General features: G+C 41.2%; 3 protein-coding genes across 5 annotated transcripts in view; all 3 read left to right on the top strand.

Moving 5' to 3' along the window:
- The window catches only part of TRERF1 (transcriptional regulating factor 1), a 72,022-nt gene extending 40,870 nt beyond the window's left edge, over nt 1-31,152 (top strand). Inside the window, exons 2-16 of one of the 3 annotated variants that reach the window (XM_018085304.2) lie at nt 1,482-1,579; nt 10,910-12,552; nt 13,140-13,189; nt 13,934-14,084; nt 15,003-15,251; nt 18,612-18,981; nt 19,549-19,609; nt 20,375-20,514; nt 21,221-21,324; nt 22,518-22,593; nt 27,394-27,482; nt 28,310-28,423; nt 29,092-29,280; nt 29,758-29,966; nt 30,619-31,152. In XM_018085304.2, coding sequence (XP_017940793.1) covers nt 11,176-12,552; nt 13,140-13,189; nt 13,934-14,084; nt 15,003-15,251; nt 18,612-18,981; nt 19,549-19,609; nt 20,375-20,514; nt 21,221-21,324; nt 22,518-22,593; nt 27,394-27,482; nt 28,310-28,423; nt 29,092-29,280; nt 29,758-29,966; nt 30,619-30,940 — 3,501 coding nt within the window. In that variant the 5' untranslated portion in view covers nt 1,482-1,579; nt 10,910-11,175 and the 3' untranslated portion in view covers nt 30,941-31,152. Of the gene's footprint in view, nt 1-1,481; nt 1,580-7,551; nt 7,627-10,909; nt 12,553-13,139; nt 13,190-13,933; nt 14,085-15,002; nt 15,252-18,611; nt 18,982-19,548; nt 19,610-20,374; nt 20,515-21,220; nt 21,325-22,517; nt 22,594-27,393; nt 27,483-28,309; nt 28,424-29,091; nt 29,281-29,757; nt 29,967-30,618 lie in introns of those variants that run through there. The other 2 variants (XM_018085305.2, XM_018085306.2) reach the window with 2 other exon arrangements.
- Nucleotides 31,153-34,333: 3,181 nt separating this feature from the next.
- MRPS10 (mitochondrial ribosomal protein S10) lies at nt 34,334-41,298 on the top strand. The gene is made up of 7 exons (XM_018085388.2): nt 34,334-34,408; nt 37,499-37,557; nt 37,666-37,738; nt 38,761-38,900; nt 39,374-39,482; nt 40,567-40,656; nt 40,938-41,298. The coding sequence occupies exons 1-7, from the start codon at nt 34,373-34,375 to the stop codon at nt 41,022-41,024; spliced, it is 594 nt and encodes a 197-aa protein (XP_017940877.1). The 5' UTR covers nt 34,334-34,372; the 3' UTR covers nt 41,025-41,298.
- Nucleotides 41,299-50,067: 8,769 nt separating this feature from the next.
- Nucleotides 50,068-65,303, top strand: UTP25 (UTP25 small subunit processor component). The gene is made up of 12 exons (XM_018085368.1): nt 50,068-50,189; nt 51,353-51,392; nt 52,580-52,829; nt 53,572-53,778; nt 55,834-55,922; nt 57,275-57,685; nt 58,747-58,966; nt 61,002-61,204; nt 62,391-62,573; nt 63,194-63,306; nt 63,725-63,970; nt 64,767-65,303. Exons 1-12 carry the CDS (start codon nt 50,089-50,091, stop codon nt 65,011-65,013), a joined length of 2,310 nt encoding a protein of 769 aa, XP_017940857.1. The 5' UTR covers nt 50,068-50,088; the 3' UTR covers nt 65,014-65,303.
- The last annotated feature ends 5,313 nt before the right edge of the window (nt 65,304-70,616 follow it).

The following is a 70,616-nucleotide window of genomic DNA, read 5'->3' as shown; positions in this document are numbered from 1 at the left end:
ATCATCTGGTACAATCCACAAGACCTTGTGTGTTTTTGTTGTACTCCGTAAGGTTCTTGTTAGCCCACTCTTCCAGCCTACCCAGGTCTTCCTGCAGGGTGGGTCTCCCTTCCAACGTGTGTGCTTCCCTGCTTAGCTTGGTATCATCAGAAAACTTTATCAGGGTACACTTATGCCATCTTCCAGATCACTTACGAAGGTATTAAACAGTGATGGGCTCAGTGTTGGTCCCTGGGGGACCTCACTTGTGCCAGCTTGCCATTTGGAAAAGGAGCTATTTACCACCATTCTCTGGGGCCACCTGTGAACCAGTTTCCAACTGACCACATGGACCACTTGTCCAGACTGTAACACAGCAGTTTCTCTAGAAGGAGGCTGTGGGAAAATATATAAAAGTGTTGGAGAAATCCAGGTGGACAGCGTCTACTGTTTGTCCCACATCAACAGCTTTGTTGTAGAAGGCAATCAAATTTGTCAAGTACGATTTGCCCTTGGTGAATCCACGCTGGCTTTTCCCAGTCACATGTTTCATTTGATTTGTGATAACCCCCTGCAGGATTCGTTCTGTAACTTTCCCAAGGACTGAAGTATGGCTGATGGACCTGTAATTTTTCCGATCCTCCTTTAAACCCTCCTTGTAGATGGGAGTGACATTAGCCACCTTCCAGCCTTCTGGGTTGTCCCCCAGTCTCCATGACTTCTCTAAGGTTATGTAGAGTGGCCTCACAGTGATGTCAGCCAGCCTTCTTAATGCCCTCAGGTGCTGAGGGCCTTTCCTAAAAGCCATCTAGGCAGCAGCATTTAGAAAAACAAATATGTTGTTTTCATTTAAATAATTTAAGATGCCTTGTCTAGATATCTCTTCTGCGCTGGGTGACAGCCTGATTGTTATCTCCCACATCTTCGACTGTCATTAATCCCTCCCTTCCTGATTTCTATACCTTCTCTTGTTTGTGTGATACTCATCATGTAGGTTGCAAGCTCTGGGCCAGCAAATCTCCTCTCCATAAGAGAAGCCACTGGGTTCTGTCAAAGCAGCCTGGGATGCTGTGAAATCTTTATGGTGTCTGCAGTAGAGGCAAGATGTTTTATTTATTGCATCAACAAAGCCCATTCCTCATTTTGCAGTAGGTGCCAAACTGAGTAAAAAGTAAAGATTCATTTACTTGTATTTCGGTCTTTAATTTGAAGGACTGTGGATGTATCAATGCCAGAGATTTGACAATGAAGCAGTCTCTCACTGTCAGTATGGGAAAGGGATTCTTGGTGGTTCTTTAAAGGAGTTGCATGCTGCTGGATGTCCTCTGCAGTAGTGACTTAGAGAGTAACCTGGAGATACTCTTTTGAATAGAAGTTAGTATTTTGTTGAGTTACAATAGGAAGCTCATGGCCACAGGTCTGCTCGTGCTTTGGGCCAAGGTGGTGATAGAAGATAGTCACCTGTGGGGAAAAACTAATTTGCATTCTTTTGCTTTGTTTAGATACATCACTCTGAGATCACAGAATGACAGCAGCATGAAATGTTATGGCAAAGAGAGCACAAGAAGATACAAGAATCTCACAAATGCTCAAAAATCAGGTAATGTCGCAGCATATGTCCAGTTTCTCTAAGGCTGGCTTGTTTAATAGATTCAATGCTTTTTGACTGTTTTCCAGAATTTGGGCTTCTGAGTCTCTGACTTTATTGATGGGCTTCTCAAATATGATTAGTTGTGCATTGGCTGTGTATCTTGTAAAATATTATTTCACAGTATGTATGACACAGGAGATACACACACATTTATATCTTTCTTAAAGGACTACTTTGGCTGTGTTGTCTCATACAAGCAAAAGGACATTACCTTAATTTGAAAAAAAATAAAAGCAGAAGCCATGGTGGTCAGTTCTGCATAACCATTTGACCTGGTTCTGTTGCTAGATACCAACATGCTGTAGTTTAGAGGGATGGACTTTTCAGAGAGTCCTGCAGCTGCATTTCTGAAAACTCTTTTAGGGGATACACCAGGCTCAAAATAGCTGTTCCCTCCCCACTGAGAGCTTAGACATATGCCATTTTCCACATACTACTACTTCTGCTTGTTTTTTTTAGTTATTTATCTGTCTGAGGATGTTTCCTCCTTGCCTGTTTTTGTAAATCCTAGCATATGTTCTTTGACTGTTTCGGAGCGGTTACAGTTACAGAAAAAAAGAAATCACATTACACCCTACAGAGCTTAAACACTACAGAGGTCTGGAAGAAACCGGTTAAGTGTGTTACAAGGATGCTCACCTTGAACTAAAATTGTATGTGCTTATCCTGGCTGTGGTAACAGCAATAGCTGATGCATTGGTGTTTGAGTGAAAAGGCTTAAAAATCGCTCTCCCTCCCACATATCAACAGCAGGGACCAGAGATTGTAATGTAGCACATACCATAAGTGAACAAGATCTAACCTCTCTGTCCTAAGATCTTCATACCCGTGGCTTCTCATGTCTGCAGAACTAGGATCTTCCTGGGGAGTAACAAGTCACTCAGTTCAGTAATAGAAGGAAACTAAAATATGAAGTTGAGGGCAATTTTGCTAATAGGACATGTCTCTTTTCCAGGAAGCATTTGAGAGTATTGCCCTGAGCAGAAGGGACTATGATTTATATCATCTAATCAGTCAGTAAACCCAGGCTGGCTGAAGAAATTTCAAATAAAGTTTCACAGACAGCTTCAGCCTTGATCAAATATGCAGTAATGTATTGGTGAATATTAAAAAAAATAAACTACTGTATTTATAACTTTAATTAGTGCTGTCTTCAGTATGCTTTTAGTCAGTTAGTCATGGAATATGCAATTCAAGTCCCCTTCTGGCCTTAGACAAGGCTTGTCTTTTATTTTTATTTTTAATCAGTATTGTGAGGAGATCACATAATTTTACATTTGCCATTTTTTATGAAGTAATGTGATACCTGCTTCAGCTGCAGTTCTCCAAAGCCTTCAGAGTACCTTGAAACTGTAACACCAATTCACTGACAGCAAAGATAATCAGATTTGTTGAAACAACGTTCTTCGTTTCTTTGGGACTCATGAAATTGTATCTCCCTTAAACTAAATTCAGTTAATGGCTTTCTTTAGAAATCAGCCTCCTCTTCTTGAATAACCAGAATTCTGTTAGTTTGGAGGAAAAAAAGGTTTTCATTAAATTACCACTGCCTCAGAATGCATTTTCTACTTACAACTTAGATCAAAAAGAGAGAAAAATGTTTCTTCTTGTTTGTCTTCCTTTCTCCTCCCCCTTTTCTAGAGACTTTCCTGAGATGATCAACTGTTGGTTTTGCTGTTGGTTTTTTTTGTTGTTGTTGTTGCCTTTTTTTAAACTTCATTGAAGTAGAGAAATTGCTCGGTTCCTCTCCCAATGCCATCGTTGTTCTCCCCTCCCCCAAGTCCAATGTGTTCTTTATTAAACTGAATTAGGACATTCTAGTCACTCTTAAGAGTGGAAATGGGAACAGCTTAAATGAGCAGCCACATGAGACTCAACAGCCTTTCCAACTGCACTGCAGAAGAAGCTCAGCTGCAAAGGGAATGATAATTTTTGAAGGATTTGTGCAACTGTTGAAGAATTACCAGCATTAATATTAAAAAGCAGCTAATCTGTTTTTCCCTTCCATTTTAAGCATGTATAGCTTTCTTAGTATGCTTGCTATAAAAATCAATCTGCTAAATGTTTTGCTTCTTTTCAATCGTGTTCACTTTTGTAATGCCTTTATTTGCGTACTTTCTTGAATACTGAAGTGAAGGGTTTTTGTTGGTGCTGGTTTTGCCTAAAAGTGCTAACCTTGGGGTTTGTAGACAGATATGGGCATGGGTTCGAGATCTCTGCCATCGAAAACCAGCTGAAATTGAAATGCAGTAGAAACCATAGAAGAGTTTATCCAGGATTTGGATGAAAAGGTTTTCATACTGTAAGCATTTGTCCTTGAAACAGCTATAGAAAATTATTGGTCCTTGAAATCCATATTGCTACTAGTTTATTCTAACTAAAATAGCCATGGTCCTGATACCTTTTGACCCTTATTTTCAGTCTCTGCTTCTCCTTATTGCTATATCAGATGTCTTTGGGGTTTCTGTAGATACTTAAAAAAAAAAAGTAGATCTTTGAGTTATCATCTCACCTCTCCTTCCCTTTTCCTCTCTGCTGGTTCACCCAACCACCTTCCTTGGCATTCGAAATTATTCATTCTGTTTGAGCACTGTGCTGCTTTTTTTCACAGGCTTATTTTCTATGCCAAAAAAAAAAGAAATAGAGCTGGGGCTTGAACTCTGGCTACATGAAAAGTTATAAGGACAAACCTGGTAACTAAACAGCCTGCAAGAGCATGGGGGTCTTTGAAATATGCCACCCTTCCTCTCCCAGTTCTGTGCTTTTCAGCCTTCCAGCACTACTCTCATCTGAAGATACAGGGGTAGTGCCAGCCTCACACCTGAGAGGTGGGTTTAAGTAATGCAGGTGTGTCCGTTCTTAGGTAGTGCTTAGGTGTTCTTAGATGGTGCTCTCTTGGTTTTTAAAGCTGCTCTTCAGTGTGGGTTCATAGTGGTGTAGTGCCCAGCTGAAAACCATGACTGTCTGTGCTGTCCCTTAAAAGGCTGGGTTGTGGTCAGCCTGTGTGACAGAGGCTGCTGGTAGCACTGGTGTTTAGCAGAATGGAGAGGAGAAGGAACTGCTCTTTATTCCTGCGTCTATCCTAAAGGAAATCGGAGAGCAAGATGATGTGAATGATGGCTGTCTTCATTTAGGAATAGCTTGGCAGGAGATCTGACAGTTCTGAATAACAAAACAGGTCAATAAAGACATTCTCATAAAAAAGGCTAAAAATTGAATAAGATAAACCCTGGTTTGTTTCTGTTGAAGCTAATGGGAGGGGAACATTGAAGCAAAAGAAGGGAAGGGACAACTCGATTTTGAATTTATCCTATCTGCAGTTAAGAATGAAGCATATATTCTAATAGCAGAAAGACAGCAACTTGAGAAAGCCCTGTCTCAGCTTATGTGACTGAGAGGTGGTAAGGCACGATTGAAACATATCTACAGTGTTGGGAGAACACACAGCAATGACACATTTCTGGAGCAAGCATGCCTTAAGTGTTACAAAACACAGTTTAGGCTGCTAAGAGTGGTGGTTAAGCTTGCTTTAGCTGAAGTGTTACCATCCTAGAGGGCGGGAGGGATGCAAGAGGAGTTGGTACCCCAGCACATGAGCTTGATGCTGTTGCTTGTCAGTATGTACAGGTACTCTGTCCTGAAGAAACTAGTTGAACATGGAGGAGTGTTTTCTTTTGGGTTTTTTTTTGCATCTGCCAGCTTATCCAGTGTTCTTTTTTTCAGGCTAACTGGTAATTAATCTATAAAAGCATGTAGATGTTTTGCTTAAAGGAATAGCTGAAAAACTTGAAATAAGTTGGACAAACCATAGGATCCAATTCCTTTTTGAAACACAGCCATGCAGCCTACTGAGATTGGTTAGATCAGTGCAGTGCTATAATAACTTTACAGCCTTTTAATGAGTCTGCTTCCTTCAGCATCTGCTCTTGTACAGTCTTTTGTCATCCCTCGCCATTAACTCAGTTCTGAAACTGGCTCTGGCTGGTTTTGCAGCCCACACCCACCCCAACTTTCATGCAGCGACTTATTTGGAGTGGATGCCTTGTTCTGAAATTCATGTGAATTTAGGCAGTTCGATTGCGTGACTGTGGTTTGATCTGTTATTTACTCAATTTGAAAAATTCTACAGGTTTTGGCTTCTGTGGTGTGTGATGGAGCTGGGAGTGTTTTCTTTTATAACTACCATCTTATTGATGTTTCGCTGCCTACTGTTTTCTCTAAGTTCATAGAATGGCCTGGGTTGGAAGGCACTTTAAGATCATCTAGTTCCAACTACTCTGCCGTGGATAGATCACCCTTCACTAGACCAGGTTGCTCAGAGCTCCATCCAACAGAGCCTTAAACACTTCCAGGAATAGGGCATCCACAGCTTCTCTGGGCAGCCTATTCCAGTGTCTCACCACCCTCACAGCAAAGAAGTTTTTCTTAATATCTAATGTAAACCTGCTTTCCCTCAGTTTAAAACCATTCCCCCTTGTGCTGTCACTACAAGGTCTTGTAAATAGTCTCTCTCCATAGGCTCTCTTCAAGTACTGGAAGGCCACAATTGTGTCACCCCGAAGCCTTCTCTTTTCTAGACTGAACAATCCTAGTTCTCTTAGCCTTTCCTCACAGGAGAGGTGCTCCATCTCTGTCATCACCTTCTCTGGACTCACTCCAATAGTTAGGGTCCATCCTGTGCTGGGAACTCCGCAGCTTCTTCTGACTCTCCAGTGAATAGTTTACAAAGGAGAAAAATAGAATCACCTTTATTGAAGACTGATAATTTTGGAATTTTGTTCCATTTCATGTTTACCAGAATGAAGGTATTACATACTTCCAGGAGTAGTTGTATTGCCTTTTAGATGCTTGTGTTTGACGCTGGAGTGTGTAAAGACATTTCAGCCATCTTGGTGTATCCGTGGCTTTTAGTTTGGAGACTGGAGTTGTACAAGTTGCAGGGGACCTTGCTGAAATGATGAGAAAAGAGTTGGAGCAAAACCTTATCTCTGTTGAAATCAATTGAATTCCCATTAGCTTGAGTCCAGATTTCATCCACAAACTTAAGTAGGGTATTTCTCTTTCTGGGCAGTCTACAGAAATGTTTCTGTCCGTTTGCATTTGTTTTCATGTTTCTTTGTAATGATTGCATAATTGGGATGTATCTGTAATGTCAGAAATGTAGTAGGTTAAATAGCATAAATGACTATTAGGAAGAGAAGAAACATAGAACTGCAGAACCATTGTTTCTGTAAACTTTCTACTGCTTTTAGTTGTTTGATTTAACTATTTAGTAGACAGACTTGTGATAAATGGCAGTGATGGGTGTTTAGGCATCACTGCTAAACAAAAAGGAGAAAAAGCACCCTTTTCTTCCTGTTGCTGAAAGAAATGGAAGTCACTCAGAGTGCTGCCAATGGCTTCTCAGTTGGCCAGAGACTTTGGTGGCCCTAAAGCCTTAAAGATATTGTATGCAGCACTCATATACTCTCATGGGTATCCAAGAAGAAATGTATATTGTTAGCATTCTGTTAAAACCGATAGCAAATTCTCGCTGTATACAGCATCAAGCCTGTTTGAGAACTAAAAAAATAATTGGTATCTAAGGGACTGGTTTATTACTGATTATGCTTCTATTAACATGCCTATATGGTTTTTTTCCTATTACCTGAATGTAGAATAACAGTGCTTTTTAAACCTTCACATTTTCTCCTTCTACATCAGTGATGCATTTGAAAGGAATGTTTTCATCTTTCTTTTTTCTTCTTTTTTTTTTCCTTTTTTTTTAGGAGGGGGAGAATGGGTGTTTGAAAACAATGCAAATTTTTTCAAATGTGATTCTCATAGTGACTAAACTTCCCAGTCTTTTTGTGATTTGATTGGTATTTTAATATAATATTCCATATTATTTTTCAGATTTTTACAAATGTTTCTGTATAACTGTGATGTATAACTGTAATCCACTCCCAAACCAGAGTTGAGTTGAGGATGCTAGAGCTGCTGGAGAGGAAATTTCTGTGAGCATTTTTTTTTTCTTTTTTGATTCTGAGAGAGGGGAAGAGAGGTGGTGTTTGTGCTAATGAATAGGTTATAAAACTTCTTGACTGCTTTCCAGTATCCTAAGAACTGTGACAGGTAACCCCCAGGTGAAAGGGTGCAGTAAGTGGAATTTGGTGGGTACCCAAGGGATGGCATTTTCTGTGGTGACTACAACACTGCCTGTGGCTGCTGGTACAGTTGGTAGCATCTGCCATCATGACGCTCCTGCCTGTGGGAAGAGAACAAGCCAGGGGTCTGGTTGGCCACTTGATTAATTTTTGTAACAAAATCTTGTTGTTTGCTCCCTTAAGAATAAGTCTCTTACTGTCCTTACTCTTGGAATTCTTGTGGTCTTTTAATTGTCTCCTGGAGATATTTGTTCTCCCTCACTGGTTTGTATCACTGTTATTTCTTGTCCTTTGACTAATATTTGTAACTTCAAACTTCAAGAAGGGTCAAAACCAAGGAACTTGGTGTAAATTACAGATCTGTTAAGAGGTAAAATAGGACATAGCTCCTATACAAAAGGTCTACTACCTAGAGATCCAGTTTTTATGAGAAGATGTGTTCAGACCATCTCAATTGAGCTTTCTTAACTTGGCAGGCATGAGTTGCATGTTCCCCCTCTTCCTCTAAACGTTGATGGCCTTTCAGTATGAAATATCACACAGTGTTTATTTTTATGCCTTTTTAATGTTTTGTGGAAGGTTTGTTTAGTTGCCCTTCATAATTTTTAATAGGAAGTCTTTGAAGTTGTGTTGTGGATGAAAAATCCTGTTGGCAGCCTGACTATTCATTGTTGACTCCTATCTTCTTTAATTGTTCATCTATAAAAATCTGGAAGGGAGTGTGTTCAGAGAAACTGTGAAGCAATGTATATTTCTGGAAAGGGGAAATAAATGTGCAGTTAATCTCAGCTATTATTTGTCTCGTGAAAATGTTACATACTAATGGTTGCAGATGGTTTACACAAACTGTACACATTGCAAGCCCTCTTCATTGGGAGCTATGGTTTTCTGTCATACATTATGCTGGAACGGAAAAGGTTTTTCTCTGCCTACAGCTATGCATTACCCTTATTTGCTGTTGCTAGCACAAACTCTCCTTAATATGCATCTGGCAATGGTTAAAATTTTCTCCATCAGTGACTTCACATTTATCCATCTAAATTGTGGATTCTCCTAAGTTTAAAAAGGTAAGGACGTCAGTATGCAGGAGTCTTTGGTGGAGAGCATTACATTTAGAAAATCAGATGTGAGGGAGGCAGAGTTAAGGTTTTGGTCTAATATTTTTATGCTCTTGTTAAACTTCAGAATCAGCTTTTATGTTAAAATGTATTTATGAGTGCATAAGTGTATTGTACTTCTGTGCATATGTGCAGTTGTAGACACAGTGATTGCATCATATTGTGGAATAGTCAAACAACCCTATAATGTGCTTATGTATTTTTTATTTATTGAAAACAGACATCTGTAAAATGTTACTTTGAGTTACAGTTTATACAGTAAAAATTATAAAAGGTTGCATGTGAGAGGGTAGAACAGAAGCTGGGAGTTCAGCACTCCCAGTGTAAGGGGAGTGAAAAGATTTCCATTGACTGGTTTGGTCTTAGCATATATACTACAGGCCAGTCAGCCTCACCTCTATCTATCCCTGCACAGATGATGAAACAGCTTATCCTGGATGTCACCTCTAGGGATTTGGAGGAAAAGAAGATTATCGTTATTATTACTATTAATTATATTATTACTGTTATTACTAATAGTCAACATGGATTCACCAAGGGGAAATACCACTTGACCAGTCTGATAGCCTCCTATGATGGAATGTCTGGCTGTGGATGGATGAGGGGAGAGCAGTGGACGTTGCCTACCCAGACTTCAGCAAGGCTTTTGACACTGTCTCTCATAACATCCTCATAGGCAAGCTTGGACAGTGAGGTAGAAAGAGGACTGGCTGAATGGCTGATCCCAGAGCTGTGGTCAGTGATGCAGTCTGGTTGGAGGCCTATTGCTAGTGGTGTTCCCCAGGTGTCAGTACCAGGTCCAGTCTTGTTCAGCTTGCTCATCAGTGACCTGGATGAATGGACAGAATGTACATGATGATACAAAAATGGGAGGAGTGTCTGATATGCCAGAAGCCTGTGCTGCCATTCAGCAGGACTTGGACAGGCTAGAGAGTTGGGTGGAGAGGACCTTAATGAAGTTCAGTGAAGGCAAGGTTCTGCACCTGGGGAGGAATAACCCTATGTACTGGTACCAGCTGGGGGCCAGCCTGATGGAAAGCAGCTCTGTGGAGAAGGACCTGGGGGGTCCTGGTGGACAACAAGCTGTCCCTAAGGCAGCAGTGTGCCCCTGTGGACAAGAAGGCCAATGGTATTCTGGGGGGTGTTAGGAAGAGCATTGACAGCAGGTCAAGGGAGGTGATTCTGCCCCTCTACTCAGCCCTAGTGAGGTCTCAAATGAAGTGCTGTGTGCAGATCTGGGCTCTTCAGTTCAAAAACGATGACCGCTGGAGAGGGTTCAGCAGAAGGTTATGAAGATGATTAGGGGATTGGAGCATCTCTTATGAGAAGAGGCTGTTTAGCTCCAGTCTGTTTAGCCTGGAGAAAACAGAGAGGGGATCTTATCAATGCATACAAATTTCTTAAGGGCCGGTGTCAAGAGGATGGAACCAGACTCTTTTCAGTGGTGGCCAGCGACAAGGGACAGCGGGCACAAACGGAAACACGGGAAATTCCATCTTAGTTATAATACGTCCATCTTTACTTGGAGGGTGTCAGAGCACTGTAAAAGGCCACACAGAGAGGTTGTGGAGTCTCCTCCTCTGGAGATACGCACAGGTGAACCTGCTTTAGCAGGGCATTGAACCAGTGATCTACAGAGGTCCCTTCCAATCCCAACCATTCTGTGAGTCTGTGACTTGGCTTGATAGTCAACTGTCTGACTAAAATTAGTCATGAGGGTGCAGGATGTAGCAAGCTTACAATGCTTGAATGTTCATATAATTTAGGGGAAAAGACAGTTTTGAAGAATAAGCTTTTATTGGTTTGGCAGAATGATTTTATTGGAGCACTAGAGAAGAGGCCGGATAACGGGATGAGATGAAGTAGTCTAACTGCTCTGAAATAGCCCAGCTGTTACAATTTTGCATCTGATTATGGATTTCAAATTAGAAGATTTTAGAGTTTCCTCTGAGGCAATAATAATAACAGTTTATGCACAGAGTCAGCATTTACCTTGTCTTTCACTTACTCCACAGGTGCTTGGCACACTGAACTTACTGATCTGTGTAGGATTTGTGCTGTGGTCCGCTTATTGAAGATGTGAAGCAACGTCGAGTCTGAGGTTGGAATTACTGACAGACTGGAGGAGATTTTAGTCCTTGTGATGCACATGGACATGCTGAATTATAAGTAATTCTAGCTTCTTCTCCCCTCCCTCCCTTCCCCTCACTCAGCTATCTCAGGGTTCATAGAGATTTCCATGGTTTGCGTGCCTGTAAGTTTGGAACAGAAGTGACCAAAAATGGGGGACCAGCAATTGTATAAAACTAACCATACTGCCAACAACAATGAGAACTTGTACTACGAACAACACCAAATGAACTCCCTTCCATCTCTAAATCATAGCTATGGGACGTCTGTTATGGATGCTCCCCAGGCATCCCCCCTCTCCCCTCAGTTTCCCCAAGATTCACGGGACAGTATAGCTTTGCCTGTAGGTTCAAAAAGCCTTGGTTCAATGCATACATCTAGACAAACCAGCTGGACACATTCTGGCTCAGGAAACCATGTCCCAGCAAGGAACAATTTGAATAATCAAAGCGCAGTCTGGAGCCCCCTCGGGCAGGGGGACTCCCATGATGGATACCAATATTCTTACTCTCAACCCAGTGAAAATCGATCGCAAAAAATTACCAGTGGGGTCCTGCATAAATTGGACTCCTTTACGCAAGTATTTGCTAACCAAAATCTTAGAATTCAAGTCAACAACATGGCTCAGGTTTTGCACACCGAGTCTTCGATGGTGGATAATTCTGGTGACAGTGCACTCAGGCAGCTGCTGTCCCAGAAGCCAGCGGTTGAGCAGCAGCCTGTAACTTCCACTGTACAAAGATATCAACCAGTGCCACAGCAAACGCAACAGAATTTTGCAAGCACACAGCAAAAGCAACAAATGCAAGTCATGCAGCACCAACAGTTGTACTACGACTACCAGCAGCACCTATCACAAATGCAGATGCATTCTGCATTTCAGCAGGGACAGACGCACGTTCCACAAATGCAGTCCCAGCAGCTCTTACCACAGCAGATGCAGCACTTGCAGCAGCCTCAGTACTATGCTCAGCCACAGCAGGGACACCAGCGGCTCTCGATCCAGGAGATCCAGCAGCAGCAGCCAGCTCGGCAGCAGCGGCAGTGTCCAGTGCAAATCGCTCAGTATTACCAAACACAGCCTGTCATGCAGCAGTTACAGCAACAGCAGCAGCAGATGCAATTGCCACTTCCTCCATATCACAGAGAACCTGATCCAAAGACTATGCATGAACCACACCAGTACTCTCAGGATCCTAGTCATCCTGTGCAGCTTATCCAGTTGGGAGCAGTGCCTCAGTATTGCTTCCAAGATCCCCATGAACAGTACAGGCACTTGTACCCACAGAGTTTACTGCAGCAGCAGCAGCAGCAAGATCAGCAGAAGCAATACCAGAGCAAGAGCAGAGTGCCACCTCTGAACTCCCACGTTGGCCTCACTCCACCAGAGACCACGGAGGATCCTGCACGGCAGGAGGTAAATTCTGTAGGTAATGCCATCCCTCATCGAACACTTTTGCCACCCTTGGGAGTTCATCTGAACAACAAAAGCTCTCAGCAAGACTCTCCCAGCACCACATGGCCTCAGGTAAGTAGTATTTCAGATCCATGCTCAGCCAAACTTGTTTGCAGAAGAGTAGCAAGGTGTGGAAACCATATGGCCTGAGGAGAGTTAGAAGGTTGGGCATCTCTGGGATGTTTTGGGAAATTGCATTAACAGGCTTCTGTCTACCTCTCTGGGCTGGCTCTGGGCCAGGCTGGCAGCAGCACAGAACTACTGCTGTGGCACTGCTGCTTTCCCTCTGAGAGGCTTTGGGAAGGTCTGCCTCGGTTTCTGGGGAGGAGGGACCCAGTGACAACAAAGCGTTCTTGCTGATTTTTTTCAACACCTGCAGGCTCAGTTGTTCAGGAGCAGTTAGTAAACTCCCTGTTTCCAAAAGTAGTGCTTCTGGGTCAGAACAAAGGCTTCAACAATAGGTGAATGGAAGAAAACTTACACTAGCTATGCTCACAGGGGCACTGATTTGATGTCAGGCTCTCAGAGGCTTTTAATATCGGTAAAATCATACACAAAATGCAAACTTAGTGCTGTAAGGATCTTCATTTATGCATTAATATTTCCTGAAAAATTATTTTCTCCTTTTCCCCTTATTTTCCTTTCTCCTCCTTTGATAGCAGGTGCAACTGTCAGAAGGCAGACTGCAGCAGCTATCCCCAGAACAAAGGTATTTTTAAAATTTTTTTTTGGTCTTTTTAATTTAAATATGAGAAATGCAAAGTTCTGCAGTTTAGAGGGAAAAGAATGCAGTCTGGGTAGGTAATAATTGTTGCTCTCCTAGAAACATCCTTAGTTTTGTGTTTTGTGATTTTAAGTTTGTGTGATTTCCAGCATCCCCCTTCCACAATAAAATCAAATAAATAAAAAAAAAAGGGGGTATGGGAAGGAAACTAAAAAAACCCCCAAAGCAGGGGAGCAGTTTGCTCTCTGTTGCATTTATAAGTGAAGGAATGGTGTGTGGTTTGGATTTGTAACTTTGGCAGCAGAGATCTTCTATTTTTTCTTAAGGTCTCATCTCTGAAGGTTGAGGTTGACAACGAACATGGTTGTCTACCATAAGTTAGAGGCATTGTGTCCAAGTACTTGTTAATTGGTGTCATGAGGGGGGAAAACGTAGGCCTGTCATGATAGATCTCATGGGTTCTCAGACTTTTCCATATTGAGACGCACATTTTGATGAGCACATCCTACTCAAAACTTCCCTTCTCCCCATCTTGGGAGCAGCTCATCTAGGTTATTGGCCATGTATTCCATGGCAGTCACCACATGCTTAACTATGACTTCATAACCATCTAGCTGTAAAATTTCATTTAGTTCCTTGACTAAAAAAGCTTCCTCTGCAACAAAGGAAACATACCAAATTAATGTTTTTTCTTCTGCTCCATGCTTAAAAAAATGAAAACAAATATAGTGGCCAGAACAGAGAAACACTTCCTGAGAGAGCTGATGCGAAGAACAAGCTAATGTGTTCAATATGCTTGAAGGAGTTTAAGAGTTTGCCTGCTCTAAATGGTCACATGAGGTCACATGGAGGAGTAAGAGCATCTCCTAACTTCAAACAGGTATCGGTCCATTTTACTTCAGTATTTGGCACTCTCTTTTTGTGTTTGCTTGCTTTGCCATGCTTTGCTTTACTGTCAAAACTTGTTCTTCTCAGCGCTGTTTTGTTATGTCATACCCTGTGTAAGTAGAAATGCACATAATTCTGTTAGGTTATAGGCCAGAAGTCTTGTTTTAAAGTCAGAGGCAGTGGGGGAGGATAAATCAGTGTTTGTCCTTCTCTTTTTTCTGCACATTACAGAAACACCCTACAAAGTCATGTCAGGAGTGTCTAATTTTTTTCCCCTGCATGTTTGTTTATTATATTAGACATACCAGGAACATCAAGTCTTCCTTATTTTTATTTGAACTACTTGGATGACTAAGGGATATTTATTGGAAGCCTTCCCAGGCTTTAACTGAAGGAGCAGAATTTTTGAATCTTTGATAGCTTTCTTCCGAAGTGTTTTAGTTCTATAGGTATCAAAAAATGCCAAACCAAAAACGTGTTTGAGTTGTTCTGCATAACAGTCAGTTGGTCGTTCTCTATCCCGATATTTTAGAAATTCTGTCCTAAAAAGGAACACCATAGGAAGGTAAAAAGCTACCAAAGTTACAGTTTGTGTCTTTGTTTTTAGGTGAGTAGTGGAGAATTCTCTGTTTGTAGTGATATAAAGAGATGTGTTTATCTGCCCTCGTGCAAGTTATCTTGTAAGGGTGTTTCAGGTGATTATTTGTCACCAAGGCTGACTCCTATGCAGGAATCATAAGTAATCCGCCAACATCATTGAAGGCAAATAAAGAGTCCCAGGAAGGAATGCTGGTGTGTGTTTTGTAACCCTGGCCACTTCTTTCCAGCCACGGTGCATACATTGTGTAGTGTATCGATCCAGAAGCAGCGCTCCCTCACTCGGGCTGAAAGCCTTTAATTGTCTGTACAGGATGAAGGAGAGAAACCACCACAGCAGCCGCTGCCTAAAGAGGTGGATAGCCTCGCGCCCATCGTCATGCCAGTGTCTGTCCCTGTAAAGCTTCTGTCACCTGAGCCCAGCACGCAGCCCTCTGCCAGCGCTGCCACAGTCACAGACAAGCCTGCCAACTCTGTGTCAGATGACGAGATGCCCGTTCTCGTGAAGATGACTTACTCTCCACCATGCAGTCCAAAAGTGGCCAACCCCTGCTCATCCTCTGTGAGTGCTGTGTTTCTTGCCACTAACTGTCCTGTGCTTGTTAAATCCCTTTGCTTATAGTGCCGCTATTTTCTAAAACATCTGTGTTTTAAAATATTTTCTGGACTCTTTATGATTCCTAATAAACAAAAAAAAGTCTTGTAGCATCACGGCATGTCTTCCTCCATGATTTGGAAATACTTATTTTCCCTTTGCTGAGGAATCAAGGTCTCAGTTGAAAATAAGTAATTTGAAATCAGAATGTAATATTATTTTATCCCACTAGAACAAAGGGATTTACTATCTTTTTACTGGTTTTGTTTTTTTCCTTTTCAGGCTGCTTCACTGTTATGTTATTGCTTAAATTCGGCAGTTTTATTTCTTCCTGTTCTTTAAAGTCAGATATATGTGCTGCTCATTTCAGCTGAAGATAGTGCAGTGCTTAGAATGGGTGCTCCAAGCCAATATGAAGCTTGTCGACTTGGAGTTTTGCAGTGAAGTAGTTTTTCCCTTTCCCTCTGCATGCATCAGCTTGAAGGGTTAATCACTGAGAGTTCTGATACAGAAAAAATAGCTATGCTTAGTGCTTTCATTTCGCTCGTAAAACTGAAATTGTCAGGCAGCACAAGGAATTGATGAGTACTTGAATGAGATGTGAAAATGCTCTTTATTGTTTTCCTGAAAGAGTCCTGGAGCAAGCAGTATTTATTTCATATTCCAGTGTAGGAACAGATTCTGCTTGTTCCTTCAAATCCATGTTGGCAGACATGATAAGGGATTACTGGGGAGTATAAGCACTGTATGGTATTATCTGTACAATGCAGAGAAATACTCTTGTGATTTTTTTTCTTTTCCTGCTCCATGAGAGGCTGATGGCCAAACAAGGGGACAGCATATACCATCATAGGGGACTCCTTAAAATATTCCATGTATTTATCACCCCCCCAACCCTTCACTCAGACATTCACACTAATTTTAAATGTATATGAAATCTTTTCTCTCGTCCTTTCAAGCAGAGGTTTTACACACAAACTTCCACTTTACTGGGAAAGCCAACATTTCACAATACTTAGTAACTCAGCAGTACAATTTTTCATTTCTATTTCTAGTTCCTCTAAAGAATAGGGACAGTCTTTTCTGAATCCTTGAGCTCTGAGTGGGAGATCTTCTCTAGAGACATCAGAGTAGGTGGCTTGGGCTTGTGTATTTCTGCAGTGTATGTAAAGTGACTGATTAAATCTGCCAGTGTTTGGCTAAATGCGCATTCGTTCCCTCAAAATGATGCTTGTGGTCTTTGTTATTGCCCAAGCAAACGAAATGCATGCAGTTTCTTCTCTGGACCCTATCTTTTATATAAGCAGTAGCATTGGAAACATTGAATGATCAAAAGATCTACAGTTTCCCTCTTCTTCTTTAAAAAGATTTTGTACCATTGGAGAGGGTTTTTTTCCTAATACCAAAGAACTGAAGCTGTGTTGCATTTATTTATACCGTGCTTTGAGCTGTCCAGAAAAGCTCCCACAAAGCTGATGGAATCAAACAGCAGAAAGTAACTAAACATTCAGCAAGGCAATAGGATGATGAGCTGAAGCCAGCGGTTAAAGGAGGTCCATCAGGGGTCTGCCCAGAGTGGATCTGTCAAGGTGCGGCAGCAGGGCCCACAAGGATGCATTCTGTCTTGGATAATAGGAGTCAGTTCCTCAAGCTTCAGAAAAGTATCAGGGTGATTCTTAATCAAGAGCCCATGGACACCACTATCTCCTTTCCTATTCAGTGTGATCTTTTTTGAAAGCAGTAGTTGGCATAGCCCCACGGCAGTTAAGGTATACTGTAGGTGAAGCTGTGGAGGTGGTGGAGGTATTTAGGACTTCTCAGATGTTGTCTTGGTTGGCTGGTTTGCTTTACACTAGTGAGAAAGGAGTACCAAATGAGCCCTTAATCAAAGACTTAGATCTGACCCTCTGGGTATTTTTATTAGGTTTTGGGTTGTTTGGATTTTTATTCCTTTCTCCTTTTTGAACACTAAATGTTCACCATCCTGATGGACTGTATCTATCCTTTCAGGTAATTTTCACTGTCCATTATCAAAAAAATCCTCTGTAAGGCTGCATTTTCTTCCATGCAAAAGCAAAACTCTTCCAAAAGTTAATTTTTTTTTCACAGGGAAAAAATGTCAACAGCTGTTGGATAGGATACAGCCATGATCTAACAGAGAGGACAGGACCTCTGTAATCAAAAACATTTCCTCAAGCTGGAACTTATTAAATTTAGGGATAAAGGGTGACAGTGCTAATGCTTGTTTAACATGATTTTTATTGGGTGAATGTGATTCACAAGAACCACCCATGGTGTAAAGATGTATGTTGTTTAAACATACACTGCAGTAATTTGCTTCATGTAGTAGTAGAATTTACCAGATGATGCAGACATTATGGAGTAACCCCATCAGTCAAAAATTTTATTCTACTTCCCAGATTTATCCTAAAGATGACTTACAATCTGAACACCTAAAAGCAGTACATTTAATTCTGTGTTCATATACCATGTTCTTAAAGCACAAATTGAGAACCTCTTTCTTCCCACCTCATCCCCACCCCACAGAAATCCAGATTCCAGGTTCGCACAGATTCTGTGCCTTCTGCTTCTGTGTACTCTAAATGTTATTAAATGATTTTTAACATTCAAATTCTAGAAGTCCGCACATGTTACAGTGTGTGAATTTCCCAAATGGTCTTTTTTCTCCAAGGAAAAAGGAGAGAGTTAAGTTCAAGATTTGTTGCAGCTGGACTGTAATCAAGCCGATGGGAATGTAGTGATAAGAGGCAAAGAATTTGAATTTATTACATTTTTCTTCCTTTTCTGCTGCTGAGTACTGCAGTAATTTCACTGAGCTCATGTGTCCTTCCTGGTCAAACTAAATGCATGCATTGATAAAGCTCTCATATAAAGTTTCTAATAAACAGTGACTCACATGAAGTATCTCCCAACAGCCTGTGTGTGTGCTCAGTGCAAATAGAAGTGCCCAGGGTGCCTGGGTAGAGTTGAAGAAGGGCAGGGGTGACTCGTGGTCTGGGAGAGCCGTTCCCAGCACTTTCAAAAGCTGACAGCAGCCTTTCTATGTCTGTCCCTGTGGCCCAGCCCTGCCTTGACCCAGAGGACTGGCTGACAGAGGTGGAGGTTAATTTATCCTGTTTTTTCTCACTCGCCTGAGGTTTCTGTGTAGCACCAGATACTGTATTGGCCAGGGTTATTATGGTGGTACCTGAATAACTGCATGCTGGTTACAGCTTTTCTGTGGCCATTGCCCAAACCTGTAGGAGATTGTGTGCAAACTATGTTTAAGCATGCCTGAATACTAAGGTTTTACATGTTTTCATTTAGGAAACTAGCAAAAAACCTCATCCAAGTGCTGTAAAATTGGAAGAAAACTTCAAACCATTGCAAGATAAGAAGAAGTATCGGCACAGACCGGAACCTCTCTTCATACCTCCTCCTTCTTTCAACCTCAGCATGTCCCACTCCGGTGCCACTCTGTACCAGAGTCAGCTTCGCTCTCCCCGTGTTCTGGGAGATCATCTGCTAGACCGGACACATGAGCTCCCCCCCTACACTCCGCCACCGATGCTTAGTCCGGTTCGGCAAGGGTCTGGTCTCTTCAGCAGTGTTATCACTTCATCTCATAGCACCTCACATACTCAGCTGCCACTTACTCCCCTGACACCTACTCCACGGGTGCTCCTGTGTCGGTCTAGTAAGTATTACTTTTACAGAGCAGCAGTACAAAGGAAATGCCACTGTCCTGTCTTCCTGTGTTATCACATCGATGATTTTTATGTGTGCTCACATGCATGGCCACTTCTGCTAAGTCACAGGAAAAGTCCAGTTTTGCCTTGGATTTTGCAGAGGCAGTGTTGAGGCATAAAATGAATAGAGGAGCCTAATCAGCGAGTAAGGCTATGATCTTTCCATGTGGTCTGCCTCGAGAAAGGACCACCATGCCTCTCATTGCATCTGGGCATTCTGAAGTGGAGGAAAAAGATTTGGTTTGAGATAGGGGGTTCACTTTAAGTATTTATTCAGTGCTTCACAAGAAAAGGTGTCTAATCACCCATGATCAGAGCAGTAGAAACCTCTGCGAGTTTGGACATTTCTGTTACCTGTAACAATTTAGACTGTTTCTGTCTAAATATCAATAAAGGGTCATTTTTGCATCGTAGACTGGAGTAATGTTGATGTTAATAGGGAGGTGTCAGTGCAGCCCTAGAGGTGGTGCACCAACAGCAACACAGCAATACTCAAACTCCAATCTCTGTTTCAGATAGTATTGATGGAAGTGTCATTCCAGTGACGCCTGGGCCTGGAGAACAGACCGTTGAACCGTAAGAAAAACAATTTTTTTTGTCACTGCTTTTATAGACTATCTCCAGCCTAGAGCATGTGGCCTGAAGTGTTTTGAACTGGGCAGGTAGCATTCAACTGCCTGAAATCATGTTGAGCTAGACTCATTGAAGTTCCCTGTGGATGGCGGCTGAGGACGTTTGGAGCAAAGCGACTGTAGGAGATTGAGGTGTCATGGCTCAAAAATGCTAGGAGAGGCTTGGTGGCAGCCACTGAAAGTGAAACAACAGTGATGGCTGGGAAGAGGGCTGTGAGGAAAATGTGCTGATGCAGTACTTTAGGTTTTTAACATATATCTTTATATCTACGGTGGAGCTTTAGAAAGGTGTTACCTGGTAGGTTCCCCAGGCAAATGCAAACAGGATTGTCCCTCAGCAGTAATGGCTCTTTCTGCTCTCTGCTGAAGAGTACCAATCTTTATGGAACAGAAATTTGCTGTTTCTGACATCTAGCCTCTTTGCTAGTCATGCATATAAGATAGCTTGGGTTGTCCCTAAGGTGTGATGTCTCAGTATAGTTTAAATTGCATATTGAAATTTTTGTTTTCCCCCAAGAGATCAGTTCTCTCTAGTATTCAAAATACTTACCCCACTGGGAGTAGAGCATTGCGTAAAGCAATCTGACACAATTTCCTGCCACTTGAGTGCAATAAAAGTTTTGTTGGAAATAAAGTGAACACTAATGTGAATTCTGTTTTTTCTGCACCTCGTGTAGTTGAATACTTACGTATTTATTCATCTTTACAGGCGAATCAATATCGGGTCCAGGTTCCAGGCTGATATTCCTGAGCTGCAGGACAGATTGCTAATGGAGAAAGACGTGCACAAGGCTACTTTGGTTTGGAAACCATGGCCAGAACTGGAGAACAAAGTCTTCCAACAAAGAGGTACGATGATTTGCTGTTTTAGAAGTTCCTATGTCAGCCTGTGCCTGTTGAAGAAATACACATTGATTTCTCATGTGCGTACTGTACAAAACGTTCAGGAGAATATTAATTGCTGAGAATGCAGAGGAAGACCAGAACTACATGTTACAGATTCAGAGTAATAGCATTATATAATGGCATTTAAAGTGAAGTCTGAATGAACTGCTTTTTGGCAGCCAAGACGGGAAGGATTGTTCTGGGAAGTTGGGTACTGAACTCTCTTGTAAGGGCAGAGGTCACAGATCAGAAGCAGCTGATGGCCCCTGGGCCTGTCTTGTGACCATAGCTGAGAGGAAATGTGACAGGGTTGGTGGATTCTATCTGTCCTGAACAGAGTTCTTTCCTGCTTCCAGCACAGTTCATTTGTTTCTCTACCCTGGCTGGGCCTTCTTGGCACAACAACATCACTGGCATGTGCAAGTCACTGCCTCACAGGTAGATCTCTGGCTCTGTAGTAGCTTGTCCTGTCCCAAGGATGCGCTCTGCACATCCTCTCCTCAGTGAGTTATCCTAAAAAAAGGAGATGAGATGCTCAGGAGAGAGAGTATGGAAGAAGCTGCTGCCCTGAACTATGTGGTCTTTGAGTAGCATTACAGAATCTTTGGCTCTGGATGTTTGACTGACAGGCTACTGTATCAGCAGTAAAATGTTGACTTATTTCTGACAGTGGAAGACCTTTTAAATATGAGCTGTTCCAGTGTGTTACCTGGTGGAGGAACTAACTCAGAATACGCTTTGCACTCTCTCTTTGAAGCGAAAGGAGATATTATGGTAAGATAAGAAGCTGAAAGGGGAGATATGATCCTCTTCTGCAGATAAATTAGCATGCTTTATTAAATGGATTTAGATATGGTTGTATAAAAAAGATTTCTGATTGATTTGCAGTGATGCTTTAAACATCCTGTAACATTTTTGGGGAATGACTTTTCACTTTATTCTCTAATAAATTTAAATTTCAAAGCAGTGCCTCTCTGAAGGTTTACTGTATATTTCATATAGATAAGATTACTTAGTTTATAGCCTTGGAGCTTTGAATGTCTCCCAGTGCTTGCTCCAGCCCTGATATTTCACAGGCTTTATACTTGGTTACAGAGAGCTTAGTCCTCCTCTAGCCCTTAAAAAAACCTTTTTTTGTAGCAGCAGTCACATCTACTTATTTGTTCAGAACTGTGAGGTAATTGCACACAGTTCTTATATAAATAATGCATTTCAAATATTTGCATTAGTTTAGTGATGGGAATGTTATTAACTAGGGCAAAACATCCATTTTCCCCAACGTTGAGAAAGACAAGGCCCTTGCACCAGTTCCTGGAAAACCAATTTAAAACAAAATGCAACAGAACACAGGGCTGGAATGATCTCACAGTATTGTCCAATACAGTGGGTTTTAGCTTGTGTCCCAATTTCCTTAGGCTCTGTTAGCTGTATCTGAGCGGTCTGAGTCAGGTGACTGAACTTACTGTCAGGATGTGGAATTTGCTTTACAGGGAGTCTGAATTGTCAGGGGAAAAATTTTAGGGATCCACAAATCATCTATTTCTCTGCTCTGAAGGAGGATTAGCTATACTTGCTGTCATTCCCGACAGATGTTGACCTAAACAGGTATTCTAAAAGACTTCATGCTATATTAATGCTGTCGAACCAACCATTAAATATTAGTGTCAATTAACACTATCAAGTCAAACACAATGAACTGTTTGTATGTGGCAAGCAGAAGGCAGGGAAGAGCTGGAAGTTGCTAAGTAATAGCCAGTTTTCTGCTAATTAAGGCAAGGCAGGTGCACATTAGGTGCTCTTTTGTGAGGTACAGTGTTAATGGGCTGTGAGTAATTTGATGTGATTTTGTATGACAGAAAAGAGAGAAAATTAATTCGTATCCTTGTACGAAATAGTCTTCTAAATGCAGTTTTATGCAGCAGCCGATTGCATTTGCTAATTCTGTTTTTCCCTGCTTTTTCATTTAGGTTGCTCTTGAAAAGCTGCTGTTGCAAAAGCCAGTGAGATTGAAGTGTCATCCTTTGGCAAATTACCACTATGCCGGTAGGTTTCCTTGTGATCTCTCTGTCTGCTGGTATACAGAGTCCAAGCCTGGCATGCCAGGCTGGAGCATGGGATCACACTGCACTCTCTGCTGTCTGCTGCAGGGATGGCAGCATCTAATGGAGAGGTGATGTGGACAGTGTCGAGGGGTATTTCCAGAGCCTTTTGTCACAAGTTTAGCAGTTTTTTACGTGACTGAAAATATACGGAAAATTTGCATCCATGTTGCTGTGTAAAGTTCTATGGATTTAAAACTGCCTCAAGTGATTCTTTTTCTCTTAAACTGAAATGTGATCTCCTTTTAAAACTGCTGCTATTTGTAATTTATAATTTACTATCAGTAAGGTCTTAATTGTCTGGTATATAAACATCTTCCATCATCTGCCTGCCTTCTCTGAGGTGATGGTGCACTATCAAAGAATACGATGATCATGAGCATCCTTCTGAAGAGGCAGTGGTGTAACTCCTACTACTAAGTGCTTCTTACAGAGCCTCTCTTTGTGTGGGTCTAATCAAAATAAGTCTGGGTTGGTGACTTCTTTCGCAGATGTAGCAAGAAGTATATTGGGATGATGAAGCAGAAGTGCCCTCCGTGAAGTACACGATGTGATGTTAAGCCATGGGGCTTAAGTCATGTCACCTGAACATAGATGGCAAATGTCTCTCCTCTGTAGCCCTCTCTTTTAGTCCTTAATGCTTTGTAGTGACTAACAACTGCTTAGACACAGAATAGGGTTTTACGTAAGACAGTTAAGACTTCATCTCCAGTTTAGGCTCAATGGGAAACAAACCTTCTGGTTTGTCTTCTGGTGGTCAGTCAATCACAGTGTCCAAGCTCATGTAGTGATTTCCAGTTACAGTCATCGTGTGACATAATCATAGAAGCAAGCTACTTCCTGGCTGTAGCAGCCCACTGGAAAGGCTCACAAGTAACAGGAGATCTTTTGTAAAGCAAATCCTTAACCCCTTGGCCTGAGAACAAGAACAAAAGCACATTTGATGGCAGCTCATAATGATAACGAATAAATGCGAACATCAGGTTTAGAGTTTTGTTTGAGGGAGATGCCCAGTGCCTTTGATAACAACTCTGTTGCAGTCAAAAGGGTGGGCATGTGGGTGGATGGAGGAGAACATCAGCCAGGAACTTTGACCAGGGTCTCTTGTCTGAAGAGATGATGCTAAATCATACGTGTGAGACAGTTCAAGGCATGAGAGCAGAAAATGAGGAAATATCCCAGCAACGTCCTCCTCAGTGAACAATCTAATTAGCAAAGCAGATAAGAAATTTCTGCCTGTGTGGCAGAGGACCAACAGTCTTTACTGAAACAACTTCACAGTAGTTTCAGAAAGTGTTTCACTGGGATTCAGGGAGGAGCTAGGAGAGACTGTTTTTTTAATCTTTAATGTAAGATGACGCTAATGCTTGTTAACTAGCACTGAGACCTGTGGATACCAGCATATCACCATTTCTTAAGCAGGAAAGAAAGTTTGATTGTACTTATCACAGCATGAAACAAAATATCACCAATCTGGATTTAAGAACCATAAAATAACAAGTCAAAGCATTATTTTCTAATGCTCTTGCGTGTGATTGCAACTTATATTATATGACAGCATCACTCAAGCACCATGCAGCAGCTCTTGAATAACAGTTTATTTGGGGGTTGTAATCAGCCACTCGAGGCATTTGGGAATTTCTGACAATCTAGTGCATGAATAGCTTTAATATAACTTCAAGTGGTATTTGTTTGGGTTGACTTGTGGAAATCACAGCTCTTGGGCCTCCCACATTTAAAGTTGGAATATACTGAGACAGAGCATGGCACTAACTCATGAGAATTACTGATACCACAAACAATAAATATCCGAACTCATCCTTAGCATTGCCCTCAAATGAGGGTACAAACAAATAGCTCACCTTGGAAACCTGTTGGCTTGTGAGGGAAGCAAGCTGTAAAACTTGAGGATTTTGTGTTGTGTGCCTAGAGAGCTGGTTATGCTGACCCAGGGCTGCTTGGACGAACACCCTAATCTCTCTGTCCTAACACTTGGCCATCTGTCAGGATGGTGTTTTAGGGAAGACAGGGAACGTGTATCTAATCACTGCTGCAAACACTTGCATTGTTCTCATCTGAGCAGTGGAATTTCTCAGGTCTGAAGTTCTGCAGTGAGAACTGCAGGAGAGATGGTCTCTGAAATAAGCTACTTCAAGCAGTCTGAAAGCTTTTTGTAGGTACTGCAGTAGGGTGTGGATCAGACCCAGTGTATGCTGGATGTAGTGGATTTGACTCCACTGTCAGTGGGCTAGGTGTATGTGTATGTGTAGCCCCCTTGAAACCCACAAGTTGGGTCCAAAGTGCACAGATTAGTAGAAGATATTTATTACCGATTAATCAGTGCAGAAACAATATGGCGGGTAAAAGAAAATACAGAATAAATGTCTAAACATAAAGATCAGCTTTAAAATTTTATCTGTATTCCGAAGCCTAAAATTCTTTTTTGCTGCATTGCAGATCTCTCTCTATGCATGTTCTCTATATCTCCCTCAAGCTAACAAGAGCAAAAGTGGTTTCCCAGCAACCAGAGTTAAAAACAGCTTTTCTTCTGTTTCTTTTCCTACACAGGATTTATTCTATTAATTAGGTTACTTCCAATTAACCCGCATAATCTTATAAGGGTCTCTGCTAATACCACAGCTATTGGGGAAAGTCTGTAAGGCCCAAATCCTCCACAGGTGTCCAATAAAATTAGTTCATGGAAATGATTCTGTGTTATTATTTTTATTGTGTTGTTTTTTTAGGAGGGTGGGGTAGAGACAGGAGAGCAGCATGACTAGAAAAAAATCCTCCTTTGGTGTTGTTATCCTTTTTAAAATTATGTTTTGGCATAATAGAGTAGCCCCCTGGACTTAATCAGTGCATTTACCCCTGTCCAAAGTGAGGGTAAATGCAAACGACTGACAAGTTGCATAAGAAGGGAATGACACTGGTTCAGGGTGGGAAAGATGGAAAGGCAGTGTGTCAGCAGAAAGATCTTTGGATGATAATAGAATAAGTTAAACTTGTGGCTTGAAGCCAGTGCCTTTCTCTGATGCTTAAGAGAGCTTTAAGTGTAAATCTCTGTGAAAATAACTAATGCATGCTTATATCCAGTGCTGGAAAAGCCTACATAAAACAGGCTGCAGAAAAGTTAATTTTGTAGTTTTCAGCATATAAAGGAGCAGTGAGATACCTGCTCTGAACTTGTAAGCTTGAGAGCTGATGCTGAAAAGCAAAACATTTGTAGTTAATAAAATCTATATTTTTTATAGGCATAAGTAACGTGTAGAGTTCAATACCATGTGTGGTGTCAAGTCCAAGTTAATGGAAATCAGTGCAGAGGCAAGCATTTCTATGGAGAATGGTAACGTTGACAGAAATATTAGGGATTTCTTGTCATAAAAGTTATAGATGTTTCAGAAACTCTCACACTAAAGTAGAATCTTCTCATAGTGTAAGTCATTTCAGAGGCGTCCACATTATGGCTTCTTGCATATCCTTCCTTTAATATATGTAATGCTGCCCACTCTTAACAAACAGAACACTGCTTTGATGCAGCAGAGCAATCCTGTGTTCCTTCTGTTTAATACTGAGGAAGCATAAATTCATTTCAATTTAAATGTTGATTTCACATTTTCATGGGCAGTTAGGCTGGTGGAGCAAACGCAGAATAACAACATTTAGAAATTTTATATACAGCTTCCATTAAATGATCAGAAAATACTTTTTGCATATTGCACATTGCTACAATCTCTACATACTTGTGACCCCTGTCACAGAGGTTTTAAGTGTCTTACCTCAAGCCATGCAAGTGAAGAGCTGCAAAAGGATCTTGTAAGAGTTGTCTGGAGAACAAAATGATAGATGAACTTCTGTGTAGTCAAATGTAAAGTGGCATATATGGGAATAAACAATACAAGCTTTACACAGGAAATTATGAGTTCTGTGGTGATACTTCTCAAGTTAGAACGACAGTTTGGGATTATAATGCTAGTTCTAAGAAAGCATCAGCTCTGTATTTTACAAAAGCTAAGGTCAAACATTAAGAGAATAGAGAACATGGTGCCACTGTGAAAGTCGGAAGGTTGCTCATATATAGACTTTTGTGTGCCTTTCTGGTACTGTCATCTCTATAAGGAATGTTTTAGTACTGGAAAGGTTCAAAGAGGGACACCAGTAATGATCAAAGGTTTGGGAGTGACAGAAAGGGCATGGAATCTTGAATAGCATGGAGATGATGGTTGAGTTTGGGTTCATTTTATCCTCCTGCTGAAGAACAAAGGGTCATCCAGTGAAGCTACTGGGAGCCAAGAAACAAAGAAAAAGGAGATGGGTCTTCATGCAGATGGTCTACATATTTGTGAAACTCTTCAGCAAAGGATGTTTTGAGTGCAAGAATTTTAATCAGTTGAAAGGAAGAGTGGCTCAGCACTTACAAGGGTAGTTACTAAATAAGCACATTGCACCAGACTCAGGAAATCCCCTGCACCAAAAGTGGTCAGAGGTTAAGAAAAATTAGGGAGAGGCATTGTGTTTGCTTGCCCTGATCTTACTGTTTCCTAGGCAACCATCTGTGATTACTGCTGGAGACCGAATACTGGTTAGATGGGCTGGAGGTCTGAGTCAGTACACCCATACTTGTATTTGGGTAGCAGCTATCAGTAGCATGTGCTTGAGGCTTCCCAGTTTTTGTTTCAAATGCTACATCAACATAAAGGTGGTGAGTTTTTATCATTTATAATGGATTAACTTTTTTTTTAAGGTTCTGACAAATGGACGCATCAAGAAAGGAGGCTGTTCAAAGAGGCATTGTCCACCTACAGCAAAGATTTCATATATGTACAGAAAATGGTAAGGTTATTTCTGTTCTGTCAGTTGTTGGGTTTTTTTTTTCCTTTTGCTGTGTTCTGTTCCTCTTTGTTTTCCCTCCAGTGTCAGACCAGCTTATTGCAGGCGTAGAGCCAGCAGTGGTTACAAGAGTGGTTTATTCACTGGACGTACCTACGCAATAAGTACCAGTAAAAAACAGTTACAAATAAATTAAAACTGTTCCTTTTTTTATTACATGTAAAAGTTTCCACACTTGAAGTCCAAATCATGGCATTCTACGTGTGGGATAATTATGATTCTCCATTATCATCTTGGTGTTCTCTGGCAGTTTGTTACAAGGTACCCGAGTCCCTGGCATGGAGCCTGGTGCCAGAAAGGGTTGAAACCTGTTAATAAAGAGAGAACATGTTTGGGCTTAATTTTCATGTTCTGCCACAAAGCAGAAAAGGCAAGGTGTATACATCTCAGGGCACAATACCCTACTTCTTAGCTCCGATGTTGAAAAACATGTGGGTTTATGCAAATCAAATCCTAATTCCTAGATTTCTCAGTTGTATTGTACACTTGAGCTACAAAAGTATATTCTGAGTCATTTTCTGGCTGGAGTCTAGAGAATCCCAGAGAAATCTGCTGAAGCTGAAAAAGTCAACACAAATTTGACTGAAAAAAAACTCTGAAAAAAACCTATTCTACAAGAGCATTCCTGTTGTAGTCAAACTGCCTTTTTTTTTTTTTTGCTCCATTTGAATGTTTGAGTAATAAAGCCAGCCTCTTGGAATATATTCAAACAGTGTTAAATGAAAGGAAAAAAATTGAGATTGGACTATTTCTGTATTACTCAACTACAGGTTAAGTCTAAGACAGTTGCACAATGTGTGGAATACTACTATACCTGGAAGAAAATCTTGCGTTTGGGACGGAAACACAGAACACGTTTAGAGAAAAAAAGAGATGAATGCCTGGTAAGTCTAAAAGAATATGAGAAACTTTAACACTTGATAATTTTTGTTTGTACTGTGTTGAGGAGGAGGTTGAAGTAGGTGACATAGGTATCTTCCAAGCAAAATTTTTCCATAATGCTAAATTACATTCTGTATAAACATTTTGTGACCTCAGCTGCACCAAGATCTGTGTTCCTGGACTGTAACAAGATAAAAGTCCATTATCTAACTGTAGTCCAGCAGGTAAACCTCTTTAAATTATGCCTGTGCCCATGTCTGCTCCTAAAAGCTGCTCTAACATTCTAGTACAAATACCACTTGAGATGTGTTGGTTTGTGTGTTAGATTTTTTTGTTTGTTTGTTTATTAAGTAACTTGGCTACAAGTGCAGTGTACATTGCCTTTCTAATGGCAGGAAAGTACTGCATCTGTAGATCTTTGGAGCTACAGCTCCATAATACAGATGGAGGGTGTTTTGAGCACTGCAGATAAGCTTCATGTGCTATAGCTTATCCGTTAAGTGGTGGTAGTTCCAGCAAGACCAGAAGTTCATTCAGGATGGGAGGAAATACTGAAACTGGGAAGCAGACTTGATTAAAAAGCCTGATGTTCAGAACTGTGTATGTTCTACTATCCAGTGCTGTCTTTGACCATATTTCTAGTATTTGTTAAGTGCACTGTCTTTTTCAGACAAGTGGAGAAGAGGAAGTGTTAGAGGAAGATGAGGAGATTGAAGAAGACAGAAAGGAAGAAAGGGAAATGCAAAAGACTCCTGACCCACCCGCTATCCCTCTTGTTGGACCCATAGATCTGCCTGCTCTTCAGGGTCTTCCACTTTCTTCGTCCTCCTTCATCTGTAAAATGCCAAACTGTGGCGCTGTGAGTCTGTTTGGTATATTTAAGGAGGGGGGAGGGGTGGTGCGTGTGAACTAGTGAATTGTGATTTTTGAGATCGTGGATTTAGACTACTCCTGGGCAGTGATATCTCCTGAATTTCTCTGTATTACAAAGATATTACAAATATTTTGACTGCTTTTAATTCTTGACCTCACCAAATATAAACAGTTGGATCTGTACAGAAAATTGAATCCCGAGATGATGCATCAGTTAGAATTACTATACGGTAACAGCTCCAATTACGTTACACAACTGAAATAATAGGATAGCTCACTGCTTTGTTTTATTATGGCTACGTTTCTTTAGTGGGATCATACATATTAGATGTGTACAGTTGTTGTGATATGCATTCAGCATCCTACTTTCTGCAGTTTCTGTTCCATTGTTGTCTTGTGATTCTTGGGGTTTATTTTTTGTTGGTTTTTCTTTTCTTCCCTCCACCCAACAACCCCCCATCAGGTGTTCAGTTCCCGACAAGCCCTAAATGGCCATGCTCGCATTCATGGAGGTACGAATCAGGTGACGAAAACACAATGCACCATTCCAGGCACTAAGCAGAAATCTGGTACGCAGAGCGGATACTGCTCCATCAAGAGTTCACCTGCCCACAGCACAACGAGCGGTGAGACCGACCCAACAACAATTTTTCCTTGCAAGGAGTGTGGCAAGTAAGTGTATATGAGTGTCTGCAGTATTGCATCACATTTGCCTGTTTAGATTCCAGATCAATAGTGCTGTGAACAAACCCTTTCTTTCACTCTGATGGTCTCAAAAGAAGTTCTCCCCCTAGATGATAAAGTCCTCTTACCAAAACTGTCAGAGATGGGTTTGCATGACATTTTCGATGTGATACCCCTGCAGTATTTCCTCCTATTTTCCTGAATCCATTTATCTGCTAGAATTTGTATATCTGACAGTCCAGCTTTCTGCTTCATCACAGGCTTGGATGTGACAGTGCGCAGCTTTCTCTGTGGTGCTGTGCATTGTCCATCCTCATGGGATATTCCTTCACTTTTTCCATCCTGTGCAGGATTGTTGTAAAACCAATACAGGGAGGATTAGGCTGTGCATGGATACTGAAGTAAGTGTGGGAGTTACAAACTACCTCTGGCAGAGTCAGAGCAGGCCATTTTGATACCATCAGGATGTATAAATCTGGTAGTCTGTCCCTGAAATTCACACCATGGCATTGCAGGCTTCACTGACTTCTATTTCAGGACAAGGAAGCAAATGTACTGATAGGTTGTTGAGTCTTTTTTGGCTCACTTCATCAAAAGCAATGCGTTTTTATCTGATTTCTTTTTTTCTTTTAAAATTTAGGGTATTTTTCAAAATCAAAAGCCGCAATGCTCATATGAAGACTCACAGACAACAAGAAGAACAGCAAAGGCAGAAGGCTCAGAAAGCTGCTGTGGCAGCAGAAATGGCAGCCACTATTGCAAGAACTACTGGGCCAGCTGGGCATAGTTTGATCCCCCTGGATCACATGGGTTTGGTTAAACATGTTGAAAATGTTGGTGACATTGATGACGATGTTGTTCCGGATCTGGGTGATGTCATGGAAGAGAACGAAGTCATGGATGCTGACCTTTTATTGGATGATGAAGATCCAGATCTACTGCAGGATGATGCTGAGTTGTAAATAAAGTTGTTTGATAGACAGCTACTGAGCACACCCTGAATGGATCAATCAGGAAACCTGGACTGCTTGTTTATTCCCCACTGATTGTAAACTACCTGTTGAAAATGATAATTCTTTTATCCAGGTCTCGAAAAAAAAAAAATCTGCTTTTTTCCCTTTTTTTTTATTAAATTGTGTTTTGGGGGAAGAAATAAATAATTGGTACAAATATTCTTATAAGGTGTTTTTATCTGAGCTCTTCTTGCTGATAACTTCCAAGGCCACTAATTACAGAAGTTTGTGGTTCTGCTGTCAGTTCCCTCCAGATGGTCCCAGTAGAATCTTTAAGTCTTTAACTCTTCCAAGTTTCATTTTACCCCAATTGCAAGAATAAACTTCACACACTTCTGATGAAACATTTTTTTTTGCCTATATTGGATCATTTCCAGCATCTTCTAGAGACTAAATGTCATCTCTCTTAAAGATATGATTACATTCTTTGTGCTGTCATTTTAAGGGAGATGGAGGGGAAAAAAATCTGATTTAACTGTGAAATAGTTACAGGAGTGACTGCATCATCTGTAATTGCAGTACATTTTCAGTTCTGTCTTGTTTACAGAGGACATTTTAGACCTTCCATTTTAGCAAGGTTTTGATCTTCTGATTTTAAAATGACCTAATTCAAGGACTGAAGAAAGAAAATGATTGTACTGTGGTTCACATCATCTGATGGGAACACTGAATCAGGAACTGCCTTGGTAATCAGATTGCACTGAAAATACTGTGCTGTGACAATAAATCACACTGTGGAATAGCCATCTCAGTGGTTTTAGAGGAGTCTGTGCTTGAGCAGTGCAGGATTCTTGCCCATGGAATAGAGACTGATGGAGTATATGCCTTCAGCATGTATTTAGTTATTAATTCCAGGTATAACATGTTAATCTTGTGCCATTTTCAGTCCTCATTACAACAAATTCAAATATTGGTGAGTTGATGTTGCTGTTTAATTACCATTTCTCCTCCCTTAGGTTCAGATCTACCTGGTGGATACCTGACAGCGTTTATATAAATTTAGATTTGGTTCTCTGAGTAAATAGGATATCAAAAGAATCGTACCTTGGAGAATAAAAGAATTGAGGAAGAATTGGAGTTAGGTTGAGTGGACCTTTAATTTCAGGGTATGATTGTAGAGCTTTCACAGGTAGCAGCACTGATTTTCTTGTGAATTTTGCACAGTAGAGGAGTATTGCTAACTTTATAAAATATTTTATAAGACTGATTTCAGATCTTCCAGGTTTTAGCATTGTTTGGGGTTTTTTTATGGGTTGGGTTTTGTTTTATTGGGTTTTTTTTGCCACATTCCTAATACCTTTAGCAGAATCTGAGAGATGGTAGGTTTTATTTTCTACTGTCTTTCTTCCTTGTTTAACTATGCAAAATGAGAGCAAATTATGGACTTTTATAGGAGTACTGGACCACAAAAGTTCAAGAACAGTGGGACTCACTGACAGAGAGAGGTACCTTCTCTGTCAGAGCCAAATACGTGAAGCCAAACAACCTCAAGTTTCCACTTAAGGTCAAATGCTCTGATGCTGAAGAACAACTCTTTAGGAGAACGAGAATAACTTCTCAGTTTCTCGTTAATGAAGTTCCTATGTAAATGGTTTTTTTAGTGTTTTGGGGGTTGTTCCAGAGGTTCTTTGAGTTGGTTTTGACCAGTGGGTGAAATTTCACTCCCTCTACCACATAAGGGATGACATTCTCAGTTAGTGTACCCTTGAGTTTCAGGAAATCAGGCAGCTTTTCTTTCTTCCTTGAACTTGACAGTTCTGTGCTGTGACGTGTTACTTTTACAGGGACCATGTGCAACCCAGGCTCAGTGCACTGGGTGCTCAGCTGTGTGCCACCAGCTAGATCCACTGACAAGAAGTCTCATAGGTTGTAAAGTCTTCATGGTTTGCAAAGTGGAGGGGTTTGTGAGCAGTAATGTGTTGGCTCTTAGGAGCCTGTGTTAGAAACAGCCCAGCAGAATCTCCTCTCCCTCTCCCAAACTTGTATCATTTTGAACTTCTAAGGATCTTTCTGAGAAAGGCTGCTACACTGGAAAATGGATGTGTTTTCAGATTCTCTTGTTAATGGTGGGGGAAAAACTGTGTGTTTAAGCAAAATTATATTTGAAGTCAGAATTCTGATTGAAGAACAGCGTGAAATACAGTAGAAGCTTATGGGCTTGATTCTGAAGAACAGCTCTTTATTAAAGTATCTACAGTGGAACAGTTGGACAGGATCTGTGCTAAACTTATCTATAAATATATATATACACACACACACATATATATGCCTGGTTCTGTAACATTAATCAGATGCTGTACAGCCAAAAAGATAGCAGAACAATGATAACCAAAGAAGTTATTCATAAAGGAAAAAAAAAGAAATGTACATTTCCTAAGCAGTACATGGTTTAGGCCTCAAACACTGACTTCATCATTATTAAGTGTTGCATTGGCTGTTGTTAAACAGATGCTGTTCTGCCTATTTGTACGAGTTGGACATAGTTTTATTTCAGAAAACTTGTTTTCTTGCTGATGGTTGATGATGGAAGACTGTTCAATATTGGACTTAGTCCTCTTTGATAAAACCTGTACATACAGAAAGCATATTTTATGAGAAAAATCTTATTTTCAATATTTAACTGTTATTTTATTAGAAGATGGTTGTGTAAATATTTTAGGTGCTTTAGTGTAAAAAGCCAACTGTAATTTTAGGTGGCAGAGGAAGTAACAAAATAAAAAAGATATACATTTGATATAACTTGTGATCTATGCTGGTTTCAGGTTCCCGCTCCTGGCATTTGACTTGCACAAAGCTAAATTTCAGGTTAATGCCTATCTGGTTGTGTGTATTTAAGGATGGTTTAGTGGAGTGAATGAGTACTTGTTTATTCCCCACTCCCTTTAAATATTTGGTACCAATCAGAACCTGTGTTATATTATTAACAGAAAGGGGTTTCTGTACCATTTCCAGTAATTTTAATACTTCGGTAAAATATAGTTAGCTGGGTTTTGCTCTAACGGGCTTGTATACCTTTTTTAACTATTTCTAAGAGGGAGGGGAAAAGGTTGAAAACTAAGGTTCATGTAATCGGTTTTTCAGAGGATTCCTGGAGAACAGGACGGGCAGTGCCTGCGAGGGGACCGGGGCCACCGCTGGCGGGAAGCGGCCGAGGGGAAGCTGCTCCACCGCCGGTCGTTCCCTGAGGCAGCGCCTGGGGGAGGCGGGGACGGGGGCGGGGAGACGAAATAGAAGCTCGCAGGGCGCCAAACGAGCTCCCAAGTCGTCTCCCCGGCCCGGAGCGCTGTTCTGTCGCCAGAGCCTTTCCCTTGCGGGCAGGGGTGGTGTGTGAGGCCGGGCTTCTCCTTCCGGGCGGTGGGGGCGGGTCGGGGCGGAGACAAGATGGCGGCCGGATGCCTGTGGCGGCGGCTCTGTCAGGTGCGGCGTGTGGCGGGAGAGGGGACGGGGGAGCCCCGTTCTCCTCCTCCTCGTGCTTTCCCTTGGCGTCTTCATTCCTGAGGGGAGTGGGAAAAGGGGACATGGCAAATGTTATCCTTTGGGCTGCGGGAGGGTTGGGGTTGTACAGCGTGGGGCCATGTCTCTGCACGCCATCGTCGCCTAATGGGTCCTCAGAACTCTTGCCTGCAGCTCTGTTTGTTTTTTGTTTTTATTTTCCCAGCAGTTCCTCTGGGTGTAAGGGATGGTGAGGAATAGATCTCTTGGGTTTGGAGGTCCTGTGCCAAGCCAATTTCTCGTCTTAAAAGTTTCAAATCTTGGAAGTTAAAATGTTAAAAAATAGTGAGATGTTTTGCACTGCCGATGTTTCTTGCTGATTTTGACTTCTGAAGGGTGATTGCTTTCTCTTAAATTGATAAGATTCGATGTTGGGTGTTTACTGTTCATTTTCTGAAGCTTAAATTCCCTTCTGTGTGTGCACTGTATTCTGGACTTGCTTAGTTTGCAGGCTTCTGTCTCCCCTTGAATACTTCAGAATCTCTCAGCCAAGTAAAGTTAAGGCTATTTTGCTCTAGGAGAGGTGTAATTATGTTTTATGCAAGGTCTTGGTTCGCACAGGAAATTGAATTCTGCAGACTTTGAGTGTCTTTTGCACCTTCTATGATGACCATTAGCGAGAGTACATCAAGTGTATTTAAATCAGAGAATGAAGCTGTTAAAGTGCACTTTCCTGCCTGCTGAACACCATCTTTACTACCTGAGGTATTCAGTGTATCAGTTTGTCAAAAATTGCACAGAGCACCTTTAATTTTAGACGTGATGCATACCTGTGTAATTAGTAACAAACGGAGATGGCATGTGGTGGGAATAACATGCACAATCGTAGACTACTGGATAGGCTGGAGAGCTTAGCTTGTGGGATAGGACTCTACTGCTTCATTGTGTTTTGTTTGATTCATCTTTATTACATGAAGACGGAATTTTTTGTATCCAAAACCATATAGCACAGTATGCTTTGAGTGCACATATCTTTGTATGCAAATAATTAATCCGTTATTACAAGGTCAAGCAGTTAGTAGTAAAAGAATACATAACAGAGACTGCATACACACAAAAAATAAAACAGATAAAAAAGTTAGTTATGATTACAGTCAGTAGTCTTACATTTGTCATCTGAGGTCAGGTTCTGTGCCATGTACTTGCACACACAGTTTAAGCGCTGCACTGAATACAATCTTCTATGCTTATAGGCCTGTCTGCTTCCTGAAGTGATGTCAGGTGATGGTTATTGTGTTTCATATTGCTGTTGAATGGAAGGGAGGCACTGTTTGGACTTCAGAGATAGAGAATTGACATGCGAGTATCAACATAATTTTATCATAGAATGATCTGGGTTGAAAGGGACCTTAAAGACTATCTAGTTCCAACCCTCTGCCATGGGCAGGGACACCTTCCATTAGACCAGGTTGCTCAAAGCCACATCCACCCTAGCCTTCAACACTTCCAGGGATGGGGCAGCCACAGCTTCTCTGGGCAACCTGTTCCAGTGTCTCACCACCCTCACAGCAAAGAAATTTTCTCTAATATCTAATCTACACCTACCCTCTTTCAGTTTGAAGCCATTCTCCCTTGTCCTGTCACTACACGCTCTTGTAAAGAGTCCCTCTATTTTATTAGATGTCACTAGAGAATTATCAGATGTATTTTAGTAGTTCCAGGTATTAAGGCTCAAGTAGTTCCCAACATAAAAACTTTGGAACATTATGAATGATTATCAAGTACAGTGGTAAATATTCAGTGCTCCTGAAGTTGCTTATAGTGACATGCATTTAAAGAATGTAACACCAGTGGCTCTCTGTGAACATCTGGATTTGAAAGGGTTGCCTAAGGGGAGGCATTTGTACAACAGTCACCTTTGTAAACAGGAATCTGTCCTGCCTCTTCCTGCAGTCATCTTCCTTACTGGAAGCAGCATTTGTAGGAAAAGTGGCGACTGAGGCAGAATTACTTCAGAAAACAGCTTCATTCACTGCTAATGTCTAATGAGTGTATACTGCATGCTGGAAAAGGTTAGGGACCTAGTAGCATCATGTAGTCAGTTATGCACATCCACGAGCAACTACAGAAAGATTACCTAGAAAAGTGTTCTGGCTGTTTTCTGATGTTTTGATTAGACAGTTGCCTGTATAACTCGTGGGTAGGCTATCTGTCTTCTCTCTTTATGACTCCAGCACCTCTTAAAAAAGAGTATCAAGGGGCAGGATAAGATAATTTGGCTTCAGCATTCTGCTGCAGCCCTGAGGCTCTGTTAGGCAAGTGAAAGTTCCTTCCTGCCCCCTTCCCTCCCCAGTAGCCTGTAACTTTGTCAAATGAAGAATTTGTGGAAGGAAGCTAGAAGCCACATAATGTTCAGAAGGGAACAGTTATTCTAGTATGAAAAATAGCAATGTTACATCTCTATTAACAACTGTATTACCTTTTTAAAACAGAAGAATCATGTTATCTTTTAAATATGACTCATTAACTTTTAAGAAGGATTTCTGTTTAAATGTTCTCTTCAGAAGAGCAAGTGTTCAAAATCACAAGGAGCTTTTTTTCTGAAAAAACGGAAAATTTCCAGTTAAATTCAGAAGTTGAATTTTTGCATTTTAGAATACTGTTTTCAATTGCTTTTACAAGTCCTACTTAGGCTTGTCACTTGACAAAACTAATATGTATTCTACTATGAAAGTAAAACACACAGAAATGACATCTAATGCCACAAAAAAATACATTCTTCTGTTGAAAATATGCTTTGTGGTTGCTATTCAGGTGCCTCATTAGTAAGTGCATACTGTTATTGTGCCTTTAATGTGTTCCTTTTTTAGGTGCTATTGTATACTGAAATTTATTTCCATGGTCCTGTTTTCCTGTGTTTTCCAATGGAGCAGATGTCATACTTTGCCAGCTCAGTGCTTAGGAATGGGCTGTGCTTTGGTGTACAAAAAAGTAATTTTTAATAAGCTTGTATTAACTGACTACTTTCTGGTTTGGGGGGGAAAACCCACAGCATAACTTATTTGTTTTATACAGGGATCAACTTTTCCTGTCAGTTATGCAAGCAGAATTATGCAAAAGCAGTATTTTCTTCCGTAAGTATAAAGGACCCTCCTTCTTTCACTGCTCCTCCGTAGTCCCTAAAAAAAAAAATAACTCCATCTTTAACAACTCATTTTATGCTTTTCACCTTGTATTTCTAGAAGCTACAACTTGATGGGAGCATGGCTGGCTGGATCCCATGTTGATACACAGGAGCCTAAGACCAATCCTTTGGTAAGTGTTTTGTAGCACAGTATTTTGTACATTGTCTTAGTTATGAAGAGAACACACAGAAAAGCTTGAATTCCTTTCTTACAGGTTTTTAAAGTTCTGTCTTAATGATTTGTCATAGAGAAAGAAATAATTTAGATTACTGGCATTTGAGATCTTTCGAGGTTTTTTTGGGCAAGATTCTTTAGCTCACAGTTCTCACTTAGTCACTTTCTGCTTTCTGTATGCAGCCATAACTCTATGAAATACCAGCTTTTTGGCCACATTCAGTTCAGCACCTGTGGCACCTTAGTAGCCTTTTGTCCAGGGCTTCAGAAACATCTCACAGGCAGCATTAGATCTACAGTGCTGACCTCAGCCTTCCTGCCGTGTCTGGCACATGGCTGGATTTACTGTGCTAAACTGCCTAGGAGTAAACCTGTGGGAAAATCAGTACTTCTAGATACACATCAAGGCTCTTCAGATGATGAGTGAGCCCAGGCCATCAGAAATCGAAGTTCTTATTGAAAATCATAAACTTGTATTTGCACAAACATAAAGGATAATACACCTTGGGAAGCCTGCTATGTTTAAGGTAGTCCTATAACTAACTTAGCAAAGTGAGAATTCTGGTGGTTGACCATAATGTTCTGGTTACTTTTCATACCCAAGCAAACTTTTAAGTATTTGGGGTATTCAAAATACAAATACTGCTGCTCCAGACCTGCTTTAACAATGAATTTCATTCTTGGCTTTGCTAGCGTTGTCCTCCTTATATTTGTCTGGCATTCCTTTTTGGATGAAGAAATTTTACCTAAATGTTCAGAAGTTAGCTATCTCTTCACACTTTGCTTTCCCTGATAAGAGCGAGACCTGCCAATCAAGGTAATACAGTCAGCCTCTGTTAGATAAATAAGCAGCTGAACAGGTTGTGGGGTGTTTTTCCTCTTTTACAAATGGGGCACACAGGTTAAGGAAACAGGCAGTGTGAGCATTAATTAAGGAGAACATACAGTGGTAACTCTTGTCCTTTTTTAAAAATGCAGGTATCTCTTTCAGATGAGCCAGAAACACTGTACAAGAGATTGTCCATTTTAGTTAAAGGTCACGATAAAGCTGTGTTGGACAGCTATGAATATTTCGCGGTGCTTGCAGCTAAAGAACTTGGCATCTCTATTGAAAAAGTGTAAGTAACTGATCTGTAGAGTGATGTGGTGTCAGATGCTTCTTATGTCATCTACTGTAATTCAGGTTCTGTGCTTAGAAGTATTATTTTCTCTTTTTTTTTTTTAAGAAATGGATGTAATCTGACAGTTTTTTCTCAGATTATAAATCTGATGCTTCTTAGATGGCAGTACAGTGGTAAGAAAGCAGCAGCAGATCTGCACTCAGCACTGCTGTAGTGGACTACATGAAGGATATTGACAGTGCTCTAAATACAGCTGTCAGTGCTGTAGGTTCCCTGAGCTAATGCTGGCTTAATACCTGAGTGTTAATCATGCCCGTGTAAGTTATAATAACAAACTATACTGCAGTGTTTCATATTTCCTTGAAGATCTTGTAAATGTCAAATAAGAACAGGGATTCCAGCGTAATCTTTGAGATAAACTTGTATTATCATCCTTTATATAACATGAAATTGTCTTTTTCTTTGTTCAGAGAGAAACCTCCAAAGACGATAGAACGATTTACACTTCTCAAGTCTGTACATATTTACAAGAAGCATCGAGTTCAGTATGAAATGAGAACACATTACATGTGTTTGGAGGTAAGAAAGAAGGAAAAAAAGGCGTTCTGGGTGCACGACTCAAAGATGTTACTAGATGTTAGTTCAAAAGTGAAAACAAATTTCCTGTTTACTTGGGTTGGGGAGGAGAGTGTAGGGGAACATCGGAAAGCAGCTGACTTAGGTACATCAAATGTAACACAAGTTATTCTGAATGCACAGCCTATGTAATTTTTGGACTAAAAGGCTGGTTTTGACTATCTTCTTAAGAGCTGAAAGGGTAACTAAAAGAATAAGGTAGAATTGAGGGTTATCTTCATGTGTGTTATGAAAAGTCAGTGGGATGGAAGCTTTCTCAGGAAGGGAAGAAGATGCATCTAAATCACTGTTGTTGCCAATCACTAAGGGTTCTGTTCTCTGTGAGTTTGTTTGATGTTTTTGAACAGACATACTTTTGCCCTATGCAGCATCATGTGGCAAACTAAAACTACATGGAGGAAATGCAAGAAAGGAAGCATAGACAAACCACAAGTTCTGTGGCCAATGACACAGACATTTGTATGGCTTAGAATGCAGCTGTGGTTGACTTTCTTAGAAGAAAGGTTTACTGCCAGCATTTTGTGGCTCCTGGGTGTCTTACTGTACATTTGCACAGTGCTTACCAAAATGAGACTTGAAGTCCCCAGACATTAGTGTAGTACAAATGGCTGTGCACAGACCATAAAGCACAACATTTGCCTTCCAGGAAAAACTAAAACATCAGTAATTCAGTGGGAACCAGGAGAAACTAAAAAAATCAGTGGAACTCTGGAGTTGCAGGATTTACAATAACCTGTAATTAATTTCACCTGATACCTGCCGTGTTAAGATGACCACTTCCATCATAATCAGTGCCTATGATCCCAGGCAGCATGTGCAGTTCTGTGGAGGGACGTAACTACTTTATACTTGCGTGAAGAGTTGAGTACAGATCAACAACCAGCTCTGTTCAATATCATGGAAACTGCCTTTCTTATGTTTGGCCCCATAACAGGAGCTAAAAGAAGCTTGAGCGAACTTTTGGGTTTGTTTTTTTTTTCTGTTTGAAGTATTAGTAGTTAATTAGAAAACATTACTTCTCTTTTAGTTAAAATACCTAACAAGCAGTACTGCTGCAGTTTACTTGGAGTATGTGCAACGAAACTTACCTGAAGGGGTTGCCATGGAAGTAAAAAAGGTAAGTTTCCACACCACATTATTAATTTAATAATTTATGAGACTTTAGTCCTTATGCAAATACCAATAACTACTGAAATCTTTAGAAGGTCAGCCGAGGAAATGGGTGTAATTTGGAAGGAACGTTTTTCAAAAGTATTATACAGTAAAAAGGCTGTATTGCTTGGAAGTGCCACTAGGTGGCATTTTTAATCTGAGTCATATCTCAAACGAGTAAATAAAGCAAAGTAGTTAGATGTTAGCTAGTTGGTGTAATAAATGGTTGTTTTGCTTTCCTTTTAGACTAAGATAGAGAGAATACCTGAACACATTAAGAAACCAGTTTGGGATACACTGCCTCAAGTGGAAGAAGCTGAAGTCAAGTCATGAACACACCAGGTACTTGGCTCTGTTAGTACTGAGTACTGGAATTCATTGCTCCTATCAGCCTAATTTACTGTTAAATAAAAGTTCTCTTATAAAGAAATTTTATAAACTCTTGTTTCTTCAAGTTATTCTTGCTTATAACTCCAGTACACATAGACTGAACAGCTATAAATTGAAGACTGTACTCTATGATCAATAACTATGGTCATTTATAATAAGTTTGTAGAAAGTGTGTATATATAAGTATATATAAATTCATTGTATCCTTTTGATGCTAGATGGCCTCTTAATTCTGAAATACTTGAAAATCCACTTCCCATTTGTGTGATGTTTAATATTATGGATACCAGATTGTTGTCAAGTTACCAACTGGATAAACTCGTTCGATGGATAAGCTGTTTCCATTCTTTACTTCTTTTACCACATGTTTCTCCACTTTTGCTTTGTGCCACCTTTCTTAGCAAGTGCCAACAGCAACACTCCAACCATTGCTTTAGGTCTTGTCTCGAGCCATCTTCCTACCTACTGACCATCTCCTCTCATTTTCAATCAGAAAATTTTTAGTTGCATTTTAGAGGACATTAATAAAAACACCATGCTTCATACCATTTATAAACACCAGTATCTGAGCATGCTGTATTATCTTCTTTTATGAGTCAGACATTCAAAGCTTAAATGATTCCCATCTGAAGTGCCCACTTTTGCATCTATATAGCAAAACTGCCAGAATCACCAATTTCATGCCCTGAAACAAAGGCAACATCTGCCACATAGGATGTTCTGTGCATCACAGCAAAGCATTCCTACCTTCCTAGAACTCCAATTTGAATATGAAAGTGTCAAACCACTGTCAGTATCTCTGTATGTGTAAACCAGCACTTCTGTCTTTAGGAGAGAGGGAGTGGTTTTTTTGAACTTAACTAAATCCTTAGGATCAGTTCAATATCAATTCGATACCACTGCCTTTTTTATGAAGATGGATGAAAAGGCTTGGCAGCATGCAGGAGCAAAATTTGACTTCCAGTATCTGGTAGCCTGCAGTCTCACCTTGTAATCAGGACACAGACTCTTAATACCGCTGCTCTCACCCCTGGCTGATACTGCATTAGCCTCGCCTCATCTAACTAACAAGTTTAACCCAAGTCAGTCATTCAGAGGAGATTTTTAGATGTTTGGTTTAATGCCTTGTCTTTCTAGATGGAGTTTTACTGTGTATGAACTTAGGTAATAATAAACCTTCACCCTAATTACCTTTGCTTTCTCTCCCTCTGTAATCTGTCTATGGCTTTCAAGGACAGACACCTCTAGTCTGAAATCCAGTCAGGTTTCTTCTACCCTTTTGCACACAGCTGTGTCCACCCTGCTGGTATACTCTCACTGAGCACTTTGGAACATCTTCAGTAGAAAAGAACTGAAAATACTCAAGAACACAGACAGAGCAATAAGCAAATATTTGATTCAGTTTTCCCTAATTTAAAGGCTAAGTCAGACAACCATTAATAAGAGGAAAATGGTGTGTTTCTGAGTACAGTTCCTCACTCTTAGAAGACTGCTTTATGACCATCCTCAAGCTTGTATGGGTAGATGTCTAACATTATCTGCCAATATGAGAAAATGTTTTCCCAAGGGTAATAGAAAATAGATGTCATGTAAAGCTGTTACAGAAACCCACAGATCGGCAGCAAATACTTAGAAAAGTATCATGAAACTGGTTGTTAGATATGACAGTGAAATTTCTTCATTCCATCCATGGTTAGACTGTCTCAGTCTGAACAGGAGCTGTGCTAAATATTGGCACTGAAGATAGATAAGTTTTTTAGTCCATTCAATCTTTAAAATCCTTGGTCACTGCCAGTAAACTGGAGGTGGATTTCCTTCCGCAAATACTTAGTGACTAACAGCTGCCAGCCTACTTTAGGTATCAAAAATATGCAGACCAATATATTATGTAAATCAGAGCATTCACTTATGTTACTTTCCTTTGAGCCATTTAACCATTGAAAAATTGTTGGGAAAGCTCTGCTCAAAGGCAGTTGTGGCAGAATCCTATTACTTATGGATTAAGATATTTAAAAAACAGTCTAAATTAGCCTGTGTTTCCAGGATACCCAGGGTTCATTTGCCATATGTATCTTTCAGCACAAAAGCAATTTGTGAACAGTAGCTTCTGTATCATTTAGTGTGATGTTTAAAGAAACAGTCTCAGTTTATTCTTGGCATTTCATCAAAGTGCTCTAGAGCATGTATTTCTCTTCCTTATAGGTGCCAGTAGTCATCAGTCATGTCTGGACTGTTACTTCAGTTTTGGTTTCTACAGTTAATCATACCACTACCACAACTTAATTGTCACGTTAGCATTAATCTGTCTGTACAGCAAGCTTCTTTCTTTAAAAGTCTTTCCTGCCAGTTCTGCACTTCATATGCCAGAAAATTAATTACTATCTATCTGTTATTCCAGGGAGCACTGGAAATACAGCAAATCCAAGGGAAAGTCATTTACCCAGGAAGTTGTGACATAAGAAGGTTTTACTGTTTGTGTAATATAAATCTGTGGTTAAAACTCCTCCAAGGCTGCTATTCTCTTAGCTCAAACTGCACTAAAACAGCTGCAGTCTATTATTTGTCCCTTCAAATTAGAAATTTGGGAATAGAACCTCACCTGGTGTTCATGGCTTTTCCTAGCAAGTGCCATTAGAAAGTGCCACCCTTCCTCTAGTTTCCACATTTCTGCAGCCACAAAAATAACACAACTGGCTTTCAAAAATGTCTTTCCTATCATAAAAGTTGGTGTGACTTCTTGCTCCTATTTCATCCTCAGGTTTCCCTCTGACTGTTGTGGTCTTCTAAAGTTCAGGGTTTTCTTTCCACAAAACCACAGTATTCATCTTCGTCCATTTGTGTGGTGAAAAATGGAAGTTACGTTTCTGACAGTCATTCATATAAGCCAAGCATGATAAATCACTGAGGTCCTCAGGGGATCTGTGTGTGTAACATCATAGCAGTGAAGCCCTACACGACCCAGTTCATGTAGGATACAGAAATCTGAGAGGTATTTAATTTACAGAATGAATATGAAAAACCCCAGCCTTTAATACAAACAATTTATTTGTTCAGGTAGGTGCACACAGCTCAGGTAAAGATTTTTTTCTGCAACACTTACGTATGGTAAGAGGACAGCATTATGGAATTTGGGGTTTTGTGTACCTGTCTCACTCTTTAAAATTTCTAGTTCTCTTAACAAAACATGTCTTTCTTTTGAAATACTGTTTATTGAATTACTAGAAACATCAGTAATAAAAAGTGCAAATTTTCTTCTTTCTACTTAAATGCCAGTTGATATTATCAGAGAGCACTCAATCAATGTATCACATCTCTGAAGCAATGTCTTCCGTACATCAGCACATTATTATCACTCATCTTTCATTCCCTCCTGCTGTATAAATATTAACTCCTCTTTGCCTCAGAATATGTTTCCAGTTAAAAATAAGGGGCGCTTTTTATGTTAGCTGCTGAAAAAATTCATAGGGCTTTTTCCCTAAGCCATTAAGAGTACAAAAGTTTCACCTTCTGCTTAAGAGAAAGTTACAACATCTACATTATGGAGACACAGTGGCATCATAAATGAGTAACACCAACAAGACTTCAAACATTTACAACAACTTCAGATACCTACAACCAGTTAGAACTACTTTAGCCTGCAGTGGCCACGCTGCTAAGGAAGAGCAGAAGGCTTAGTTTGCCTTCACAAATCAAATGTAGTGATGAAACTTTCAGACCAAAACAATAATTCTGCATTATCCGAGAGGGAACCTAAAAAATTATAATATAGATTAGTTCAGTAACTACTAGGAGAAAAAGAAATTCTAGTGTTTTAAATAGGATCAATTTTAAAAGGTCCAGTTCTTCCCTTATTTTGGCACCCACCCAGAAGCAGAGAAATTCATAATACAGATTTCTTTCCACTCTCTCTAGTACCTCATTAAAATCTATACCTTTACTTAACCTGTCCCAGTGCAGGGTATTAAGAGTTTGGAAAATCTGGCCTTCTGTTCTCTCTGAGTTTTCTACGATCTGGGTGTCGATGTACTGTAGAACTAGTCTGAAACTGAAAAGAATGTATTCATTTTTCTGGGTGCCCACAGACAGTTGAGAGCTATGTCTCCATCCCCTTCTTTCACATTCAGTTTTCCACGTCTGGCATACAAGCTGGCAGTTAAACTCTCCTCTGCATTATACATTCTTCCTCAGAAATGGTTGTGGGTTTGGGTTTTTTTTAAGCTAATGTTGCTATAGACAACACATGGATTCAAGGCAGCTTTTGTGGTTCTTTCTAAAATGCTGGGCTCCCCTCACATTCAACAGACTAAAATGTTAAGATGTATTATATATAATATATATACATGTTCTCCATATTCCATATTTTTTCAGTGTGTAAGCTTTGTAGTTCTTTAAAGAACACTAAATTAATTGTAGTGGTTTTTACATGGACAATACGTTGAGGTAACCACAGTTTAAGGACTTATAGCATCAGTAAATGTATCAGCCATTTGTCAAAAGAGTTGCAGCTTGATTTTCAACATCATTAGAAATACAGCTCACACTGGCAAAAAAAAAACAGTGGCAAAGCAGTTTCTAAACTTAGTTTCTAAAATGAGAGCATTAAGCTAAATGTGGCTATTTGAGAACAGGTACTTAATACAAAAGCCCCCAGCAGTTTTGTTCTTAGCTAAATTCATGTTGCTTAAGAATAAACAAACGAGTAACTTGAATACGTAAGTAAAAAATAATTAATACTACAGAAAGGAGGGTAAAGAAGTTACAAAAATCTGTCGCCTTAAGTATGGCCGTGCTTCAAAGGGTGGCTGTGTTACCCTTCAGAAGATAATAGAACCATTCTTTCACCAATAAGTCATGCCACTTCCTGAAAGTCCTGCAGCTGAACTGGCCTGCGGAAATGGCCCACACCAGCGGTGCTCACGCTCCTGTGCAGAGCTTTCAGTAGCCTGTGAGTAAACAGAAAATTTGTGGGGGTTTGCGTGATAACAATTTCATTTTAGATTTTAAGTCAGCAGCTGCTGAACACTATATTTGGTCACGGCTCTGCTTTTTTATTTTCACTGGTATTTACTTGCTTGTTACTCTCTACATTTATGCAAGCAGCACATCAAGGACACATCAAGATACTTGCCTTTGCACAGGTGCCAGCTGTTACTAGGAAAGGAGTGATGGATGGAAAGAGGTGACAAAGAAGATTAAGCAAGGATAGTCTGAGATCAGGGAAGACATGATGTCATCACTTACTTTTCCCATTGTAACCAGAGAGTATCTTGTCACACATCTTTCTTTTTATTACACGCCACAAAAGTGCATTTAGTAAATAAAACAGCATTCAAGTTTATAAGCTATATGCTAAAGTCCCTGGTGTAACTTAAACTGCGTAAGTAACTTAGGGCAAATTATTTAAATTTAGGTCTCCATTTTGCATTTGCATAGGAAGAGAGTATATGATCAACAAACTTATTCCAATTAAAACCATACACTAAAATGAAAGAAATGTCATTTCACAAGGGAATGGGCAAAAGCAAAAGTAGAAAAGCAGTAATGAAGGAAAGCATATAAGTGAGGTGCTGCACATGAAACGAAACAAAAGAATGAAGGCAATAAACTAGCAAGGAGGAATCCATTATGTTCAGATAAGCAGAGTTCTCTAAAATAAAGGAAGCAGCTTTTATAACCCATCTGTCTCTGGAACATGTCATGCAGATAAAAGTGCTGGAGATACACAGGTAGCAGCAAGAGACTTCTGCTGACAGGGTTTAATTGTGGCTGCTGACAGAATTGGGTCAGCAGAACAGATTACAAATAACACAAGCTTTTTACCTTCCTTTTCTTTCCTACATTATTGCTGGAATCAGAGGCACTGGAGATATGTTATCATGTTAGCAACTAGGAGCTCCAGTGTAACTTACATGTGATTTCACTTCTTCAGAAATACAAGTTTAGTTAGCAATTTGGTTTAAAATTTTCAAGTGGAGAGATCTAATTTAAGAAAAGGATTATCGTGCAACACTAGGTGGTTACATGCTCTCCAGTCCATGGGATACCAGTGTCAGTGCAGCTTTACTGCCAGTGCCTCACCACAGGGAAGCTGAGGTGTTAATCTTCTGGGGAGCACATCTCTTAAGACACTTGTGAATGGCACCACTGTGTTTTAAATAGTTTAATCCTAAACACCAAATGCTGCCCAAGCAAGATCCTTCTCACACAAGGTGTGGGGAGGACGGAGGGAGGAGTTAAGCAGAAAGAAGGAAGCAATCCCTGGAGTCTCATTGGTTTCAGGGGTTAAATGGAAGTCAGGATGAAGGAAAAGGGGGTGACAGTAGACATTAAGCTACAGGCCCAAATCTTGTAAACTGCTAGAAAAACCATCTGTTATTGTCAAAACAGTTGTGACTAAATGGTCACAGCAGCAAGTGCTGGCATTCAGAGCATCACAAAAGACTGAGATTAATGCATTTTTAATTAGCGAAAAAAAAAGGCAAAGCAAAACTCCATGGAATATTGTGAAATATCATCAGAGCCAGAATTTTGGAAAGAGTGTACAAAAAATGCTGAAGTCCAAGCTATAACCTTACTGCCACCAAGGTCCTGTTATTTCCCCTTTTTGTTTAAACACACAGGAATGTGGAGGTTTCCAACTGCTCACTGCCTTAGCAGCTGCACCCAGATTCAGTCCCCAAAGAGCTCCTGAGCTCTCACAATTCAGCTCTGAACAGATTCCTGCTCTTCCTGCTGTCTTCCGACGCCAAATTGCAGAAGCCGATAAAAAACAATTTTGCAACATACAAATAAACCTCCTCCTGACAGAGGTAGGATTGATTGGCAAAATCTTTCCTCTTAGCGTGGCTGCCAACTCCACATAAAAATCCTGGTAGTTGGAAATTGTTTATTTTAGTCAGTGTTGTTACATAACGTGTTGGCTTTTACAGAGCCTGCTAAGGGAATTTCTGCTGCTGGGCACAGCCAAGTGCCACTGACATCTCTTTGCTATGGGGAACTGGGTAAAGAGGGTCAGTAGAATGGATTGGATTAAGACAATTTCCTCCACACCGCAGGGGTTTATTGAAGGGGCAGACAGCAGGATTAACAACTCCCTGAGGCTTCTGTGTAACTGAAGTGCAGTTAATGTGCTTCCTTGCTTCAGTCACATCCATGGATGCCCTCAAGTCAAGATAGACAAGAAGACAAGATAGTCAAGAAGCTACAATCAGCAGCTGCTAAACCATTTTCCCCTAAAATACTCTCTGCCTCCATCTTATTTGGAATTCCCTTGCTCTCACTTAGTTTTTGTACTCACAGAGACAAACTGAAACCTACTGTGTGTGCTTTGCACATAACAACACCATTTATAGTCTCTCCTTACTAAAGACCAGAGGAGTTTCTGCTAGATCATACAGAAACACGGGGATGTAAGGAATATAAAGAACTTTAAAGTCAAGAATTGAGTTTGAATTTATTTGACACAACGTAAAGTGGTTTTCTATAGAAGTGTTTATCTGCATGCACACAAAAGTATTATTCAGCAGTAAGATATTAGAAGATCCAGAATTTAGTGTGGTTTCATTTGGAGCTTTTGATTTTACCTTTCAGAATAAAGCAGTCTGAACTTTAAGTACTTCTGTTGGGTCTCTTCCTCTAGGTTTATTGTAGAGGTTTTCCCAGAACATTCATAGTTTTTAGCAAAGCACTGCAGATCATGGTCAGCTGAGGAAGATGCTGGATCTCAAGTAGTGTCTACCTGAATAGGCCATTTGCAGTGTTCCTCAAGGTATGGAGAGGGTGGATCAGACTGTATTTAGATCATCACTGCTTCTGTAGCTAGAGATTGGAAGTGACATTGCATTCATCTGTAATGCTGTGAGAATTAAAAAATTTTATCATAGCAGTAAAGCTCAGAGCATCCTCTCCATGATTCATTGACTCATCCTCATTAATGTGTATAAATATCTAAAGGAGGGGTGCCAAGAGAATGTATCCAGGCTTTTCTTGGTGATGCCAAGCAATAGGACAAGAGGCAACTGGCAGAAACTGATGCTCATGAAGTTCCACTGGAACATAAGAACTTTGCTGTTCAGGTGACTGAGCACTGGAACAGATCGCCCAGAGAGATTGTGGAGTCTCCCTCTCTGGAGATATTCAAGAACGATCTGGATGCAATCCTGTGCAAGGTGCTCTAGGACGACCCTGCTTAAGCAGGGAGGTTGGACCTGTGGTCTCTTCCTACCTGGACCATTTCCAGGACAAACGCCCAAGCTTATCCAACCATATCCCCAATGTACGCGAAAAAAATATACTTTATTATATAATAATATACATTAAATACATGTTACGGTAATTATACACAAAAGCTTGCGGTGCAAAGAGAAACGGAGAAGGTCTTCGCCCTCCGCCCTCCCTCATTACAGCCTGGGCTCCATCAGCACCCGTCCCTCCGTGCGGGGCAGCCATCGCCGTTCCTTCGGCTGCTGGGAGCGTGGCCGGGGGGAGCAGCCCGGGCACGGCGGAGCGGGCTGGCGGGCAGCGGGGCTGGCGGGGTGCGGGCTGGGGGTGCGGGGCGCGGTGCGGCAGCGGGGCTGCGGTGCGGGCTGCGCCTCCGAACATGCTGCTCGGCGGCCTCAGCCCCGGCTACGGCAGCGGAAACGCGTCACGGCCTACAAGCTGGGGTCACGGGGCGCATCTCCGGGCTGGGTTGGATTTGGAGACAAATCTGGGACCAGTGTTCCCTGCCGGCATTTTGCCTTCCAGCGGGGCTCGCCGGCACAACCGCCCGCCCCGCTCCCTCACAGCTCGCTGGCCGGCGGCGGGCGGGGCGAGGCGCGGCCCTCGGGCTCACCCCCGGCCTCCGCCGCTCCTTCCAGCCGCCCCCGGCCCGCCTTCCCCGGGCATGAGACACCCGCCCCGGCAGCCCCGCGGCGGTGCCGGGCTGCGGGACCGCCCCGCGTCGAACAGAGGCGTGCCCGGGCCGCCGTACAGCGAGGGGATCCCACGTGGAGGGAGCCGGGCCGGGATGGGGAAGCGGCGGAGCGGGCGGGAGCTGCTGCGCAGCCTGAGCAAGAAACAGAAGAAGCACCTGCGGGAGTTCGGGGAGGAGCACCCGTTCTACGACAAGTGAGTGCCGGGGTGGGCGAACCCGAGGGAGGGAGGGGAGTTGCGGCTGCATGGTGCGCTGCCGCTCGTAAGCCTGGTATCTCGAGAGGAGAACGGAAGGCAGGAAATCTGGGCTCGGATTTTCTTGCCACAGATGTCATGGGTTCTTGTGGTGCAGCCCGGAGGCTGCCGAGAGGAGTGAGGAAGCGGAGGAGTGCGAAGTTGGCCCGTTTGACACCAGGCCCGTCCCTTGGCTTGTCAGGGCTCCAGCTTTCCCACTGTTTGTTCCGTGCCCCTTTCTGATGCCGCACAGGCTGTGAAAATTTAGTACCGAAGACCTGTGTGATAAAAGCCATGCTCTCCTGGGCAGGATGCCCGTGTGTCAGAGAGGGCACCGTCCTTTGGTACCCCCGTGTAAACTTGTGAAGAGCGATCTGCTCAGTCCAGATGCTGTGTGACCTGGTGCTGCTGTAAAGCCTTGGAAGCCTGCGAGGAAAACATTGTTGTGTCACCGGGTTAAGATATGCCTTGAGGAGAAGGCATATACTGTTAAGGTCTGTTCTTTGTGTGTCCCCTGGGACCCTCCTGGTCTGTGTCGCTTGGGATGGAAGGCGGAGCCCTGTCCTGCTGGGAAGAGTGTCCTGCTGTACAGTGACGCTCAGTCCCACTCAAGGCTCTGCATCTTTTTGAAGTAGTTGAGGTTAGTTTAAGCTCAGCTTGTGTACAGTGTCTTGTTTACAGAACTGCAGTCCCAGCACTGGTTAATTAATGCTATTTTTCCTGTAGTTTGTCTTTTTCCCACTTCATAGGTCAATATTTAGTGCTAAAGATAGGCTCTTGCTCTGGTTAACTTTGTAAAAACTATCCTTGTAGCTAGCTTCTTTTAAGTTCCTTTTATCACCTCATCTTCTGATTAAAGCTGGATTTTACTTCAGAACTTTTATTGATCTGTTGTAATGGTTGAGCACTTAGGCTTTGTGTACAGTGTAGTATCATCTTAGAGGGTGACCCTTCAGGGTAGGTTGCAGTGTTTTCTTAGGGAGAAATGTGTGATGCTTTGGTTTTAAACTTTCTTTTAACTTCTTTAAACTTGTAAAACTCATCCGTTCACTCTTCCCCTCATCTCTTTCATCCTGTATATAACTTCATTGACAGAGTAAGATATTTCAGTGCTTTCTTTTCAGGGTTTCTGGAAGACCAGAAGCAACTCAAATATGTGAACTGGTAATGTATTTTTTTTCCCTTACTTTCACCTTTGTGTAGTTCAGTGAAGTGAAAAACTTTACATTTCGTGTTACCAAGTTATTCCGACTGATTAAGTTGTTCCATTTAGAAAACAAGTATTTAGGAGAAAAAAGTGAATGTGATTTTTGTGTAGCTCTGAATTGTTCTCTACAATGTCTAACTCAAAACTGTAATACCATGAGAGGGCAGAAGCAGCAGGAAATAACAGCAGTTCTTTGGTTTTTTGCATATTACTTAGTTACAGTGAAAATTATATCATGCTTTAAGTTGTTTTAATAATGTTAATAAACTTAGTGTTGCATGAGTTAGGAGATGTTTCATTCTCTGTTGAACAAAGAAATATGTTAATGCTCATTCCTCTTCTTCAAATTGCCAGTGCTTTACCTTTCAGTCAGGATTTGGTAACCTCCTGTATCATCAAATTAATAAAACACTTCAGAGTCTTAGTGTGGAAAAATTTATTGCTCTGTTTCATTTTTTTCCTTTAGCAATTTTGTGCAGTAATATAGTATGTACTGGGTTTTTTTCCTTTTGGAGCTGAGAGGAATTAAGAAAGGAGTAAATGATGTTGTGCCTATATTCCTGTTGCACTATAATTTTGTCTATAATCTGGACACTGGCTTGTGCATGCTCAGGACAGAACTGGCTCTGACTCTGGCTTGTTTGAAGTGTAGGGCTGTACAACTGGGCCAAACCTGACCAGCACCCCGGGGAACCATTGTCAACTGACAGATATTTCACTTACTTTCTTGAAAGCCAGAAGCATTTCCAGTGTGCTTGTCTCTTGTAGGGGTGCCCTTCTACAATTTTCAATCTCTGAGTGGTTTTCTTAGAAGAATGTGGTACTAGTTCAGTAAATACCTTGTCTATGGAGATCAAATGCCCTCACTTTGTTGAGACTGAAAAAACTGGATTTTGTGATGCTCCAAGTCAAATCCGTGCAGAACAAGGCACTTCAGACTGTCTCCCAAGATGCTTTCAAAATCTAAATGGAGGTGTCCAGCATAACTGATGGCATAAAATGGTGGCTTTTGAAAAATTTCTTTGCATCTGCATAGGGGTTGCATGGGAGAGGGGAAACATAACAATGGAAGTAGAAGTAAGGGTAATTGCCTGCTGCCTAATTGTTACTGTTGTTGCTGTTACACTCGTGTTTTCCTTTCCAGTCTGAGAATTCTGATAAATCGAGTGCAGAAAGCGATTCAGAGACTGAAGTGGAACAGGTCTCTGTATATCATAAGCTGCTGGCTACCCTGAAGACCTCTCCTGAGTCTGAGAGTGAGGAAGAGGAAGATGAAAGTGAATCAGAAGAAGCTGGGGAAAGTGAGGCAGAAGTGGACAGTGAAGGGTCCCAGGAGACTGGAGAAGCAGATGGAGGTGAAGAAGATAAGAATGATGTACCAGAGGAGGAAGCAGGTAGTTTGTCTTTTCCCGTGCTTTGATAAATGTTGTTTGAGTAACATGGTTTTAGCCAGGATCCTGGTGTAGACTGACTTGTTGGCTGGGTGCTCTTCTGCCTTGGAGACTCTGTTGTTGCATTGCCTCTGTGTGGGTGGGAGCAGCAACTGCTGAAGGATTTAGCAGGGGAAAGGGTAGCTGTGCTCATTTTCTGTCAGACAGCCCACTGCTGCTTCCTCAGATGTTGTTTGTGCGGCAGCACAGGGGAAAACCACATGGAGCAGCATACCAGGGGTTCTCACCCACTCATGGGAGACACAAGCTGTTCTCTTGAGCAGCATCTGGCTTGGCTGCTGGCACCGAGAGGAGGGAAAGGTTTGCCTCATAGCAGAGGAAAGAGTATGTAAACTGGGAGAAAACCTCCACCTTTATGATGAGGGATCCTCATTTATGAAGTCTGCAAAAAAAATGCGGGGAGAGAGGAGTCAAGTTTTAATTATTTCCAGTTACTTGGGGTCTTTGGAAACTAAAAGTTTTATTCATCAAAGACATTACTTTTTTAATTTTCTCTGGGGAAACACATTTCATATTATGTAACATTTGGCATGCTAGCCAAAAGTCGTCTTTATTGTACAATACAAAGCCTGGTTTTATCTTTTTTTGATAGAGTATTGGGAGAAAAAGATCAGTAACTCAGAGTGAACAACATCTACAGACAGTTACTTTTCCAGGAGAAAATAACCCATTTCTCCCTTGACAGCTACAGACACAGCAGAGCAGACACTCGGCCAGGAGCAGGATGATGGTGCAGATACCTCTTGTGACCCACGTCATGGAGTAATTGAGGAGTTTACTGATGTGAAACACGAATCTGAATTTAGCTTGGAAACCAATTTCATGGAAGAGGAGAGTGGAGATTGCAATGCAGATACAAGAGACAGCAGTTCTTCACAAGCTTTTTCAGAAGGTAGTGTGTTTGTGTTTAGGGATCTGCATTTAGAAGAGTATCTGTAAACATGTTTAAATTATCAAACACCTTAAGGATACTCTGTGTAGCTTCCACGTTCTTCCACTACATTATTCATTGCATTGCCCATGTGTGAGCCAGTACCATAAGGAATACAGTTGTGTAGCTGAACCATTTGATTTCTGTATCCCCTGTGGACTGGGATTCATGCATGGTTTCTGCTGTGATCGATAAAGCTTGAAGTATGAAGATCCAGAAATGTGTGTGGAGGGTGTTATCTTGTTCTGTTGCTTTAACAGTAGTTTTAAAAGCCAGTGTAATAAGAAGGGCTCTGCAAGCCTGCACTTGACTATGGAAGATATTTTTGGCACAAACAGCACAGGAGATAATCACAAAGCTGACCTATGAGGGCATCCTTCACAACTCAGTGGAGTTAGAGGTGAGATTCTGAGAAGCTTGGTGCAACCACAGTAATTTAGACAAATGCTCTGGGCTCTCAGAATTTTGAAGGTTATGCAGAGGAGTCTGGCTGCACCAGGATCAGGAAGGTATGAGCCATCAGCGGAGCATGTGTGGTGTCTTTTAAGGTGTAGCCCAGAATCTGGGTGCATCTGAGCTCCAGTGTTGGAGTCATCCCACCATATGTAATACAAATAAGTTGCACAGCTCAGCGATATCCCGTACACTGGCACTTGCCGAGCTTCTGCTCATATTTTATGCTCTGTGGCTTTAATATAAGATGGCATAGTTTGAGAGAGAGAAATATGTTTGTAGCATCCCTAGTGATGCTGGCTTGTCATCTTGGAGCAGCAGGTGACATTAGATCTGGGAGGCAGCCTGGTTGATACATGAAATGTGTGGAAGCATCAAAGGGCCATGTGATAGAAAAAACAGCTCGTTCTTGTTACCATAAGAATATGACTTACTTAGGCTGTTGGCATTGCATTTTAATGAGAATGGTAGTTCTCCAGCTGCATGCTAAGTATCCTAAGAGCTTTGTTCCACCTATAAATGATGCACTACTTCTCAGTGGGTTCGTGTAGCTTGGAAGTGTCTTTATAATCTATTACAGAAAACGAGTCACCTAAGATAGCAGAAAGGGGATGAATTTCTACTCTGGCCCTGAGGTCACTAGGATTCCTGAAAATGCATTCCATTCTTCCCTCTACTTTATCTGAAAAATGCTGGAATCAGTAAAACTCAACTGAGAAGCGAGCCTGTAGTACAATTAAATGATACTCTGTTCATTTGTGTTGCTGGGAAGATTTTCTCAACAGTGTCATGATTAGCAAATGTCTTGACTTTTGCCTGGATAACTTGTATGTGGGCTGGATGTTTGTTGGCAAGCACTGGTGTTCCTAATTAGTTTTCTTTATGCAGCGAGCGCTGCTGTGCTGCAAGCAGGAAATAGGGCCTGGCTTTCAAAATAAGCTTTGCATGTGACTTTGTGTGTGCCAGTGTCTTTGAATGTAATATGATTTAACAGTTATTTGCCTCTCCTTTCCTTTTCAAAAAGAAATGCTGATTAGATAGATCAGACTTCTGCTCACTTCAGGCAATTTTTGCCTCCCTTCTCCATAACCCCCCTAATATTTTCGTACTTTATTACAAACTGTGTTCATATCACTGGCCAAAGCCCTGGGCAGAGCTGTTTATAAATTAGGAAGGGCAGTAAGTTCACTTGGGACTTTACTATTGACAGCCTTTTTCACCTGCAAGCGATGGATGTGTTCAAGCTAAAGGCAAAAAATTGTCACAGTGTTTTCTACTACGTATTGGTTTCCTGTCCAACATTTGTTTTGTGCTTGAAAATTCTAGTACTTCCCTAAGTGCTTCTTTTTCTTTTTTAAACGCAATCTGTCAAATCTGTTCCCTCTGTTCTTGTAGAGAGAATTTGACATCCTTTCTCTCATCTCCAAATGCTTTGAAATAACTAGTTTTAATTGTGGTATTTCAGCATGGAAAATGTTCGTCTCATTTGCAAATCCATTCTGAAACTTGATTCCACTATTAGCTGCAATAGTTCTCAGGCTATTTTTTTGTTGTTATAAATAGATCCATTTAAACAGCACATGGACAAAGAACTTGAAGAAAAAGAAATAGAGAAAATGTCTACCCTTCCTAAAACTTCAAGTCAAAGCCAGGTAATAGTGTTCTGTACCCTTACAGAGTTCCTAAAGATGCCTGAATTAAAATAATTTTTTTTATATATAAAAATTAAGTAGATTGAAATTGTTATAATTAGCTGTTGGCACTGGAAATATCAAGATTTTGTCACTGTTTTTGTTGAATTGTTTTCTTATGCACTTAGTGCTGTGCAAGAGTTGAAATCTGAAGTCTGCTGTTCTGTAGGCACATGGTGACACATCTGAAACACGTGGCTGTAGAGTTTGATCTGTAATCCCAAAACCTTGACATAGAGGAGAAACAAGGTTTGTTTCTGAGTGTTGACAGCGTGATGCCAGGGATGTGCTCTGCAGCTGAACCTGTGAGGTGACCATGTGCTGTTTTATAAATACTTGTGATGCACTTTCACATTCTTGCTTCAGGGTGGCATTGACAAGCCAGTGGAGGGGAGTTTAATACTTATATTGTTAATTCTGGCCATAATATGTGAATAATATGTGAATTACAGTACCAGAAAGTCACCTCATTGCTTAACAGAGAATATTGGTTTTCAAAATACTCATTTTTAGACAAATCTTTGCTTCCTAACTTTTTCACATCTGATTTTGTTTTGGAGAGTTGCCTTACATTCTGGTCAGCCATATGCTGGGTGACATTCATTGGAAGATATCCAATGGTTAGTTAGTCAGAGAGAAAGCTGTGATTTTTCAAAAAAAGTTTAATTTTTTCTTTTTTGGAATACAGTGGCCAAAATTACCAGTGCCACCTGAAGAAGTGCATGATATATCTTTGCTTAGTGGTGTAGCTACTTTATGGGGATAGTTGGGAACAGCTTGCATGGCAGAAGGCTTAAAGTTTAGAGTTTTTCCCTCTTACATTGATAGCTGTTGCCCTCAAAATCAGAGAGACACCCAGCAAGATTTCATTTAGCAATTGAATCACAACTTCTGGGATTAGCCTCTAATGGGTTTGTTTTCATCTTTAAATAATGTAGGTACCTCAGTGTGGCCAATTGGTAAGCATAGTTGGAGTCCAGGGTTTTCATTTTTTCTCTGGGTTGAGCCACTGATTTGCTGGGTGGGTTAGGCAGAAAATTGCATCCTTCCTCAGTTTTCTGTAAAATGAGAACAGTTGTAGACACATCACTGCAAGATCCATCCGGGTCTGCTGAGCTCAAGTTTATTGTTATTTACCCTGGCAGACTCTAAAAGAGATTGTATATTGAAAAAAAGGGTTGAACTTATATTATGAAAAGGTAATTTCTGAAATTTTGTGAACTTGATTAAACTGTCAGCTCTGGTGACATGCCTTTAAGTATATGAAGTTGGGTACATATGACTCCTCTTTGTTGTTGGCTTTTTCTTTGCAGTGGCCAAGACTGGGCCAACTAACTTTTTCTTCCACTTTGGAGAAACATAAAACTTTGAAAGCAGACAAAGAAGTTGATGTGAAACAGCTTTATCTCCACAAGCCTTTAGAGTCCACTTGGCCAAAAGTGAATAAACAATTTCTCTCCTCGGTGAACAAACCAAGCGATTCCCCTTTTACCCCGTTGCAAAGAGAGCTCTTCTGTATCATGAATATGTACAGGGACTTGTTCTATCCAGAAAGAAATGCTTTAACAAATGGAGAAGAAATCCGTCATGCTTACTGCCTGCATGCCTTGAACCATGTTCTGAAGGCAAATGCCCAGGTGCTCAGCAACAATGCCAAGCGAAGAGACCGAAAGCCAGGGTCCGACACAGATGACTACAGGGATCAGGGGCTCACTAGGCCTAAGGTAAGAGAGCTCCATTAACATGATTCCCCAGTCCCCACCCTGGCTGCCTGTACAAACATCCTGGTAGTTTATACAGAAGTATTTCTGTTGCTGCTCCCTCAGGTGACATATTTCTGGGCATGTGGCTTTCCACATCCCGTTATCGTGCCCAAAAGTTGTCCTCTATGGCCAGGGCAAGTGCCCTGCAAGAAGCAGTGGTCACGGGGTTGTTAACCAGCCTGTCTCTGTGCCGAGCCATGAGTTTGACTTACCTCTTTGTCCCATATCACTACAGGCTGTTACCTTTTCCTGCTTCCATATCTAAATCTACTAGCACAGACAGGTGCTTCCACATCAATCTTCACCATAGTGCAGGTAGTGTAGGCTGTCACCCAGTGTGGTTTGTGCCAGAATTTTTTTTGTCTTTATGCACTTGTAAGGACTTGCCTGCATGGAAGGATCTTTCTGTACCTGGGAGACCTCAGGGAATCCCATTGTCAAGGCCACCTGTCATAAATGGGGGAGTGGACCCCAAACCAGTCCTCCCTGGATTCACAGCATCCTCTAGTTGATAACCAGGTGGATTCAACTATGGCCAGCCTGTCACCGGTGTGCCAGCTGCCTGTTGAACAGTTTCAGAGTCGGGTTTTAGTGTTTGCTGCACACCTGGCCAATGGCTCTGGTTTCTGTGTTGATTCCCCTGTTAGACATCTGTATTTCAGAGTTCTGTGCAGAGACTGTTGCCACTCACCCAGAAGCCAGCCATTGACCCCATCTCTGTATCTCGAGAGCTCTTGCTTGCCTGGGGGCAAGGGGGAACAGGAGAACGTGCTTAGTTTTCAGTTCCCCTGTATGTTCCTGGATGTGAGATGGGGAACCAAGCTGAGCTGCTGACTAGTACCAGTTCATGAGCACACTGCATCCCATTGCATCCTCCTTCCCCACGGCATGTCAGATTTGTTTTGATTGTTGGGATGCCCCCCGGTGGCATATCCAAGTAAAAAAAAAATAATTTAACATACAGTTAACTGTGAGTGTTCATATTTTACGGGTTATTCTGTTGTAACTATTGATCTGTGCAGGTGCTGATTATAGTGCCCTTCAGGGAATGTGCTCTGCGAATTGTGCATATTTTCATCAATCTTCTTGAAGTGAATGACAAAAAAAAAATAGATGTAAGTAATAAAAAGCGCTTCAAAGGGGAGTTTGGCTCTGACCCGGAAGAGAAGCCCCCCAACCTGAAAAGACCTGAAGATTATGAAGCCGTCTTTGCTGGCAACATTGATGACCACTTCAGAATTGGTAATGACCTACTGAACAGAGAGGTTTTAGCTTAGAAAGAACTGCGAAGTAACAAGATCTTCCCAAATGTCTAGGAGCTATCAGGGCTGAAGTTCTAGCGAGATTCTAGGCTCTTTGGTATTCCTGCTGTTTTTGCACTGGCAAGTTGGATTTTTCTGCAAATCTTTCTTGCCTTGCCAGAACTTAAAAAGGAAGAGAAATTAGAAAAGTAATTATTTTCGCATCAAGTTCAGAATCATTTAAAATGCAATGACTGCTTTATTCTAGAAGGACTGCCCACACCTCATTTCGAAGATAGCCTTGATTATGCAGCAAAGTCTTTCATGTTATAAAAAAAAATCTTTGGGGTTTAATCAGCCTGTTCACAGTGTCTCTTGTAATTGGTAATGGTTGGAACAAACTTAAAGCTCAATACTGAGCAAAGCAGTTTTCTGCTTTTTTTCCCCGTGGTTTTCATGAAAAGCAAGGGAGGCAGCAAGTAGGAGTGTTGGACCAGCAGCAAATTTGAGAATGTTTCATAATATTGTAATCTTATGCTGTTTAGTAACTCAGTATGCAGAGAATTAGCTAGTGGCTTGGTTCCTGGAGCTGCCAAGATGAGAAGGCAGTTTTTTTAACTTAACTTGACAGATCAGAGGCTTTTGAAATATTGCGCCTCGGAAGATAAATTGGCACCCCAAGAAATGTAATGAAGATTACAAGCAGGTCACACTCAGTCTTTCTTTCTTCCTTCCCCAGTGAATATCTCTCAGACTGAGAGCATCTTCTTTTCAGTAGCATAATAATTTTCCTTTCAGTCTTCTCCCATAACGCAGTCTGCTTGTTCCACTTACTAGGTGTTAAGAAATGCTTGAACAAACTTTCAGTGCTGTTGCTTGCAGAAGGAAATCATAGAAGCAGAAAAATTTCTCTTTCTTACTGTGCCTCACACCCTGTTACTTCTGCACAAAGATCTAATTTAAAGCACATTTGTTATGCCTTACTGAAACCACTCTTTCACATTTTCAAACAGAAAAAAGACTTGGTGTCGCTAAGCTGTGTATATGCTCTGACAAGTGATATCTTCTTCCTGGAAATTCAACCAATTGTGCCTTTCTTTTTTTCTTTTTTTTTCCCCCTTTTTTATCATTGGGTTAAAATAGCAGTAGGGACCCCCACCACTGTCTGTCTGTGTGAAATTCTTCAGTTGTACTTGTGATAGTTGGCTTCACACAGACAGAGAAAGAAGTTGGAGAGACTCCTTTGTTGGGCAGACTGTAGGGGTTGTTTGAATGTGGTCTGGACTAGCCGGATTTTTAAGATCAGAAAACTGGGTTCTAGCAATATTGCCATGTAGTTATGACACAAACTCCTTTGATTCCTTCCCTTTCCTGTCTATAACATGAGAGATGAAGCATAAGCTGCATCAGCATGTACCCTGCAGCATATGGTGTGAGAAGCAGTGGCAGGCAACATACAAAACTGGTCATGCATTGGTCATTGTAATATGAAGAACCTTTACCTTCGTGGTTTAGTAGCAAATCTTGCAGCTCTGTCAATAAAGGCAGTTATATAGTCAAGAGGTCCACACCAAATCTTTCATGACAGATTAAAATAACAGTAGCTATAATACCTAAAGGCAGAGATCAAAGTTTAGGATTTAGGGTGAAAAGAGTAGTTAATAATTCCTGGCTTTTTTTTTTTCCTGAAGTACTTCAGCCCTCTCATCTCCCTGTTTAGCAGAAAAAATATCACAAAAAAATATGTTTCAGTCAAAAAATTTTGTCCAGGTTCTGAAAAATCTGGAAAAAAGTACTACTAAAAGACTTTGCTGAATTTCATGAAAATTTTCCAAATGCTTGACAAATGGGGGTAGAGTGGGTAAGTACTTTTTGAGGACAGAAGAGTTACCGACAGATTAGTTGTGTCCAGCTATTATCATCAGTATGTGTCAAGGGAGAGGAGGTGTAGGGAGTTACTGTTACAGAGCCTGCTAGAAGAATACGGTTGATAATTGATCTTAACTAAGAATTTGCCATTGGTTGTTGTTGGACAGGGGTTGCAATTCTTCAGAAGAGTATGAGGCTGTATGCACCATTTTACTCATCAGACATCATCATTGCCTCTCCCCTGGGGATGAGGACTGTTATTGGCGCAGAGGGGGAGAAGAAGAGAGATTTTGATTTTCTGTCGTCAATAGAAGTTCTCATAATTGATCAAGCAGATATTTACCTGATGCAGAACTGGGAACATGTTCTGGTGCGTCTTCCGTATGTATTCATTTTTGTGTTGTACTGTGTCTCATTAGTCTGGTGTAACTCGGTTTTGGCAGTGAGCAGTATTGCTGTTTTTTATTGACTTGATTCCAGACATGTATGTTTGTTCCTTTTTCTCCCACCACCCTGATATTTTCCTTATACTAAGAATATTCTTTCTACAGATTTTGGTAGTATTCAGCACCCGTTCTTTATAAATCTTAGTGGTATATTTCATCAGAGATATTTTTTGGACAGTTTTAATTATCTTGCAGGATGAGATAGTGATGATTCTTTTAATCACATCTAGGAGAAAATATGCCAGCTGTCTGACTGCCCAGTGTCTCAGTCAGACTGCAACCATGTGAGGAATCTTTACAACCTAATTCAGGTTCTCCCAGAAAGCGATAAGAGCTGCTGCATGTCTCCATTGACTGCCAAGATACTAAACCTTAGTCATGTCCATAGTTAAACAGTATGAACGTTTTTGTGTACATTTAATGAAAACAGAGCTTTTGGATTGTGGCTAGTATGTGGTAGTACCTGTGCTTTTTGACTTTTGGTTAATAAAAGTTGTCAGGACAGAAAGGGTGGGGATTTTCTTCCCACACAGAAACACCTTTGAAGTACCTGGACCAGGCATTTTGACTGCATGATGTTACTGTGCATTTTGAATGAGTTCAGAAGGTGTCTTCTTTCCTCATGAGTCTCAGGAAGGGCATATGAGTCTACATGATGTGCAAAGAATGAGTCCTGGAGCCTGTTTCCTGTTTTTCCCTTTAGGTGCAACTAAAGGGAAAAATGAGGTGAATTTCTTCACACGCACCCAAATTCTCTCTGAATGTGATGGGAGCTGAACTGCACTTGGGCTTCTTTTAGCTCAGAAACCTTGGGCCCATTGACTTTAGTACAAACAAATCCATTATACTTGCCCCGAGGAGAAGATTGGAAGCAAAGGTTACTGTTACTGGTGACTAAAGAGATGGTAGCTTTCAGTTCTGTGGCAGAAAATCAAGTAAATTACTCTTGCTGTGGTCAATAAATTCCAGACAGTTGTGTCTTGGGAGATACTGTTGTTTTATATGCTCTGCTGTCTTGCTGGTCCCTGCCCTCTTTCTCGATGTAGTTCAGGCTTTTGCATGCAGGGTGCAGGGATGTCAGTAGTGATGTGTTTCCATCTGTCTGTGTAGCACCTGATGAAGCACATTAACCTGCTGCCTCTGGATTCCCACGGGGTAGACTTTTCCCGAGTGCGAATGCTGAACCTCAACAACTGGTCCAAATACTACCGGCAGACACTGCTGTTCAGTGCCCTTCTGGACCCCCAGATCAACTCTGTCTTCAACAAACACTGCTTCAATTACGTTGGGCAGGTGAGCTCACAGATGAGCCGAAAGATTTCTTCTAATGCTGACAGAAGGGAGGGGGAGAGGAACAGAAAACCCAACGTGCAGAAAAATTCCATAACTCAGTTGCTTAAAGACTGTGCCAATCGTTTCACTTACCCAAGTAATGCAGTCTGATTCTCCATGACGCTACATGCTGTGCCAGAGGCATGAAGAACTACTCTTTATGCAGCCATGCTTGTTTGATCCTTTTCTTTCATGGATAACTGCTGTTTTATGTCAAAAATTGGACTTTTTTTTCCTTAATTTGACACACAGAAGTTATCTTGTTTTATTTATGCTGTTGTTAAGTGGAGGGTTCACCTGCTTCCTTTTTTTTTTTAAATTTCCTACTGTATAAGAAGCATGAATTGTTAGTACTTTGAAAGAAACAGGAAAAGTAAAAACCTTAGTAGATCATCTCAAATATATCGAAGTCAGGGCATTAGTAGTCATTGTGTATTTAGCAGATCCAGCATGTGTATACATGACAGTAGTTTTGTATTGGAGCTTTCCTAAAAACAGCCCTGTGCACCTCTGGCAGATGTGAGTTCCAAGCAGAAAGCTGGCTGCCTTTGGCATGTTAACATTCTACTTTCTTCTCACAGGTGGCCGTCCGCAACGTGCCACTCGTTGGCTCCATTAGCCACGTTGTGGTCCAACTTCCTCATGTTTTTCGGAGATTAGAAGCTGAAAGTGTAACTTCTGTAATAGATGCAAGGTACTGTGTGTTTCAGACTGTTTTGCTGTGCCCTAATGACTGCAGTTTTGGGTTTGGCGGAGCATACTGTTCCCTGCAGAGCACACTGTGTTTTCACCACAAGTAGGATGCCTTTATTAGTCCCCAGGTGTAGGCTGGGCTCTGCACACATGGAGGGGAATACTGGCCTTCTCCTTCCCAAAGGCGCATGAGAATAAAGTCTGGGAAAGGAATATCAGTCTCTGCCATGACTGCATAGTACTGATGAAGCCTTTTATCCTCTATGCATGTAGAAATCCTATGAAGTTAAAAAAAAAAGAAAAATGTTTAGAAAATCTTCTGTAGTCTGTTGTGGGATGGTATTTATGTTTGAGATCATGTCAGTATCAGAAAGCTAAATCTTAGCTCTGGTTACAACATACTTGTTTTCTTAACTGAGGTTTCAGTTTTTCATCGACAAAGTCTTGCCCGAGTACCGCGATGCCATCATGTCACACACGCTCATTTATGTCCCATCATACTTTGACTACGTGCGTCTTCGAAATTACTTCAAGAAAGAGGACCTGAATTTTACTCACATTTGTGAATACACTAAGAAAGCTGCTGTCTGCAGAGCAAGGCGGTTCTTTCTCAAGGGAGAGAAGCAGTTTTTATTGTTCACTGAACGCTTCCACTTTTACAAAAGGTAAATTGTGGACCGAGTTTTCCCTCTGAGTTGCATGTGTGCTGTTTTGAAGGCTGAGTCTGACCTTGATCATAGATGGACTATACTGCTTTTTGAATCTGTTGGATCTCTCTGAGGACATCTTTGAAGTAAGATCTGTTGAGTTTAAAGATTTTGCATGTTGTCAGCAGTCCCTTTGCAGAGACTTTAATACTTGGGTATGCGCAAGGCTTTATTCAGGAAGGTAAGTGCTGCCAAGTTCCACTGATGTCAGGACAGGATGATATAGCTTGCAAGTGGGATTCATTGGGCCTTCTATTTGTGTTCATCTGTACCACAGTAGTTGCATAAAATTTTGGAAAAGGGTGTGTAATTGATTCAGTAATGCAGTACAGCAAACTGAGGCCACTTGGAAAATTTGCTACGTCCTGACTGGAGCTGTTTACAAGTTCCTAATGGAAGAGGATTTTTTCTATTAGCAGAAGATGTTTTGGCAAGTACAAAAAGTTTCATGAGTCTTAGTCTGATCAGGCTTCACTGTTTTAAAATCCAGGCTAAAGAGGCTGACTGCTACATAAGTTGGTGGTGATCAGTACTTTAGAGGAAGTCATTGTGCCTGACAGTGGTAGATTTCCCTGGTAAATTCCACTTCTCTATTTAGTCTTCAGTCCATGACAGAGGGTTTGTAGAGTTGAGTTACAACTGATGAGCACTGAAGTTGATGGAAATTGGAAGAACTGTACAAGATTGGTTGTTTAACATTCACATTTTGTAAAAATTGGCAACAAATTTACTTCTTTGCTTTTTCCTAATACAGGTATACAATAAAAGGCATTAGGAACCTCATTTTCTATGAGCTACCAACATACTCCCACTTCTACAGTGAGATTTGTAACATGATGAAGGCCACAGACAATGGAGTGGATGCTACTTGGACTTGTACTGTGCTCTACTCCAAGTATGATGCTCAGAAATTGGCTGCAGTGGTTGGCATAGATCGCACAGCTCAAATGCTACAGTCCAAGAAAAACGTGCACCTCTTTGTTACAGGAGAAAATGAATAACTCATACTACAGACTGGACAATTGGATGGACCTGCATTTTACTCCTAAAGCAGTTTTTTATATTGCTTTTTTTAAAAGTGTTAAACTTTTTACTTCCTTTTTATTAAATATTCTGTTGAAATTGTTCACATAATATTAAATTTTGTATTTCAGTACTCTGCAACAACAAAAAACGAAGGATGGCATTCAAAAAAGCAGGGGCTAGGAAGTACTCTCTGTACAGAAACAAAATCAGTCCAGAACTATTCTTCTTGTATATTGAAAAACTCACTGGTCCATAAAGAATCATGCTGTGATAAATAAGATTTTGACTGTTTCACTTCATTTTCAGGTGTAGCAAACTCACTTTCTTTTATCAAAGGAAACATTTTCCTCTAATCTAGGGTAAGAAATATGCCCAAGTATTTAATGAGTCACTATTCTGTAAGCCTACACAAGGGAGGTGCAGGCAAAGCCTCTTCAGCACAGGTGTGTTGCTGAATGAGAGGTGGACTTGCTTCAAGTTGACACTTTTGAGAATTCATGAATGTGCTTGGGTAGGAGCTCTGGTTTTGCATTTTTCTGGAGTGACCTAAATATCTCTGCCTCCTATAACAGACCTTCTGGCCCATCAGTTTTACCAGGGATAAGTACAAAACCAGGTGGTGCAGTTGCAAATACCTGTGGTCTCGTATCTCACACCATGGGTGAAGGTGGTTTGTCTGTGTTTTTTCTCTTAATAGTTGCTTATGGACAGCATGGAAGTGTCATGGTGCTGCCTGTATTTTCTTCTTCCAAGAAGCTAAGCCTAATTTAAAAGGAGCTAAAAGTAGAGAGATTAGTTCTTGTGAGCACGTGCTAGGACAGTGGGAAAATTGTTCTCTGTAGGGGCAGGTGAGCCCTGCATCAGCCCTCATGCTGGAAGGAAACAACCATCCTGTAATAAGCTTGAGGGAGTTCTTGTCTAGGAGGCTTGAAGTAAATATAACAAAGGGAAGTAAACTTGAGTAAACGAGGCACATGATTTTTGCCAATTTTTGTCATATGCTTGAGTCCTGTATTTCTCAGAGGCTAGTAATCATTTAGTAGACATGAAAATCGATGCAGTTTCTTTCTTTGCATTGTAAATAATGATGATTATTAATTTTACATACCTCTGCTGTAGCACACAAGAATTAAGAGCCAGCCCAAGTGAGGTTTTTCTTGTGAACATCTGTACAGCACAGACGGCAGTAGCAGCAAACAAGGATTTTTCTTGTATGGCCCAGGCTGGATGTGGGAGAATTGTGGCTGTGCATATGAAAACAAGCACATGAAATAGGATTAAGGAATTTTCTTTCTACACCGGATGTACTTAGCAGAGATGAATGGCTGACCTCTGAGGAGGCTAAAGTGGGATAGCTGCTTAGGGAGATAACGTGGTGCAGTGCAGCTACTGTTTAAAGAAGCAGCAAGAGTTTTGTGCCAAAGCCTTCACTGCAAGGATTTTTCTGCCTCCACTGAGGTTAATAGCAAAGTGCTTTGTTAGGAGTATGGCCAAACTGAAGTCAGAGGCCCTCATGATTTTTATATCAACTACCTGGGTTTGTTCCTAAGACAGGTATACTTGGAAATGTGAAATGTATATACCAGTGTCACATTTCTAATGTTGATTATTAACTATAACTCACTGATTGCCAAAGCTGAGTGTAAATGCCTCTTCACTGCCTTCAGCTGGTGCTCGGAGCTGCTGACACAAAGTTGGTGTGTGACTGCCCTTAGAGAGCTCACATATGAGATTTTTGTGCCATGACAAATTCTTACTTTAGTAAGGACCCTCATAAGCCAGCACTAGGAATCTTGTCTAGGAGGCTGTGCTAGTGGGTCAGATGGATTTGGTGATACAGGGAGCCCTTCTCACTGGTGTGAGGGTGTTTCTGTTCCCAGGTGCTTCCTCCTACCCCTGTGCTATGTTGTTCCCACACTTTGGCTGTTCTCCCACTTGACAGTGGAATTGCAGTGAACTGGGGAACTGGATTTGGTCTAGCTTAAAATTCCTGTTTTGTCCCCTTTCTATCATTTTAAATAATTTCCTCTTGCAGTTCACAGCAGGACTTTGCAGAGGTATTTGTCCAAGAGTGGCTCCAAAGACAGTGAGTTACTGGAACATGACGAGTGCCAAGGTCATAGTTTTGCCCATCCTGGACACACATTCATGGGCACCAATGCTCTGCTTGCTGGGACAAATGCTGGCTCCAAAGGAGTTACTTTAAAGCCCATCTTGTAATGCATTTTCCTGACTATTAATGTGGCTTTCAGAGAGGTGGCTGAACTTAACGCATTAGTGTGGGAACACAAAGTCAATTTTAGAAATCAGTATATCTGAATTTTTAGAAATATGTATATCTGAGTCTCTTTTTTAATTGTTCAAGAGTTGTTCAAGTTTTGACACAAATGGAATAAGAAAAGGCGTTATCAAATACAATATTTTACCTCTTTTTACTTGACAGCATGCAGTCTCTGCATGGTATTTTGCCACTTTTTCACAAGAATGCACCAGTGATGAGTAACTACTCATCTTGAGGAAACAAATGTAAAACAAAATCCTGTTCATTTTGACCTCAGTAGGGGTCAAACCTCTAAGGGGGTAATGATGTTCTTAAGAATCCATTTTGTTTTCATTGTTTCAAGAGGATCTCGGAGTACTGAAAATTAATCCTGTATTCTCTGTGGAAGGTGCTGTAATGAGGTGAAAGCTGATGGCCTGTTCCAGGCACTGGCTGCTAATGTACAGTAGTGCCAAAACTATAGCATCTAGCTTTTGTGAATTCAAACCCAAGGGTAAAAATAAACTGGGGTTGAGATGGTAAACAAGAAATTCTTTTCAGTATCTTCTGTCTCAGGAAATTTCTAAGGAAAATCTACTAATGGATGACCAAGAGAAAAACATGTCTCTATAGGAAGACTGTTCTTCCAGCTAATGAGCTCATGTTATAGTGGATCTTTATTTCGCTAGCAAAACCTAATCAGGATAAGAGGTTTGTTACATTTTGTTGCTCCTTTCAAAGATGACAAAAAGGCAATATTTTTTTTTCTGAAAATGTGTTTGCAGGATAAGAGCCAGCCTTCTGCTGCTGCCTGTATTAATGTGGAGGAGGGAGGGAAAGGTGACTTCGGGACAGTCTGTCTCCGGCGCTGGAGAGCTGCCTCCTGTGACGAGGCAGGTTGTTAGTTTTGCAGCAGTTATTGGGAAACATGGGATGAATCACATGAGAGAGAAACTGGAGCATTGCTGTTAACAACAGCAGAATTAACAATTACTTTACAGCTGTGCTGTCACAGGCTGCCAGGGCTTCTCAGCTCCGTGTTAGTCATGCTCTGTGGCCTCAGCCCTAGGAATTACCCTCCAGGGTTTGGGTTTTTTTTGGGCTTGGTATCCAAGCGTGTCTGATGAAACAGTTTGCAGGGGGGGCAGTTTAGAAAGCCTATCCACAAAAGCATATGGGGATGTATGAGGACCCTGTGCAGAGAGGGAGAGGGAGGAGAGCAAGTGGAGGATGCAGTCCTTACTGTCACCCAGCTGGCTGGGCTGCCCCACTGCTGTCCTGCCTGGGGACCCACCTGCACAGCAGAGACGGCTCCTCTCTTTATCATATGGATCTGATCAGAAAGCTCCCTCAGGTTCTGCACCAGGAAGGAAGCAGGTGCCCAAGGGAAGGTCACTGGAGTGAGCCGCCTTCATTTCCCCTCCCCAGAGATGCCAGGTGACCCTTAATCCCATAGGGAAGGTGAAGGTTCTGCTGGTACGCTGGTAGAGCTGTGCCATGCAACAGCCTGGCACGAGGAGGGCACAAAGCCAGAAGAAACCTGACTGCAAAACACCACACAGGGTTTATTAGACATGTGTATTACTGTAGCCAGCTCTCATCCTGGCCAACAGGGTGCTTTTGCCCACACTAGATCCAAGATGTAGTTCAGTCCCTGTGGCTTTAAATCTCATCTTCTGTGCCGACCTTGATAGTACAGGGTAATTAATTAGCCCAGGGCTGGTTGCATTTTAATTAACCATTAGCTTCAGTGGTGCTTCAGCATTGCTTGTTTTGTCAGGTGGACTGGGAGTTGTGCTGAGACCACCACCTCTGGGATGAATAAACAGCTAACAGGTATGAGCTGGTAATGGGAATTAGTTACCTGAAATGGAGATGTTGAAATGGCCATAACATTGAGCGGTACTTAAGGAATAAATATTTGATTATGTAAGAGAGGTGCAGCAATCTTCAGTAAAGGACATAAGTGAGATCAAGGTAAGGTACAAAAAACCAACACCACACAGGACAAAAACAGGACAGTAAATGTGGAGCAGTTGACAACATAATTATGTCTCTGCAACTGAAAACAAATTTGACCTTGGTCTTCCACACAAAACAGCAAAATCACACTGAAGTCTTACATGCTGTACATGACATTACATTTCCAGGGTCAAATCTGATATTGGCATAAATCTAAATAGACTTTACCATAATTGCTAAAAGAGAGGTTTATCATAATGCTGTAAGATCTCTATTAGCCCCTCCTTTACACTCTTACAAAGGGGGAACTTGGTAGCTGGGGCCATACCTGAAAAACAGGACCTTGTTATGACTAGCTAAGAAGCAGAAATCTCCATGTTATTTACACGCCCTTAGTGTCAGGTTTCAAAAGCCCTCATTGTCATTTAATGAATAGATCAGTAATATTTAGCTTTAATAATGTATATTATTTTAATCAAAGCAGGAAAAGTTGAATTGGTTGTGTACCAAGTCATGAGCATAGATATAGCATGGATAAATAGGAAGCAGTTAATACAATTTATTTGTACTTTTACAAGGTTTTTGAGAAGTTCTTTGATAGGGGTCTTCTAAAGAAAGCAAGTATTGGGTGAGGCTAGAAGAATAATAGCAGCTCATCCCAACAAAAAGGTCTAAGTTACTTCCATGGCATATCCTCTGCTGACCATCTCTGTAGCATGAACTATTATGTTTCGCTCTCCAACATTATTCTGTGTGTTGGCCTGGGCACTTGGCCCCATTCATTAGCTTAATCACATAATTAATACTCTTTTAGTCTGGGAAGTCATTTGAAAGGAGGGCAGCATAGCTGGCCTTGTACCTTTTTGGGGCTTGGTTCGACGTGGAAGACCTGTTCAGAAAAGACCACTGGAGCATCAAGAAATGGATGATCAGTGAGGAGGTGCCTTGGTTTAAAGAGACCTTGTGGGTTCTTCTGGCACAACCAGTGCTGAGTAACTGGAAAATAAGCCAGGTTTTCTGACAACTTATGTTTCTTAGACATCACTGAACACAGCACCATTAAAATTATCTGCTCCTAAGCATGGTCTCACTCTTTCCCTGGTAAATTAAAGGACATGATTCACTAAAAAAATGACAATTGAGGTTGCATGTCTGTAGCTTGGCTTACTTCTGCTCTGCTGCCTATTGCCCTCTCCCAGAGTAGGGGAAGATCCAGTGCTAATGATCGCCTCTTCTGCCATTCCAGATCTTCCAGGCTGCTTTGTGCTTCATTTCTCCCTCTCCTTCTCCTATACTGATATTGTCAGTGGAGCTCGGTAGAATGCAGTTAAATGCTGGTAAAATGCAGCTAAACCA

This window comes from Manacus vitellinus, unplaced genomic scaffold (assembly GCF_001715985.3).
Source record: "Manacus vitellinus isolate BGI_N305 unplaced genomic scaffold, ASM171598v3 scaffold_8_pilon, whole genome shotgun sequence".
In the NCBI taxonomy this organism is placed as follows: Eukaryota; Metazoa; Chordata; class Aves; order Passeriformes; family Pipridae; genus Manacus; species Manacus vitellinus.
Note: the sequence above shows the minus strand (reverse complement) of the source record. Positions and strands in the feature narration are given on the sequence as shown.

Bases quoted from the DNA above. Each gene is read 5' to 3' on its own strand.
- MRPS10 (XM_018085388.2), top strand. From the start codon at position 34,373: ATGGCGGCCGGATGCCTGTGGCGGCGGCTCTGTCAG. The intron at 34,409-37,498 runs GTGCGGCGTGTG...TGTTTTATACAG, and splicing joins TGTGGCGGCGGCTCTGTCAG to GGATCAACTTTTCCTGTCAG. The intron at 37,739-38,760 runs GTAAGTGTTTTG...TTAAAAATGCAG, and splicing joins AGCCTAAGACCAATCCTTTG to GTATCTCTTTCAGATGAGCC.
- UTP25 (XM_018085368.1), top strand. From the start codon at position 50,089: ATGGGGAAGCGGCGGAGCGGGCGGGAGCTGCTGCGCAGCCTGAGCAAG. The intron at 55,923-57,274 runs GTAATAGTGTTC...TTTTCTTTGCAG, and splicing joins AAACTTCAAGTCAAAGCCAG to TGGCCAAGACTGGGCCAACT. The intron at 57,686-58,746 runs GTAAGAGAGCTC...TGATCTGTGCAG, and splicing joins AGGGGCTCACTAGGCCTAAG to GTGCTGATTATAGTGCCCTT.